The sequence below is a fragment of the Odocoileus virginianus genome, chromosome 20, assembly GCF_023699985.2.
Source record: "Odocoileus virginianus isolate 20LAN1187 ecotype Illinois chromosome 20, Ovbor_1.2, whole genome shotgun sequence".
NCBI classification, from domain to species: Eukaryota; Metazoa; Chordata; class Mammalia; order Artiodactyla; family Cervidae; genus Odocoileus; species Odocoileus virginianus.
The window spans coordinates 4,244,764-4,314,949 of record NC_069693.1 but is presented as its reverse complement, the minus strand read 5'-3'; the positions used below and the strand labels follow the sequence as shown (position 1 = coordinate 4,314,949).

Genomic DNA, 70,186 nt, shown 5'->3' with positions numbered 1-70,186 from the left:
ACACTCGGGCACCTGGGAAAAAGCACATTCAGGATGTGAGGCGGGGGAGAGGGGTTGGGCAGGGACTGCTAGCGGGGTAAGGGACTCGTTCCCTGAGTCATTCATTCATTCCTTCATCCATCCATTCATTCTGCATCTGTGAACCCCAGCTTCCTGTCTACCAGGGCTGGGTTCTGGGGGACACCAGAGTGAATGAGGCCCCTGCTTGCCCTGAACAGCTCCTGGCTCTACTGCGGGAGCCCGACCATTGAACCAGTCGCAATGCAGGGTGACTGTGCCCTAGTGGGAACACTACCAGGTGTGGAGGAAGCGCGCTTGTAACTCCTGATGCAGCCTTGAGAGATCAGGGAAGGCTTCCTGGAAGAAGAGGCAACTCAGTTGAATCTTTAAGAGCAAGTAGAGGGTTTGTCACATGGCTGAGCGATGGAAAGGGAGTTTGGAAAAAGAAGCCACATTCAGAAACCTTGAAAGCATGAAGGAGCTGGATGTGATAGGGAAAAACAGCTCCAGCTTGCAGGAGGCATTGGGGAGTTTCCTGGTGGTGCAGTGGTTAGGAGTCTGTGCTTTCACTGCTGAGGGCATGGGTTTAATCCCTAGTCAGAGAACTAAGATCCTGCAAGCCTTGCAGCATGGCCAATAAAACAAAAAGGCTACCTTGTAGGAAGCAGCAGTGGGGATGGCATAAGATGAGACCGGTGACCTTGGCAGAAGGACACAGGTGAGGAGCTTAGCTTTTTCCCCTGAGGGTAAGAGGGGGCCATCGGAGAATTCTGAGCAGAGGAAGGACAAGGGCAGTTCTGAATGTTAGAAAGGGGCCAAGTGGAAACTGGACCTTGGGGGAAGGGAACCAGTGGTAGGAGCTGATGACACAGTCCACCCAGAAGCAGGTCAGAGAGGAGGAAAGGGGAGCAAAAGTGACCCTGGAGGGAGATGGGTCTATGTTTGGGGACTGGCTGGTTGTCAGGAGCATGGGAGGGGAGACATTGAGAAGGCATTGAGGCAGCATTGCCTGCAGGCCCCCGCCCCGCAAGTTTCACAGTGCAGAGTGATTTACAATGCATACTAGCTATCTGTGCTGCATAACAAGTTACCCCAAGCAGGGGGCTTAAAACAACACGTGTTTACTGTCTCACAGCTTACTGTGGAATCTCGTACAGTTCAACAGGGGTCTTACAAGCCTGAAACCAAGAAATCGGCTGGCTGGGTCCTCATCTGGAGGTGCAGTTAGGAAGAGATGCACTTCCGCTCCCTCAGGTTGAGTGGAATTCATTTCCTGCGGTTGTGTGAGTGAAGTTCCTGTAGCAAGTTTTTGGGGGTTTTTTTTTGCCTTGTGATCTTTTCAGGACCTTACTCCCTGACCAGGGGTTGAACCCAGGCAGGGCGATGAAGGTGCTGAGTCCTAACTGCTGGACTGCTAAGGAACTCCTTCACGTTTTGATTATTGGATTAGCTGTGCGGTGCACATTGGAGTGCACGTATGTTTTTGACTCAGCATTTTTGCTGGATATGTGCCCAGGAGTGGGATTACTGGATCATACGGTAATTCTGCTTTCAGTTTTTCAGGGAACCTCCATGTTGTTCTCCAGAGTGGCTGCACCACTTGACATACCCACCAACATTCTAGGAGGGCTCCCCTTTCCCCACACCCTTTCCAGCGTTTCCATTCTAATTAGCCTGAGCTGATTCTTGACTCTTTCTAAAAGAGACCACCTGACTAGGTCAGGCCCACCCAGGATAATCTTCCTTTTGACTAACTTCAAATCAACTGATTAGGGACCTTAATTATACACACAAAATCCTTTCCTCTTGCATATAACGTAATCTAATCATAGGGGTGACACCTCATCCTATTTCATAAGCTTGCCCACATTAAAGTGGAGAGAATTCTACAGGGGTGTGTGCTTCAGGTGGTGGGGATATTGAGGGTCATTTTGGAGTTCTGCTTACCATATGAGATCAGGGGATGTGAGGCTGGAGGACCTGCTCAAGGTTAGGGGTTGGCAGACCTATCTCTGAGCCTATAGCTTCTAGGCCTCCAGGTTAATTCCATGGGAGGCTTCGGTTAATGAAAGATGAATTCAGGAGCAAACTTAGAAATGAGAGCTGAAAGGGTCCATCTTCTGCAACACCCCTCTGAAGAGTCCTTCCATGAGCTGAAGGCTCATTCAGTGGGTCTAACATTTCTAGGACGCAGAATGAAATTCAGAGATGCTGGACTTCATTTCTTAAAAGAATAAACATGTGATCCAGACATTCCACCCCTAGCTGTATATACCTCCAAAGTGAAAGTGAAAGTTGCTGAGTTGTGTCCGACTCTTTGCGACCCCATTGACTATACAGTCCATGGAATTCTCCAGGCCAGAATACCAGATTGGGTAGCATTTCCCTTCTCCAGGGGATCTTCCCAACCCAGGGATCGAACCCAGGTCTCCTGCATTGCGGGCAGATTCTTTACCAGCTGAGCCACCAGGGAAACCTGCTATATATATCCAAGAGACATGAAAAAATGTTGCCACAAAAAAGTGTACACAAATGTTCACAGTAGCATTACTCAAGTGGCCAAATCCAGAACTAACCCAAATATCCAGTAGACAAATGTGGTGTATCCATACAATGTAATATTATCCTGCAATAAAAGGAAATGAAGTACTGATACAACATGAATGAACCTTGAAAACATGATGCTAAGTGAAAGAAGCCCATCACAAATGAACATATATGATTCCCTTTATATGAAATGTCTAGAACTGGCAGATCTATCCAGACAGAAAGTAGAATAATGGTTCCCTAGGGCTGGGTAGGGTATGTGGGGAGATGGAGGGTGGTGGCTGGCTGAGGGGTGTGTGACATCTCCTTGGGATAATAAGAATGTTCTTAAGTGTATCTAAGGTGGATGCATGCCCTATTTTATAAGTATAGTTAAAAGCCCTTGAACTGTACACTTGAAGTGGGTGAACTGCATGGCATGTGTGTTCTATCTCAATAAAGTTGCTAAAAAAAGAGAGAAAAGATATGCCCTCTGAAAGAAGAAATCATAAGTCTTGTGCTTAATGCCACAAAATTCTTCTAACCAACAGAAGAATTAAAAATACTTCTAGGGAGGAAAATGAGGTCTACATGAGTTAAAGCCTAATCTATCAGAGCGAAGAATCTATGATGTATAATGTTGATACATCTAGAAGATCATTATTGAGGGATGTAAAGGCAGAGAAAAAATAGTTGAAAATGTTAAAAGACTTCCAATAAGAAGCAAGATTCGAGGTGGAACAGACTGAATTATTTTTATTTATGATCTTTTGCTACTGACACCTAGTGAGTAGAGTCCCCTGGATGCTGGGTAGCCCATTCCCCCCACCCATCACAGAGAATCCTCCAGCCCAAGTGTCTGTAGTTCTGAGGTTTAGAAACCCTGGCTAATTTTATCATCTTCATGTTGTTTTCACCCTTTCAAAGTATCTATTTTTGCTTATTTATAATTCCCCCAGTTAGGATATAAACATCTCCCCCATACTCCAGCCAAAGAACCAAGAGGCAGTGAAAAATATCAGTTTCTGGAATCTGAAAACTTGACTGGGTGTTTCCATTGTTACGGCTTCCTATTTGCAGGCTGTGTTTACCTCTCTTAGCCTAAGTTTTCACATCTTTAAAATGGGAGCTAAGAAGAGAACCCAGAAGACCTAGTCCATGCCTGCAAATCATTTAGGATCTGTAACCTTCAGCAGTCCATTCATATCTGTTACCATTATTGTCCATGTCTCTCTCCTCCTTCCTGAAGAAAGAACTGAAGCTGAACAAATGTTTCTCAGATGGGTGAATTCCAGGCCCCTTCCCTGGAGGCTGGTGTTTCTTCGCTTCTAAATCAAGGATGTCAGAATGCATCTCTAATACCCCTTTCTCCTGTGGGTCATGGTGAGGATTCAGTAAACTTACCTGTGAAATGCCAATGGAAATCTGAGATGCTGCTGGGGGGAGGTAGTCGGATGTGTGGGGAGCACAGGGTTTCTCTGTCTTCTGCCAGTGCCCCCACACCCCACGGCAGGGAGGAGCTGACCCAGGAAGAGACACAGGAATGGTTAAGCGGCTCTGAAGTTCATCACCTTTTGCTGACCAGTCACAGCAACTTCCTGCAAAGAGGCTGCTTCATCTCTAGACCTGACTTTGGTATTTCCCAGGTGATCATGGGAAAATCACTGCACATCCCCAAGCCTCAGTTTGTTTATCTTGAAGATGGGAGCATCCGTGCCCATGCTACAAGGGCTCAGCAAGGGTTCCCTGGGACAGTCTGCTCACTCGATAGCCCAAGTCTGTGGCTGGGGCTAGCTTTTAGTTTTTGAGGTTTTGTTTGGTTTTCTTAATTGGGGTATTGTTGCTTTTCAGTGTTGTGTTAATTTCTGCTGTACAAAGAAGTGAATCAGCTATAAGTATACATATATCCCCTCCCTTTTGAACCTTCAGTTCAGTTCAGTCGCTCAGTTGTGTCCGACTCTTTGTGACCCCATGAACCAGCATGCCAGGCCTCCCTGTCCATCACCAACTCCCGGAGTTCACCCAAACCCATGTCCATCAAGTCAGTGATGCCATCCAACCATCTCATCCTCTGTCGTCCCCTTCTCCTCCTGCCCTCAATCTTTCCCAGCATCAGGGTCTTTTCCAATGAGTCAGCTCTTCGCATCAGGTGGCCAAAGTATTGGAGTTTCAGCTTCAACATCAGTTCTTCCAATGAACACCCAGGACTGATCTCCTTTAGGATGGACTGGTTGGATCTCCTTGCTCCCATCTAAATTGACATTTCTCCAAAGAAGGCGTTCAAGAGGCACAAGAAAAAATGCTCAACTTTACTAATTATTAGAGGCAGGCAGATCAAAACTACAATGAGGTATCACCTCACACCAGTCAGAATGAGACATCATCAAAATATCTACAAACAAGAGCTTTTAGCTTTTGGTTCCATTTCCGCGAACACACAGTCTTGAAACACTGCTTGTCTAGAGCAGCCCATAGAGACCTTTTCTCACTGGTGTTCCTGTTTAATTGCAGGCGAGTTTTTGCTCCCATTATAACTGAGTCTAGAAGAGAGGAAGCGTTTTGCCCAAGGTCACACAGTGGCTACAGGCAGCACTGAGGTTTGAATACCCAAACCAAACTTTCTGACTCTCATCTCAAGTTTTCTGCCTGGAGTTGCCCCACCTTCTACCCACTGGCTAGTTCTAGAACTTGCAAATCCACGCATCTCAAAACTGTTACATAGCCCTCCAACCGAATCCCAGACAGACTTCTTTAAAACTTATTTCCACTCAAACTTCATACATCCTACTTTTCTCCTCACTCCCATCCCTATCTTGGGAAGAATCTAACTCTTTGAACTAGGGGCGGGTAGGGGGTAAGAAGAAAGAAAAAATATTGATGAAACTCAAAAGGCTTCCTATCCTGGCAAATTGAATATAATTTTATTTTCAATGGCTCTTTGCCCTTGCCACTTGGTGGGGGGTGAATGGTGGGGAGACTCGGGGAGGTGGAGCTTTTCCTTGGATTTGGGGAAAGGGGAGAGCTCCTGGGGTCCTTTTTAAAAGGCCCTCCCCTCATTTCCGGCCGCTGCTGCCAGCCTTGGCTGGGCGCCTGGATCCTGTTGCTATGACGACAGGAAGAGGCGGTGGCGGCGGCAAGCGATGCTTTGGAGAGATGGAGGCTAGTGGGGGTGGGGTGGTGGCTTTGAAATGGGGATGGGGGTAGGGAGTGGAGGCTGGGGCCGCGGGCGGGGGCGGGGGCAGGGGGATCCTTTCTCTCTGACCTCCTCCGTTGGTCGGAGCCTGGCCCCTCTATTTTCCTCCGGCTTCTTTTGGATGCCTCTGCCGTCTCTACCTCTGTCTCTCGTTCTCTGGATCTCTCGCTCCCCCAGCCCCAGTCTGTCCCCATCTGTCTCCCTCTCTGGGTCTCTCTCTTCCCTTCTGCACCTGCCTTTCTGTCTCCAGGCACTTTCTGCCACTCAGCTCCCGCCTGCCTAAATTTCTTTCGGGTTCTCTCTCTCCTCTCTCTCTCTAGCGTTCTTCTCTCTATTGGGACCGTTGCCCCCAGCCCCAATTTCTCTCCCTGCCTCATCTCTCCCCTCCTCTCCCCCTCTCTCTCCCCCATGCTCTCAGTCTCTCTCTGTCTGTCTCCCCCAATCTGTCTCTCCTCCCCCTCTCTGGATGACTCTCTCTGTCTCTTCTTTCCTCCTGCTACCCAGATCCTGACCCCCCATCCTCTCCCTCGCCAAAATCTTTCCCCACCCCCATCTCTCCCCCGTCTCTGGCTTCCTCGCTTTCCGTCTCTGCCTCTGTCCCCTTCTCTCTCTGAGTATTTCGCTCTGTGTGTGTGTGTCTCCCGCTCCAACTTCCTTCTGCTACCAGCCGCTGCCTCCCCCAATTTTCTCCCTCCCCCATTTCTGTTTCCCCGACTCCGGGTCTCTCTCTTTCCGCTTCTCCTGGCTCCTTCTCTCTGCCTCCCTCTCTGGGTCTCTCTCTTCTTCCCCAGCTTCCTCCTGCCACGCAGACCCTGCCCCCCCATCACTTCCCTCCCCCCCTCCATCTCCTCTCCGTGGCTCCCCCATCCTCGGCGGCTCCCCTCCCCCCTCCCTCCTCCTTCCCTCTCTCGTCCTCCAGCTCCGCACTTTACCCGGCGACACGAGAACCAAATTGTCTCCTCACCTTTTTTTTTTTTCCCCATCCCGACCCCCTCTCCCTCGGGGGCCCGAGCTCAGAGCTGCCCCCCAGCCTCCCCTCCCAGCTCAACACCCCCATTCCCCCCGTCCACCTCCTCATCACCGCCCCCGACCAGGTCGGACGCCTGGGTCCCTCGCTGCTGGGGGAGGGGGAGCAGTGAGAATTGGGAGCCCTAAGGGCTGTTCTGGGGGGGTTGCCGACAAGAGAGCTCAGCGTCCCCTCCCCAGTGCATCGGAGAGTTGACCTATCATTAACAGAGGTGAGACAGATCTTTTTATTAATCGGAGGTGGGTGGATGTGTAGAAGGAAGGCTCTGTGACCCCCCCAATTCTGGAGGAAGGAGCTGGTCCCCTTCTGAGGGAGAGGGGAAGATGACCCCGCTCATATACTGGAGCTTTCGAATTGGGGGGTCCCCTGCTCCCTCCTTTGCTGCCGCTGACAGGGAGACTAAAAGAAGAACCCCTAAAACCAAGCAAATTGCCCCCCAAATCGACAAAATGAAAAGATCTTCCGATCTTGATTTGATGGAGAATTTCACTCAGTGGCCTCCTCTTTCCATCCCTTCCTTATCCTGGGGATGGGGGCTTTAGGGGGCCCCGCAGGGGCAGGGGCACATCCCGGGGTCACAGCCTCACCCCAGGTGGAGGCAGGAATTTGCTAGGACAGTGGAGGTGATGCTGCCGGTGATGAGGAGCACAGACGTGGAGAGAAGAGGCCGAGAGACAGACAGGAGGGTAAACTCAGCATCTTTCTGGAGAGGAGAGAGGGGAAGGGTCCAGAAGTGAGGAGAAGTAGTGGGGAGGTGGTCTGGGGATGTCAGCGTCCAGGGCACTGATGAATCGGGCTGGGCCAGGGGCCGTGCGTGGGCAGGCAGGAGTGGAGGGGAGGAGAGAACACACGTGTGGGGCACTAGGCCCAGTTGCCATGGAGACACCCCCCCATAGACAACCTTTCCAACACCCCTCCTTGGAGCAGACCCAGTGAGGGCCAGCTGATGGGGGCGGAAGAGGCCAAGGTCACCCTGATATGGGACCCAGTATGGGGTTGGTTTTTTTCCACCCCCTCCCCTAAGGCTTCCAGGTTCTTAACTGGAATAGGGGGTTTGGGGGAAGAAGTGTAGGAAAGTGAGTGGTGGGAGCAGGTAAGGGATGCATGCCTGGAATGGGATGGAAGAGGCAGGGCCGGGGGGCATGGTGGTGGGGTGCTGCGGGAGAGGAACATGAATGGACACTTGGGGGGTGCTGAGTGGGAAATTATTCCTGCTTGAAAAAGAGTTGTAATCTTGGGGGTCAGATTTTTCTGAGGGGCACTATCTGTGGAGGGGAGCTTTTTAAATTTGGAAGAAAAATTAATGTACAACGGATGTTGCTGCACCGGTGAAAGAGTAGGGGGAGGTCTGGGGGTGTTCTCAAGAAGGGGATTTGGGGGGGCTGGTGAAGAGCCATGAAGGGGATTCTCTTGAGTAGAAGAGATGTTGGGAGCCAGAGTGAGTGGAGCAGGATGGTAGGAGTTTATGAGATTGATTCTTCAGGATGTGAAAGTCGGGCTAGAGGTGGGGAGAGGAGGTTCTTGTAAGTTCAAGAGAGAGTGGGGGTTCAAAGTGAGCTAGGGAGATCTGGAGTCGATGGAGGGGGCTTATCCTCCTGGGTGACAGACGGGACATGGGGGCAGTGGGGAGCTGGTGGGGGGCAGGGGAGTAGGATGGGGGGATGCTTGGCAGGGGCTGAGGGGTTTCCTTCCACCGCTGAGAGTTGACAGGTCCGAGCTTGGCAGATTTCTGAATGGATAGGAGTTTGGGGTCTGGAGAAAGGGATTCCTGTGAGTAGAAAATGCCATGCAACTCACGGAGGAAATTTTTCTTAATGGAGGAGAAAGCGATGGCTATGATGAGTTTGTCTAAGTTGAATCTGTTTCGGAAGACTCCCATAAGGAAACGAGAGAGTGGGGGAGTTTTCGTTGAGTCCAAGACACGGTAGGGGATGGAACGGTGGTCCAAGACGTCAGGTGGGGGCAGTTAGAAGGGATGCCATAGAGATGCGGGCCATTCTTCTAAACCAGAGAGTCCAACACTGTTGGATTGTTTAAAAGAATCCCCTGGGGAGCTTCTAAAAGCCTAGATGCTCAGGGCTACATACACCCCAGACCGGTGAAATCGGAGTTTCTCAAGCAGCAGTGTCTTTCAAGGTCCTCTGGTGGTTTCAAGGTGCCATCAAGGTTGAGAACCCTGGTCCAGAGACTGGGTCCTGGGGTTGGGAGTGGGGTGGGGGTAGGGGAGATTCCCATACAGAGGGGACTGTGGAGGTGAAGTGGTGATAGCTGTGTTTTTCTGAGTTGTGCAAACAGTGAGGATTAGTTGGGGAGATTTAGGTTCTGTTGTGTTGTTGGCTTTTTTTTTTTTTTTTCTCCAGCTAAGGAGAGATTGGGAAATTTCTTTTTCCTAAGTATAGGCCATGCTAGGTGAAGAGGTGGGCCTTACAGGGGAAGATAGGGAAGGGGGAGAACTTTATGAGAACATTTTGTAAGAAATGAGGAGCAGGACAGGGGTTCCTTGGGAGGAAGAGGCTCTGGGGGCTGGGAGTGAGGGATGGTTTCCCTGTGTGTGTTGGCAGGGGCAGTGAGACCAGGGGGCGGAGTCAGGGGGGGCCTGGAAAAGTGTCCTACCCACTGGCAGGGATGCAGGGATGGGGGGTGGCTTTTTCTCAGAAAGAGGTTAGTGGGAAGACTTTCTTGGACACAGGGAAATGTTTTTCAGAGCGAGGGAGGCAGAGGTAAGCATCATGGAAGGTGTTTCTCCAACCTAGGAAACAGTAGGGGTATTTTTTTTTTTTTTCCAGCGTGGGGAGGGGTGCAGGACCGGCTATATCCAGGTATCCAGGCGAGCCGGCCTGTCTAATCCTCTCGCCTTACCCCTGCCCTCCACCCGCAGGCGACCATGGCGGCCCTCTGACCCCGTCCCGGCCTGCAGCCTCCTCCTCGCCGGCCCCCTCCCCACTCCCTGGCCCTCCGCCCCCGGGGGGCCCCCCACTTCTGCCTGCGCTGTGACCCCCCCAGCCGCCGGCACGGCCCCGCCCCCGCTGCCCCGGTGGTGGCCCGCGGCCCCCCGGCTGCCCGTGGTCAAGCTGGAGTCGCTGAAGCGCTGGAACGAGGAGCGGGGCCTCTGGTGCGAGAAGGGAGTGCAGGTGCTGCTGACGACGGTGGGCGCCTTCGCGGCCTTCGGTCTCATGACCATCGCCATCAGCACGGACTACTGGCTCTACACGCGCGCCTTCATCTGCAACACCACCAACCTCACGGCGGGCGCCGGTGGCGACGACGGGCCCCCCCAGCGTGGGGGCGGCGGAGCCGCGGAGAAGAAGGACCCCGGCGGCCTCACGCACTCGGGCCTCTGGAGGATCTGCTGCCTGGAAGGTAGGGCCCCGCGCCCCCGCCCCCCGGATCTCCCGGGTCTCCCACGGCCCCCCACCCTTCTCACGCTTCTCTGGGTCCTGACCCTCTCCTGAATCCCCTCCGCAGCTAGCCTCTCCATCACTCAGCAGCGCCCCTTGATCCCTATCCTCTCCCCTCCCTTCGTGGAGGAAGAGCCCCCTCCTCTCTCCCTCCCACCCCTGCGGGGGTCCGGCCTCCCTCTACCAGGGGATGCCCTCAGCCTGGACCTCAACGCTGGCATCCTCTGCCTTCCGCCCTCCTGCCCACTCACCCCTGATCTCGAGACTGCTCCTCCTTGCCCGTGGCGACGTCCCTCCCCGCGTCCTGGCTCTGAGCCCCCGATCTCCGATGACCCCGTTTCCAGCGCCTTCCTCAGCCCCTTTTACCCTCTGGCCCCACGTGGGCTGTTCATCCCCTAAAACATCACGCCCCATCAGACCGGAACTCGTGGTCCCCTCCTCTTTGCTTTTGGGGCCTTGTCTTCCGGGAGTCTTGTCCTGGCTTCCTCTCTCCGCCTCCGCCCCTGGTCCTTGTCCTTCCAGACCCTTTCCCGGGCTCTGCTTCCCCTTCCGTCCACTCAGCCTCCCTTTGGACGCTTCTTGCCAAGGAGGCCACTGCCTCTTGCAGTCTCCATCTGCGCTCTTTCCCTGGTCCCACTCTCTCCCTCTTGCAGCCTCCCTCCAATCCGGTTCCCCCTGCCTCCCATCTCCCCTGACTTCCCCATAGGGCCAGCCCTCTTCCTCTTAGCAACCCCTCCATCCCACTGTCAGCTTTGCCATTTCTTTCCCCATGGCACGGAGGTGCTGGGCTGGGGAGCAGGACACCTGAGTCCCAGTCCTCTTGTGCGTCGGCCCCCCCTGCCCATGGGGCCACTATCTGCTCATCTCCCCCAGCCTCACCAGCCCTGGTCTGAAGGAACCAGCCGATCCCCAATTTTGCCCTACAGGGCCCCAGAGATCACAGTCCCTCACTTCTTTTTTTTTTATTCCTTCTCTTTTCCCCATCGTTTCCTCCTCTGTTTTGCTGGGCAGTTTCAATAAGCCAGGAATGTTATTATCTTATTTAATCCCCTGGCGGGGGCAGGATACCATCCTCCAGTTGGAGATGAGGAAACCGAGGCTCAGAGAGGTTAAGTCACTCGCCCAAGGTCACCCAGCTGTGGCTGGGGGCAGAACCAAGAGAACTCTGAAGGATGGGATTTACAGATATGCTTTGTCTGGCGTGTGGAGCGTTTAAAACCAAAACCACAGTCAGAATTGGTTGCCAACATTTAAAAGTAGGGAGACTGCACACTGAGATCTGATTTCCAGCTTCTTTTGAACTGGTGGAAGACCTGGTAACATGGGGCTGGCATCGTCCAGCAGCCCTGGTCAGCCAGATCCGAGCTGCCGCTGCTTCTTCAGACCGTGAGTGTGGGTCTCCTTTTCCCCAGTCATCCGTGCTCCCTGTTGCGTCACACCCGTCCAATTTTCCCGCAGTGTTACTCTCCTCCTCGTGTGGGCATCTGACTTCATCTTCACTCCCTGGTCTGACCGAGCATCAGGCACAGAGCCGTGTGTGGGGAGTTGCCTCTTGGAACCCCCAGGACAATGTACTGTGAATCATAGTATTTCCATGTCTTCATCCCCTCCTTCAAAAACCACTGTTTATTGAGTTTCTACTATGTGCCAGGCACCGTTCTTCATACCAGAGCTCCAATTGCAGTGCAAGGAAAAACAGCAACCACTGAGATCCCTGTTTTTATGTGTCTTATATTCTAGAAGGGGAGACAGATGATAAGAGAGACGAGTAAATACAACATCTAGGGTGTTAGATGGAGCTGAGTGCTAAGGAGGAAAAAGAACAAAGGAGGGGATGGGAAGTGTTAGGGGCAAGAGTGTGAAGCTGTAGAAACTGGAGATAAAGGAGACTGAGCCGGTGACATCCGAGGGGTGGGCTGAATGGACCCAGAGATGGAGCCACGTGGCTTCTGGAGGGAAAGGCTTCAGGCTGTAGAAACCTGGTTCATCAATGGGAATGTGCCTCCTGTCTGACCAAGGGGAGGCCCACCCAGCCAGGGCAGAGCTGGTGCGGGAGGAACGTAGTAGGAGGTGACGGCAAGGTGCACGGACTTTCAGGTCCTGGGATGTGATCTGCTTTTCCCATCGCAGGCTCCTGAGCAGAGGAGTGACAGGAGCTGGCTGAAAGGTTAAGGGGATCGCTGTGCTGTGTCTCTGAGAGGGAGGCAGGAGGGAAAAGGGAAGACAGGAGGAGGCTTATCCGGGGTGGAATTGAGAGCACATTCTGCAACTACAGTGGGCAGGCAGGAACTGCTGATGGGGGCAGTGGCAGGATATGAGAGAAAGGAGTCTGGATGTCTTGAGAGCAAGGTTTTCCAGCCTCAGCCTTGTTGACCTTTTGGGGGATGGATAATTCCACGTTGCAGTGGCCGGTGGTGGTGGGGGGCAGTGGTGGAAGGAAGGTCCTCTGTGTTGTAGGAGGTTTAGCCGTATTCCTGGCTCTACCTCCAAAGACCAGGAACCTCCATCAGCATGGCCACCAAAATCGCCAACTGTCTCTAGACTAAGAATAAAATCGCCCCTAGTGAAAGTCACTGCTTGAAGTCTGTGGCCTGAGCCCCGGAAAATGTGGTCGGGGTGGGGGGTGGGCGGTATTTATCAGCTGGAACAGCTGGTATTTTATGTATGTGTCTTACTTTCTCTCAGTTGTTTAGTGGCTCAGTCGTGCCCGACTCTTTATGACTCCATGGTCTGTAGCCCGCCAGGCTCCTCTGTCCACGGGATTCTCCAGGCAATAATGCTGGAGTGGGTAGTCATTCCCTTCTCCAGGGGATCTTCAGGACCCAGGGTTCGAACCTGTGTCTCCCACATTGGTAGGCAGATTCTTTACCGCCTGAGCCGCCAGGGAAGCCCTAATTTATTGTAGGGAGGGCTATCACGAGCTCAGTTTTGGAAATGTTAAATTGAGGGTGCCTGCTGGTGATAATGCCTAAGATAGGAGTCTGCATGGGAGAGGACCCACAAAGCATCGCACAGTCAATCTTTTAGGCTTTGTGGGGTGTGTGATCTCTGTCGCCGCTACTCCTAAAAACAACCAGAGACAATGCGTGAGTGGATGAGCGTGGCTGGGTTCCAATTAAACTTCCTTTACGGGCACTGATATTTGAATTTTATATCATTTTCTCGTACCACGAGAGTCTTCCTTGACAGTTTTTCAATCATTTTTTTTTTAAATAAGTAAAACCTACTCTTCGTCGGGTTTGGCCGTTGGGCTGTAGTTTGCCAACCCCCTGATCTAAGACATTAGTGATAAGATGTATGAGGCCAGAGTTCAGGGGGACATCTGGGCTGGGGGTGCGAAGGGTCATGGCATGTGGATGGATGAGCAGAGACAGAAACAAACACACAGATTAGTTGAAGGGCCAGCGACTGAGCTAGTCCAGTATTCAAAGACAATCAGACAGATGAGAAGAGCCAGCAAAGCGAGCTGAGAAAGGAGAGACCACAGAGGTTGGGGGGAAATAACGGGCTAGGTGGGGTCCCCGGAGACAAATGAAATGACTTAAGGATGGGTTAAAGGCAGGTCGGCTTTATTGTTACTTAATCATCATTCGTGTGTCACTGGATTCTCACAGTAACCCTGTGCACTGTGTATGACTGTTACCCCCATCTCCAAAAATGAAAGCTTAAGGCTCAGAAAAGAGAAGCAACTTTCCCGAGGTCACACAGCTAACAGGCCATCAAGTCCGCACTGGAGTCCGGATCTGTTTTGTTTCCTAAGTCAGCACATCCACCAGCCTCCATCCTATCCGGGGATCCAGAAGTGTGGAAACTGGCCCCCTGGGGCCGCAGTCCCCTGAAGGTGCTGTGTCCTCAGGGGAATTCTTGGGGCTCATCCTGTCTCCTTCAAAGTGTCTCTGAGAAACGCAGTAGGAAGTGGTGATGGAGACCCAGACTCTGGAACAGAACTCATTGGGTTACTTCCTGCCTGCATGGAAACATCACCTTGAGCCACATGTTCAACGTCTCTGTGCTTTTCACCATCGGTGAAATGGGTGTTATCATAACCCCTAACCTACAGGGCTACGGAGGGAACCCCATGAGTTATTACATGTAAAGCATTCAGGAGGCCAGTAGACCCAGTGTAAAGGCTAGACGGTGTAGCTTCTATTCTGTTCTTATTATTAGGAATTTGAGTGACCCATCCCTGAATCTCCCTTCCTTGATAATCCAGAAGTCCCATCCCTCAACCAACACTGCCCAACAGAAACGTTACACAAGCTGCCTCTGTACCTTAAATGTTTCTGTGCTGTGTGCTTTGCTGACTCGCTCAGTCCTGTCCGACTCTTTGCCACCCCATGGACTGTAGCTTTCTACTAGTGACATTAAAGGGCTTCCCTAGTGGTCCAGAGGTAAAGAATCTGCCTGCCAATGTAGGAGACGTGGGTTCAGTCCCTGGGTTGGGAAAATCCTCTAGAGAAGGAAATGGCAACACGCTCTAGTATTCTTGCCTGGAGAAGCCCACAGACAGAGGATCCTGGCTGTCTACAGTCCACGGGGTCGCAAAAAGTCGGACACTACTGAGTGAGTGATTAAACAACAACAATAAGTGACATTTAAACAAGTACAGAGGGAAGGTTCAACGAATCTAATTTAATAAATGCAATTTTACAATATAATATATTAATATAAAGGTTAGTAATCGATTTTATTTAACCAAGCATAGCCAAAATGTTATTTTAGTATGTGAGCAATATAACAAATATTAATGAAATATGATGCTTTTTTCTTCATAAATAATCTGAAATCTGATGCATATTTTAGGCTCACACTTCAACTGCCACCTTTCAGAACCAACCTTCTGGGACTGGGGGCATTCAGATGGGTCTAGCCCCCTTCTCAGGAAGGAATCTCAGCGCCCAGAATTTGGACCTACAGGCCAATTTACTCTAGCAGCCTATTTAAAGTCCCCGTGCTCAGCACTTTGCAGGCCTTATTATCTCATTGAATCCTCCCAATTGCTCCAGGAGGGAAGGTATTATTATCATGAGAGTTTGTCAGAGCAGGAAGCTGATGGCCAGAAAGGGGAAGTGAGTCAGCTACAGGGCCACCCAACAGGCGAGGGGCAGTGTGCGCGTCCTCACGGGTCCTCGCGGCGGTGCGCACGCCTTCACCCCTGGCCTGCCCGGGTCTGTGCTCTGCGGGCCCTCTGGGACGCGCTGGTTTGCATCACCACCATCCCTGTGCACACAGAGCTCCCAGCCCAGGCGGTTGGATAATACGCAGAGGCAAGCCGCATAAGCCGCAGGTGTCTGCTCTTTAACTCTTGTGCTTCACAGCGTGTGCGTGCTAAGTCGCTTTAGTGTGTCTGACTCTGCGACCTGGTCAACTGTAGCCCGCCAGCCTCCTCTTTTCATGGGATTCTCCAGGCAGGGATACTGCAGTGAGTTGCCTTGCCCTCGTCCAGAGGAATCTTCCTGACTCAGGCATCGAACCTGCATCTCTTACGTCTCCTGCATTGGCAGGCGGTTCTTTAACTGTGGCGCCACGTGGGAAGCCCCACACAGACACGGAGTGAACACTTATCAAACCTTATATGGTCGTATCACCATCCTCATTTTCCAAGCCAAGAAGCTGAAGCTCAGAGGTATTCAAAACCCCAAAGCCACGCAGCTTGGAAGTGACTGTCCTGGTATGCGGAGCCAGAGAATACACTTTCAAAGCCCAAGCTCGTGGCCACCATGACCACTGTGCTCTACCTCCATAAAGATGCTCGCTTCTGGGAATTCCCTGGCAGTGCAGTGGTTAGGGCTCCATGCTTCCACTGCAGGGTACACGGGTTCAATCCCTGGTCCGGGAACTAAGATCCCGCAAGCTGCACAGTGCAGCCCAAACAAACAAAAAGCTCACGTCTGAGGTCCAGTCTGTCCTCCTCATGATTTAACATCTACATGGGATTGAGCAACTTGCTCAGCTTTACACCTCGGTTCCCAGTATCCCTAGGGTTGGTCATCCATGCTGACATTTGTTCAGTCGCCAAGCTGTGTATGAACCTTTGTGACCCAATGGACTGCAGCACGCCAGGCCTCCCCATCTCTTACCATCTCTCAGAGTTTGCCCAAGTTCAAGTCCGTTGAATCAATGATGCCATCCAGTCCTCTTCTGAAAGTGTTAACACCTGTCAGATGCTTGGAGTGGTGTTTGGTGTGTGGTTAACCATCAGTAAGTTTTATACTAGTTAAGTGGACTTCCCAGGTGAGTCAGTGGTTAAGAATCCACCTGTAATGCAGGAGACACAGGTTCCATCCCTGGGTCGGGAAGATCCCCTGGAGAAGGGACTGGCAACCCACTCCAGTATTCTTGCCTGGGAAATCCCATGGATGGAGGGGCCTGGTGGGTACAGTCCATGGGGTCGCAAAGAGTCAGACACGACTTAGTGATTAAACAACAACAAAGTACTAGTTATTATTACTTCCAGCATGACTAGTCTGTGGAGAGAGTCTGCATGCCGTCTACTTTCCATGCTCGATCTCATTGAATTATCATTCATGTTTTGAGAAAAGTACTATGATCCCATTCAAGAAAGAGAGAACTTGAACCCACCTACCACACCATAGTGGATGTGCTGTTGGGTAAGCATTTGCTCCCACAAGATGTATCTTCATTCATTCATTCAACTGCTTTTTTTTTAAGTGTAGTAAAATGCACATAGCATAAAATATATCATCTTAACCCATTTTAAAAGCACAGTTCAGCAGTGTTAAGTATATTTACATTGTGTACCAGGCTCCGAAACACTTCATTGTGCAGAATTGAAACTCTACCCATTCTTCCCCACTCCCAGCCACTGGCAACCATCATTCCTTCTGTCTCTATGAATTTGACTGCTTTAGACACCTCATATGAGTGGAATCACACAGTGTTTGTATTTGTGTGACTGACTTATTACACTTTGCATGTCTTCAAGGTTCATCCAGGTTGTGGCATGTGTCAGAATTCCTTTGTTTTTAAAAGGCTGGATAATATTCCGTTCTATCTATATGCCACACTTTGTTTATTGGCTCATGTGTTGATGGACACTTAGGTTGCTTTTGGCTGTTGTTAATAATGCTGCTACAAAAATGGATATATTTGTATATTTCTTAGAGACGTTGCTCACAATTCTTTTCCTATATACCCAGAGTTTGGATTGCAGCTAAGATCCCACATGCCTCCTGGCCAGATAAACCAAAACCTAAAACAGAATTATCGGATTCCCTGGTGGCTCAGAGGGTAAAGAGTCTGCCCAAAATGTGGGAGACCTGAGTTCGATCCCTGGGTTGGAAAGATCCCCTGAAGAAGAAAATGGCAATCCACTCCAGTATTCTTGCCTGGAAAATCCCATGGACGGAGGGGCCTGGAGGGCTAAAGCCCACAGGGTCAAAAAGACTGAGTGACTTCATTTTCACTTTCATAATAATTTTGTTTTTAATTTTTTGAGGAACCTCCATCCTATTGTCCATAGAGACCGAACCAGTTTACTTTCCCACCAACAGTGCAGACAGGTTCCAATTTCTCCACATCCTCACCAACACTGGTTATTTTGTTTTGTTTTGTTTGTGTATAGTAGCCGTCTGAATGGGATGGTATCTCATATCTATGAGATAGTATTTCATTGTTGTTTTCACTTGCATTTCCCTAATCATTAGTAATATGGACCATCTTTTCATGTGCTTCTTGCCCATTCAATCATTCTTATATACAAATATCAAGCATTTCCAATGCTCTAGGCATTGTTCTTGATGTTGGGACGCCTACAGGCTTAGATTCCAGTGGGAGCAAACTGCTGTGTGTTTGAATTCTGCTTCCACCACCCATCAGCTGTGAATCAATGAACCCTTCGAATGCCTGTACTTCCTCATCTGGACAACGGGTGTATGACGTGGTATCAACGGAACACTCAATTGTGTTCCCAGCAAAGTGCTAAATCTCTGTACTTGGATTCAACCCTTGTAACAATCTGGGAGGTGCATCCTAGTATCCCCCATGTTATAGGAAAAGGAACTGAAGCAAACTGGTCCAAATAAGGCCAACGAGGATGTGGTGTAAGGACATGATGGATTCAGGCTTCATTATCAAACAGCGCGACTCCAGTTCTTAACATTCGGCCACTGCACGACACCAATACCATTATCTATTTCATGGGTCTCCTGGGAGCTCCGGATGAGTTAATCTACCTCGGAAGCACTTAACAAGTGTTAGCGCTTAGTGGAATTATTCACTGCCTTGTAGTCCTTCTTTCCAATCCTTTCCTTTACCCGCATTTCTTTCCCTGTCATCTTCTGCCTTGAAACTCCCCTTCTGCAATCCTTATGGTTCATAATCTAATTCTTCCAACACTCATTTCTCAATGCCTCCTTTGGTGCCAGGCAATGCTAGAGACACACGAAAGAATCAGACCCCATGCCCTCCCCGTTCAGGAACTCTCAGAGAGCTGAAGAAGCAGCTCATAAAGCAACCCAATGTATGCTAAAAAATAAAAACGAAAAAAGAGTGGCTCTCCCCCCAGAATGGGTGGGAGGGGTCTGTGTGAGGGAAAACTTCCTCCAGCAGGTGCCCCGGGCGCTGCTTTCTTGCAAGGGTTAAGTTCTTCTCCAGGAAGAATGTGGGCAGAGTTTCCAAAGCCCTGGGCAGAGGCCTGGAAATGGGAAGGCACCCAGAGAATTGAGGAAACGAAGTGTTTCTATTACTGATTTGTATGCCAGTCTCCAGCTATGTAAGGATGCATGTTCTGGGAGGGAGGAGGGGGCTGTGACGGCAGGACCCCTGGAGGCATACCGCACCCCTAGCTTGCCTCAGCTTGTTCCAACCGCTCCATCTCCTCCCAGAGGACTGCTGGTGCTGGGCGCCGAAAGAGGGGGAACCCTACTCCCCAAACAGAGGATTGAAGAGACGACCACCCCAGCGATCCAATGGGGCTGCTCTCTCCTCAACGGGGACTCAGGCTTCATAGGGCCTCGTGGGAAACGGAGCCCTCTTGGCCCTCTGTCGCCTCTCCGTTTTCCCGTGCGTTTTCAGTGGGTTTTGAGTTGAAGGGTGCCTTGACATTGCTGAAACCAACACCTTCTTTCTTATAGAGGGGGAAACAGAGGCCGGAGAGACTGCCCCCCTCCAGGTTCCAGGGTCTTTATGGCCTTTTAATGAGTGTTGGATGTTTTCCTTTTTCCTTTATAAACCTGGTTTGCAAACTGAGGCCAGGGAGTTTGAAAGTTTGTCCCAGGTGCGCAGACACGCTCAGGAGCCGGGACTTCCTGTCTCCCCATCAGCCCAGAAAGAGAAGGGGGTTTGAGGAAAGGGGGAGGGGTGTCTTTTCTCACCCACGGTTCCCCAACTGTTAAGTGCCCGCCACCATCACCCCCCATTCCCCTCCAGGGTTGAAAAGAGGCGTCTGCGTGAAGATCAACCACTTCCCGGAGGACACGGATTACGACCATGACAGCGCGGAGTATCTGCTCCGTACGTGGGGGCCTGGGGCGGAGTTGGGGGGACTGCTGGGCTCGGGCACGTGGGAGGGGAAAGGGGTCTGTGCTCCCGCGCTTAGATCGACGCGCCGAGATGAGCTTGTCAGCCAGTCCAAGTCAAGATACCGAGATCTTCTGGCCTCAGATTGGCTCAGTGGGCCCTCTCCCGCCCCCTCCTCTCACCTCGGGGCCTGGCAGAGGGGGGATCCCCGGAGCTGATTGGCTGCCATGCCGGCCTGGGTACTCCGGGCAGTGACTGATTGTCCCTCTCCAGACCGGGATTGGCCAACCGCACCCTGGGCCCGAGAGGCAATCTGCGGCGCGGCCTGGCCACTCCCGGGAGCTGGCTGGGGAAGCCCGCGGTGCGATTGGTAGCTACCCCGAGAACGCGGCAAACCCCGAGTTGTGATTGGCTGCGGCCTCAGCCGGGCTCAGAAATCGCAGAATCCGGTTGCCTGGGGTTTGGGGGAGAGTGGAAAGGACTGCAGATAGAGGGAGAGAGAGAGGAGAAAGGGAGAAAGAGGAGAGAAACCCAGAGCTACGGATGAAGCCAGGCAGAAAAGGGAGGCGAGAAGAGGCAGGGAGCGATGGAGGGGGCAGGGGAAGAGAGAAGAGAGACCCAGAGAGACAGGTGAAGGCAGGCGGACGGGGAGTGGGAGGCAGAGCGGGATTTAGAGATGCGATAGAAAGAAGGATCTGGAGAAAGGCGGAAAGGCGCAAAAGAGAGGAAGGGAGCGCGCGTGCGAGAAGGAAAAAGAGGGAGATGGTTCACAAGGGAAATAGAGGCGTTCAGAGGCGGGGTGGGTGGGGTGGAAGAGAGGGAGAGTGGTTAGAAAAATTAAAGGGCAGAAAAAATATGCCAGGAGAACCACAGAGGAAGAAAGAAAAGGACGAAGAAAAAGAGAGAGGGGGGCCATCAGATCGCTAAAGAGAGAAATTTTAAAGAGGAGAGAAAGTGAGACAATAAAAAGAACCAGAATGCGGGCAGAGGGGAGGAATGGGAGAACCAGCGAGAGAGAAGGGGGACAAGGCACACAGGAGGCGCGGGGCGCCAGGGGCTCAGGCGGCCGTGACTGATGCCCTGGTTCCCCCACCCCACCCCCCGCCCTTCTCCTGCCTCTCCCCAGGGGTCGTCCGGGCCTCCAGCATCTTCCCCATCCTCAGCGCCATCCTGCTGCTGCTCGGGGGTGTGTGCGTGGCGGCCTCCCGCGTCTACAAGTCCAAGAGGAACATCATCCTAGGAGCAGGGATCCTGTTCGTGGCAGCAGGTGAGAGGCAGAGGGAGGGGGCGGCCCACCTGCGAGCGCGCACCTGTGTGTGTGTGTGTGTGCGCGCGGGCGCGCGGGCGCGCGGGCGCGCCTGCATAGCCACCCTGCCGGGGCTCTCCCTGGGGCCCGGAGCCTTCCTAGGCTCTATCCCAAGCTCCATCGCCACCCTCTGGGCGAGGGAGGTGTAGCCTTCCCGCCGTCTTCTCGGGATATGAGCCCAGCTCAGACAGGTGTCTACCGCGTAATCCTGGATTCCAGGAGTTCAGATTCCAAAGCCGGCGGTCCAGGAGATGGAAGCGGAGGAGCCTGGGAGAGGTGGGGGCTTGAGGCTGAACTGAGGTCTAGAGGATCAGGAGGACCCTCGGGAGAGGGAGAAAAAGTGATTTGAACGCAGATGGGGAGGAACCTGCTCTAGGGGGCCGGACCTTGTGGTCTTCGGTGTATCCAAGAAGTGGCCGGTCCTGAGAACGTTTCCAGGCCAACTCGGTAGTGAGGCAGGGCTTCTTAAAGGGGCAAGACCCCCCTCCTACTCGACGTGAGTAGTACTGGGCAATTCCGGAACTTTAGAGTCTTCTCAAAGCCGTGGAATCCTGAAGAGAAGGAGGGTTCAACATAAATAGCAGGGGATGCTTTCAGAGAAGGATGTGACCTGCAGGGGTGGGGCTTGGAGGATTTGAAAGGCAGGGCTAACTACAAACTGGGCCTAGGGAAGAGTCTGGCCGCGATCCTCAGGGGGCGGGACTTAGCAAGCTGGAGGTGGAGCTTAGACTAGAAGATTGTCTGGTTCCTAAGTTGTGTCCCCCTCTTTCCTGCTCTAATAAGGCTACCAAGAGGAAGGCCTAGAATAGATGATAATCGTGAGAGAGTTCAGATCAACCAGAGTCGGGGTCTAGAGAGTCAACGGGATTACCTTATTAACAGACAAAACGAGCCGAGGTCACGTGAGGCCAAGATTTATAAAGTTGGGGGGAGTTAGACCAATCAGCATAAAGCCTGGGTCTCCTTATCAAGGGCAGAGTTTAGGCCAGCCAGGGAAGGGCCTGGACCATCTGGGCAGGAGGTAAGCCTGTGTAGGGCAGGGCTCGGGTCTTCCCGGAGGGATCTGGATCACTAAGGGTGAGCCTGAACCACCTAGGGTGGGCCCTGGACCAACCAGGGCAGCGTTTAGAACACCTAGAGTGAGCTTTAGAACAACAGACTAGGATCTGAATTAGCCAGGGATGGTGGGCCATCCGAAGCAGGATTTGGGGCCGTTTAAGGTGGGGCCTGGGAGAAGGCAATGGCAGCCCACTCCAGTACTCTTGCCTGGAAAATCCCATGGACGGAGGAGCCTGGTAGGCTGCAGTCCATGGGGCTGCGAAGAGTCGGACACGACTGAGCGACTTCACTTTCACTTTTCACTTTCATGCATTGGAGAAGGAAATGGCAACCCACTCCAGTGTTCTTGCCTGGAGAATCCTAGGGACGGCGGAGCCTGGTGAGCTGCCGTCTATGGGGTCGCACAGAGTCGGACACGACTGAAGCGACTTAGTAGCAGTAGCAGCAGCAAGGTGGGGCCTGAGCCAGCTGGGGAGGAATTTAGATCATCTGGAAAGGGCTTGGATCGTGTCAGGGCGAGCATAGAACAACACGGGGCGGGGCCTAACTGCCCAGTGTGGTATATGGACCATGTGGGGTGGGATCTAGATCATAGTGGGTGGAGCTTAGGCCAGAGTGGGGTGACAACTAGACCATCAGGGGTGGAGCTTAGGCCAGGGGGTGGGATCTGGACAAGTCAGGCAGGGTAGGGCCTATCTGGGCGGGGCCTAGAACTTCGTGGGTGGAGCTTAGGCCAGGGGGCGGGGCCTGGACAAGTCAGGGCCGAGTAGGGCCCCTCTGGAGTGGGGCCTAGACCGTTGTGGGTAAAGCTTAGGCCAGAGTAGGACGGGGCCTAGACCATCAGGGGTGGAGCTTAGGTCAGGGGGTGGGGCCTAAGGCATCGTTGGTGCGACTTAGGCCAGAGCAGGGCGGAGCCTAGACCATCAGGGCAGAGCCTTGATTTGGGGGGCGGGGCGGGGCGGGGGCAGGGCCAGGGACGGCCTCGAGGCTCCCGTCTGACCGTCCCTGCCCAGGCCTGAGCAACATCATCGGGGTGATCGTGTACATCTCGGCCAACGCGGGCGAGCCGGGCCCGAAGCGGGACGAGGAGAAGAAGAACCACTACTCGTACGGCTGGTCCTTCTACTTCGGCGGGCTGTCGTTCATCCTGGCCGAGGTGATCGGCGTGCTGGCCGTCAACATCTACATCGAGCGCAGCCGCGAGGCGCACTGCCAGTCTCGCTCGGACCTACTCAAGGCCGGCGGGGGCGCGGGCGGCAGTGGCGGGAGCGGCCCCTCGGCCATCCTCCGTCTGCCCAGTTACCGCTTCCGCTACCGCCGCCGCTCCCGCTCTAGCTCCCGCTCCAGCGAGCCGTCGCCGTCGCGGGACGCGTCTCCCGGCGGCGCCGGGGGCCCGGGCTTCGCCTCCACGGACATCTCCATGTACACGCTCAGCCGCGACCCGTCCAAGGGCAGCGTGGCCGCGGGGCTGGCGAGCGCCGGTGCCGGCGGCGGGGCGTACGGCGGGGCGGCCGCGGGCGCGGGGGGCGCGGGGGGCGGCGGCGGCGGGGGGGCGGGCGCGGAGCGGGACCGCGCGGGGGCGCCTGGCTTCCTCACGCTACACAACGCCTTCCCCAAGGAGGCGGGTGGCGGCGTCACGGTCACGGTCACCGGGCCGCCCACCGCGCCAGCGCCCGCCCCGCCCGCCCCCGCCGCGCCTGCCCCAGGGACCCTAGCCAAGGAGGCCGGCGCCTCCAACACCAACACGCTCAACAGGAAAACCACGCCCGTGTAGGGGCGCGCCTGGGGGCGCGGAGGGGGGCGTGTCCGGGGCGCGTGCGCGGGCGCGCGTGCAACGAGGCTGCCGGGGGTCGGGGGCGCCCCCCTCCTTCCCCGTGAGCGCGCTGGAGACTGCTCGGCCTTCCCCCGCGCCCCCTCCCCGCTCTACCCCCGCCCACCTGGGTGTGGGGGAACATCCCCCCACCCTCTGAATCAGGGACCCTGAGGGAGGGGGAAGGGAAGGGAGGGGGCCGTTGGGAGCGAGCGTTGTTTTTATTTTTTTGTGGGATTGGGGGGGAGGGGGAGGGCTTTGGTGTTTTTTGCAGTTTTGAGACGTTTTCTTTTTAATGTTTTGCTGTGTGCATGTGGGGGCGGGGCGGAGGGAGGGACTCCCAGCCCAGCCCAACTCCTGGAGAGGGGCCCATAACACACGAATATAGAGTTATACCTACAAACTACATATATATATATGCTCTATATAAAGAGACAGAAAGACCAGAGGGATGCAGAGAGGCACAGTGCGGTGGGATGGGCGTGGGCATTCATTCATTTCTTCGTTCATCATTCCACAAGGGTTTCAAAAACACCTGCCGTGTACCAGGATGTTGGCTGGGGAGGAAACAAACAGGCCCAGAGACAGACTCGGTCATTCACTACCAGCTGTTTATTTGTGTACTTCAGTGCCAAACATTGTGCTGAATGCTGAGTCTACAGAAGGGAGGAAGTCAGACTTCCCCAACGTCCTCATAGAGTTTGTATCTTGTGCATGAGACAGACACTAATCAAAGAATTGCATACACAACAGTAAGTTACAGCTGGGGCAAAAGAGAAACCCAAAGTGCTACAAAATCCTCCGGCAGGGAGGCTAACCCAGTTTGAAAGGTAACCCTGAAAGGATGACAAGAAGCCAGTCAGGTGAAGCTGGAAGGAAGTGTCCTAGCCAGAGAACAACACGTGCAAAGGCCCTGGGGCAGGAGGAGCTTCCAGAAAAGGCTAACATGTATGTACTGAGCCACATGGAGGTGGAACAAGATGAAACTGGAGATGTAGACAGGGCCAGACTGTCCAGGGACTTATAGGTTAGGTCGAGTTTAGATTTTTTTTTTTAATATTTAAAATTTTATTTTAGAATATTTATGGAAAAGGAATCTTAGAAAATGAATTTTTTCTCATGTGGCCAAAACTGGCAAAGATTGGTGGTGGTTTAGTCACTAGGTCATGTCCAACTCTTGTGACTCCATGGACTGCATAGCTTGCCAGGCCCCTCTGTTGATGGGATTCTCCAGGCAAGAATACTGGAGTGGGTTGCCATTTTCTTCTCCAGGGAAGAGTTTAAATTTTAACCCAAGGGCAGCGGGGAACCACGGAGTAGCTTTAAACAGGATCATAACATGAGCGATGGGAGGCGGAAACTCAGAGATGAGAGTGAGAGGCAGAGATGCGCGGAAACAAGCATCAAACACAGGCACTGACCCTTCAAACTCACACTGCTGGGAAGGGGCAGATGATTACACAAGACTGAAGCACAGGCCTGGTGCTTTGTGGGCAGGGGAAACACTAGGACTCAGAGATTCATGTTTCACTCATTTATTAATTCAGCCATTCATTCACTCCTTGACATTTCTGGACCAGGCAGTGTGCTAGAATCAGGATCCCCAGAGCTGCTCTCAAGGAGGAGTCAAAAACCAGACTCCAAGCAGGGTGATTTTTGGTGCAGTGACAGGGGCCAGGATGGGCACGCTGACCAGAGAAGAAGAGAAAGAGTGACCAAGTGCCAGGAGTGGGCAGTCCTCAGGGAAACTTCCTGGAGAACCTCAGGCCCAGCCTGGGTTTCCAAAGGATGAGTAAGGAAGGCTTTCACAGCAGAACAACTCAAGTGGGGTGGGGTGGGGGATTGAAAGAGCATGATGTACTGAGGTCAGGACTCCTCCTTTTGGGGTACAAAAGGTCAGGGTAGGGGTGGGCAGAAAGACCAGAGAAGCAGCTGGAAGCTAGAGTCTAAATGCACTAGGGTTCCAGGCTGGTGGGTTTGGACTTTATTCTGAGGGTGATGGGAAACACAGGATGAAGAGCAGGATGAGACGTGAGTGTCAGAAGAAACCACCGGGGACGTGGGAAAGGAGTGAATAGGCTGTCGATGCTGTGAAATAGATGAGACAGGATGGCAGTTGGACTGGGAAAGGTAGGGAGAGAAGGTGGGAGGATGGATTTGAAGGTCACCGAGGACAGAGAGGAACAGCACTCACTGCGTTTCTCTCCATTTGCTCAGCAAGTATTTCCCAAGACCCGCTGTGTGGCAGGTTCTCTGCTCGGTGATACTAGGGGGAGCAGGGAGGATTCAGAGCCTGCCATGCCCTCCAGGGGCTCCCAGCCTGGTGGGAAGACAGGCCTAAACACAGATGAGGAGGAAGTGGTTGGCAACGGTGCCAGGCTCCACCAGCTTCTCTCTTGATAACATGGAGCAGCGGAAAGCCGTAGAACAGAGGAGGGATGGGACCACAACTGGGTGTTGGGAATTTCCCTCTGGGGTCCCTGTGGTGGACAGGAAAGACCGGTGGGCAGGGGACCAGGGAAGAATTCCATGAGGGCAGTGTTGGAAAGAGATTCTGGGAAATGTGGGGAAAGGAATACAACTCGCAGGACAGAGGGGTACTTACTATAGGGATGATAAACGGAGAGGACTGGAAGAGGTGGCATTAAAAGACACAAACTTCGGAGGAGAAGGGGAGCAGAGCTGGCTAGGGGGTATTGGATTCTAGTGTCCAAAAGCCAAACATACAGCAAGACAGAGGTGGAGCATGGGCAGAAGGCAGAGGGATGGTGGAGGTGGGGGAGATCAGGGCAACAGAGGCCCAAACTGAGTGAGTTACAGGGACAGAGGAAAAAAAGACACCAGACAGTGATCTAGAAAGGGGAGGAAAGGGGGCAGGGGAGGGGCTGGCACAACAATGTCCAAGTCAGGTCAGAGAAGTCTCAGAGAAGCAAACATATATACACACACACAGAGATGGAGGGAGAAAGATGCAAGGGGACGTGCCCAGAAAGAAAGGTGGGGATTCAGAAGTGTGATTAGGGTATAGGGATGATCCATTTCTTTCGTTTGTTTCAGTATTCAAGAAATCGTTACTGAGTGCCCATCTCTTCTAGGCCAGTCTAGGTGCAGGGAATGTTCAAGGGAACAGATGACCAGGGTTTTTTACTGTCCTGGAACTCACAAGAGAGATACACAAGAAACAATAAGAAATCTCAGTTACAGAGAAGTGTTTCTAAAATGAAAAGGAAAAAAGGAAAGAGAATTCCCTGGTGGTCCAGTGGTTAGGATTCCAAGCTTTCAACGCCGTGGCCGGGGCTCAGTCCCTGGTGAGAGAACTGACATCCCACAAGCCACAAGATGTGTCTAAAAAAAAAAAAGTGAAGCAGGACGTGGTGTCTTCAGATGAGGAACCTCAGGAAGAACCCACTACAGAGGTAACAAGGGTTGTGAGAAGGAAAGGCGCTCACCAAACATTCCGGCCAAGCAGTGATGCAGAGCCCTGAGAAAGCCACCCGTTTTCCAGAAGACCCCATGGAGGGCAGAGGAAGAAGGGTGAGCAAATTAGGCTGAGGTCCGAAGCGTGGGCTGGGGGCCCATCGTGTGGGGGCTTGTAGCTCTGGGAGGAAATCTGAATTTTACTCTAGACTCAGTGGGATGAGCATAAGAATGACAGCCCCTATTTTTATTTAAAAACAAAGTAACAGACCCACATTGCTGTGCTGAGAAGAGATTTAGGAGTGAAGTTGGAAGGAAGGAGTTAAGAGGGTGTCCTCCTTTTCCAGCTGGGGCTGCTGCTGGCCTGGACTAATGTGGAGGAACAGGGCGTGAGATTGTGGAGGCAGGGTCTGTGGTGGTGGCTGCAAACTGGATGTAATAGAGGAGGGAAAGAAGAACCAAAGAAAGAGAGAAAAGGGAATGCTTTTAACTGGATCTGTGGAGCTTGGGTGGTGCTGCTCTGTGCTGCCTGGAAGGGGGTCATGGGGGAGAAGGGATTATGCGGGAGGAGCCAAGCAACCTTCTTGGGACGAGACAATCTGAGATGCCTATGAGACATCCAAGCCTAGGTATCAGATAGCCAGTTGGACATTTGAGACTGAAGCTTGGGGGAGAAGTCGTGGTTGGAAATCTAAGTTTTGGAAATGTCAGCAGAGAGGAGACAGCATGTTTAAAGCCCCAGGACTGGATGAGGTGACCTAGGAGATGAGTGTGGAGGACACAGAAAGGATCCTGGCCAGGGACTCGGGGTGGGGGAGGCATCTCCGTGGGGGCGGGAGGAAGGAGGATGTAGTTAAAGGGGCAAAGAGTGACCGTGAAGTAGGCAGAGACTGTGAAGTTGGCAACTAGCCAAATGCTACAGAGAACCAGGAGAGGATTCATGGAGCAAAGTGGCCATGGGCTAGATAACATGACCTTGACCTTGACATTGACACGTGGCCATCGCCATGCAGTGGGGGGTACTGGAGTCCTGCTTGAGTGAGGGGAAGGAAGAGAGTCACAGAGGGGAGGTGGAGGGAAGGGGAGGTCATCCTTTTAGCATGAAACTGTCAAGAGCTCTCCGGCCCAAGGAAGCTCACACCCTTTCTGTGACAGAAGTAGGAAGGGCTGCGTTCGGGAAATGGGAGAAAGGCAATTGCATGCTGAAAGGACGGAGCCATGGTCGCTGGCGAGACTGAGAGCGATGGGGAGACCGGGGCGGGAGGGGAGCACAGAGGCAGGGCAGAGGTGCTGCAGAAGGGTGTCTGATTTCTCAGAATGGAGGCACCCGTGGGTGTCACCCAGCCCAGCTCCCATCTCACGTTGCCGCCAGCACTGGGCACCTTCTCGGGTTCCCCTCTGGGTCCTGCCAAGGCCTGGGAATACCCACGAGGTGAAGGAAAGAACAAGCTTCACTCATTCATTTAAGAAATAGTCCCTGAGGCCTTCCAGGCACCAGGCCGCACAATCTCAGTGCTGGGAGCTCAGATCCACAAACAGGCAGTGCGATCCATCAGATGCAGGTGGAGGTGTGCTCTGAACTTGGGGGGTGGGGGCCTTCCCTAGCTTGGGATTGGATGTTTGTGTGTCACCATTTCCCTTCACCCGTCCATCTGCTCATTCATTCATTCATTCAGACCACCCATGCACACTTCCTAAGGCTTCCCTTGGGCGCAGTTTGGGCTGGGCAGTGCTGAGGATGGTGAGATGGTTCCTCTGGCACTCGAGCCTTGCCCAAGGCTCGGACACATGCCCACGATCGGAATCACATCCCAGGGCGATACGTGCCCCAACGGAAGCGGCACAGGGTGGACAGACAGGGTGAGGGTGCACGGGGCCGGCAGGAGCGGCCAGCCAGGGGAGAAGGAGCTGGGGAGAGGTGGGTCCCACTGGGCGGTCCCCGAGGGGCTGAGGCGGGGAGTGGGGTGATGATCAGGCCCCGCTGCCACTCCACACGGATGTCTCGTCCTGTCCCCGGGGGAGCCGGAACTGCATGGACGGTCCCCCGGGGGTGCCCCGTCTAATAAACTCGGTGAAGAGGACTGCGGCTCTGGATCCCGTGCCCAGGGCACCAGCTTCTGCCTGAGGCCTGCCCTTTCTCCCTCCTGGGGAGCCGAGGCCCCCAGCGTGGGGTGCTGTGCTTCCTTCAACATGCAAGGGATTTGGGCCCCCGGCCCCTCCTCCCTCAGACCCAGAGTGCAGACCCCCAGCCCCTCCTCCCTCAGACCCGGGGGTCCAGAGCCCTGGGCCCTTCTCTCAGCCTCAGGAGTCAAAGTCCCCAGGTTTCTTCTCTTTCAGGGACCCGAGAACCCTGGCCGCAGCTTTCTCCTCCCTCAGACCCAACAGTCGGGTTTCCAGGCGGGCTCGCTCGGCCCGGGTTCCCCGCCCGTTCCTGCCCGCGCCAACCCCCAGCCCACCCCTCCCCCCGCCCTCGCCAGGAGATCGGACCCTCAGCTCCCGCCTGCGTCCTGAAGGAAGCCGACGTCCCTCCGGGCTCCTCTGGGGTCGAGACCCCGCCCCCAGCCCCTCCTCCGCGGGCAGCCTTCCTCCTCCCCGCCCCTCGTCCCCTTAAAATACCCCGGGTCCCTATGGCAACGGGAGCGGGCGACAGGTGCGGGTGTTATTTACGGGTCGAGCCCGAAATAGCCGGCGAGGGTGCAGGGGGCGGCGGATGGGGGCGAGGCCCCGAGGGCGCAGAGCGGCCGGGCGGGCGGGCGGCGGCGCGCGGAGCCGGCGGTTCGGAGGCCTCGCGGAGCTGGGGGCGGCGCGGCGCGGAGGCAGGAGAGCCCGCGGGGTCCCTGCCCGGGAACCGGGGGTGGGAGGCCCGAGGGAGGCGCCCGGCCTGGAGCAGGCCCGGCCCGGCCGGCCCTGGGAGCCCGGGGGAGGGGGAGGCGAGCGATCGCAAAGGGACGCCCAGTTCGTTCCGGGCCCCAGCCGTCCTTCGAACCGCGGCGGGACGTGGTCCCCACTTTCTAAGCCGCGGTGCGGACCACAGCCCTTTCATCTGAGCCCCAGTGCGGGCCCCGGGTCCCCCTCCCGGGTCTCGGGTTGGGGGTATCCCTCAGCTCCCTTCTCTGGGCCCCACGGTCTTCTCGGCCCCCGGTCCCCTCACAGCCCCCGGGCAGATCTTCTCCGCTCTCCTCTCTGAAGGGCCAGGGAGAAGCCCCCACACCCACTTTCTGGAATTCCAGCAGGTCCCCAGCTTCCTTGCTCTGAACCCCAGCCAGGACTTTGCTGACCCCTCTCTGTGAAAGTTGGGGGGTCCTACTGCCTCTCTGACCTCCCCTTCGGAACCCTCTGCACCCCAGTTTTTCCTCTTCTGAACCCCAGAGGGGACCCAACTCTTTCTCAGACTCTGAGCCCAAAAGAAGCCAGGAAGCATCTCCCCACCCCACCCCCACACACAAGGACTTCAGCTCCCCTTCCTGAGAATCCCAAACTCTGAGCCTTAGGAGGAAGCTCGGATCCTTCCTCCCACCCCAGGAAACACAGTTTCCCTGTGGAAACACAGATTCCTCCCAGGGGGGACCCCAGAGCTGATCCTCAGAGCTTCCGCTGACCCTCAGTTCCTCCTCCTCCTGTAACCCTCCCAACCCCGCTCCAGGGTACCCAGGTTCTGGCCCTGAGGCTGGGGGAACTTTGCTTTCCTCTGATCCCATCTTCTTTGCTGAGCTTCTCTGGGTACCCGACCTCCCACCCCCCGCGAATCTCAGAGGCTTCTCAGTTCAGGATCTAGTATTTTCTCGGTATAGTATATTATCTAGTATATTAAGCCCCAGAGGTGACCCTGACTTCCCCATCTGAGGTTCCTGGGGGGACTCAGCCCCTCACCCCTGCTGCTAGACCCCAGGCGCGCGCCCCCCGCAGAAGCCCGCCTCAGCTCTGCCTTCTCGGCCCCGGAGCCCCACCGCCCGCCAGGCGCGATGATGATGTGGTCCAACTTCTTCCTGCAAGAGGAGAACCGCCGGCGGGGTGCCGCGGCCCGGCAGCGGGCTCGCGGGCAGCCCAAGGCCCAGATGACCCCGGAGCGCGAGGGCAAGATCAAGCTGGCGCTGCTGCTGACCTCCGTGGGCGCCACGCTGGCCGTGCTGGCCGTCGGCACCGAGTTCTGGGTGGAGCTCAACACGTACCGGGACAACGGCAGCGCCGTCTGCGACGCGGCGCACCTGGGCCTCTGGAAGATGTGCACGAAGCGACTGTGGCAGGCGGACGTGCCCGCGGACAGGGACACCTGCGGGCCCGCCGAGCTGCCCGGAGGTGAGGCCGCCGCCCGCCCCGCGCGGGGGCTGGGACCCCCGCAGGCCGCTGAGAGGCCGCTGTCCAAGACAGCCGAGCCCCAGAGAGGGCGAGCTTGCACCCTCAGAAGGAGCCCCCCGACCCTGCCCACCTCAGCCTGTGCTCCTGGGAGTAACTCTGCCCCAGGAGCACACCCTGCGGAGAGGGAGTCTGTACCCCCAAACTAGCCTGTGTCCCCAGACCAGCCCCAGACTATCCCAGGACCTCCAAAGCTCCGGACCTCCAGCACAACCCATGATCCCAGACATTTGTGTGCCCCTGGACCAGTCTGTACCCCCAGAGAACCCATAAGGTAGATAGAAAGACAGATAATAGTTGTGTCTGACTCTGTGTGACCCCATGGACTGTAGCCCGCCAGGCTCCTCTGTCCATGGGATTCTCTAGGCAAGAATCCTGGAGTGGGTTGCCATGCCTTTCTCCAGGGGATCTTCCCCACCCAGGGATCCAACCCAGGTCCCCTGGATTGCAGGCAGATTCTTTACTGTCTGAGCCACCAGGAAAGCCCCAGAGAAACCTTGTGTCTCTGATCACAGCCTGAGGCCCGAGACCCGGATGGTGACCCTGGACACAGTTGGTGCCTCAGACAGCCTGTGACTCCCCAGAAACGCCCCCGCCCCCCGAGACAGTCTGCTCCCTTAGAGAAAGACTCTGGGTTCCCGATGTCAGCTTGCTCTTCCCACTCTGGAGACAGCCTGCGGCCCGACCCCGCAGGCCCTGGGGAGGCAGCTCGTCTTGACGCCTACCCCAGAGCACAATCTGCTGTTCCCTCCTACCGAGTCCACTAAGACAGAGCTCTCAGGAGACACCTCCCACCTCCCGGGGCAGCCCTCCTGCTTCCTGGGAGATCTTTCACCTCGCATCCTCAGACTGGACACTCCAGCCCCCCTCGCTGTCTCTTCCAGACACCCCCACAGCCCTCACTTTCCCACAGAGTGACTCTTTCACCCCCAGCCCTGACAGAGAGCTATCCCATACCTCTCACTCTCCCAGACAGGACATGCCATGCCCTAAACTTATACCAGTGGAGACACCCTATACCCCCTGGGAACGGAGATGAGATCTCACTCCACCTCTACTGACCCAAGGAAACTATCTGACAACCCTCAGAGCCCATTTAGAATGTTGCATGCTTAATTGCCCGCACGACATCGCCAACCCGCTTTCCTCTCCAAAGGATTGTCTTATCATCTCGTGTGTGTGTTCAGGTTGCTTTAGTTGTGTTCAACTCTTTGCAACCCTATGGACTGTAGCTGCCAGACCCCTCTGTCCATGGAATTCTCCAGGCCAGAATACTGGAGTGGGTTGCCATTCCCTTCTCCAGGGGATCTTCCTGACCCAGGGATGGAACCCAGGTCTCCCGCATTGCAGGCGGATTCTTTATACACACCCTTGATAGCAAAATGGGATGCCACACGCCTTTGTTCTGAGATACCCACCCACTCAGTGTGCAGACGGGCTCTTTCTCACCCCGCAGAGCCTCAAGCAGATGTTCCCAAATTTTTGAGAAATGGGATGCTCTGGTGAAAAAAAAAAGTGTTAGATGTTGTAAATTAAATATGCTCTAATAAAAAAATTTTGATAGAGATAAAGTCAGAAATATGTATTAGATGCTTATGTAGTGAGTGCCTGGCTCTGTCATAAGTATTTCATCTGCATTAACTTATCAATCCTCATAGCAACCCTGCAAGTAGTTATTATCATCCCAACCCCTATATGTAGTTATTATCATCCTCAAAATGAAGAGCAAGAAGTGTATGTAAATAGATCCGGACTTCCATGATGGTCCAGTGGTTAAGACTCCACACTGCCAATGCAAGGGACACAGGTTCAATCCCTGTTTGGGGAACTAAGATCCCACACATCACTGTTATGCAGCCAAAAAAAAAATTAAATTTAAGTATATGCAATTGGAAAAGAACTGAAGTTTTGTTTTGTTTTGTTTTTTAAGAGAGAGAGGAAGAAATATGAATGGCTCCATCTAAGCACCCAGGCTAGTCATATGGGGTTTGAACCCTGGTCATCTTGTTCTTAACAACCACAATATACTGCATCTCATTAGTCTGTAAATATGCCCCAGAGGTCCTCACTGCACTGGATGGGATGTCCCATCCCGCCTAACTGCATACTCTGGGGTCCTTCACATCCCTTGATGTCTCCCTAATGATCAGAAAGGGCTTCAACTTTCTTAAAGGACCATCCCCATCAGCCCACAGTCCTGACCCTTCAGAGGACATCTCCCAGCTTTCCAGGTTTCAGAAATATCCCACACATCTCATAGCCCATCAAAGGACATCCCCAAGCGGGGATGACCCATATCCCACTCTTTTTCCAAATGAGATGTACCATAGCCTCTGAGATAAGAGGCAAGATAATCTAAATCATTAGCAGCCAAAATGGGGTGCCAGATAGCCCATACTCTCTCAGAAGATGTACCACGCCCTCTCACTCTCTAGATGAGACTTTCCTTTTCCCTTGCAGAGGAAGACTGCGTTTCTCCCCCCACCACTACAGACAGCATCCTTGCCCTTTGCTCCACTGCACAAAGCACCTTCTGCTTCTTGCTGTTGCAGAATCAGGATTCACTGCTCCAGCCAGGATATGTCATGACCTTCTCCTTCCCTCCAAGTACCAGGCGGAGTGTCCACATCACCTCACCTGACTCGGGAGCTTACCTCTTGTCCTTCAGCATCCCTCTTCAGTTTGAAAAGTTGCTTCCCACTTCCCAAGACCACCTGCCCTCTTTCCTGTTTCCTCCCCCCCTCTTATTTGCAACCTCTCTCCTCCCCTCTCATCCTTCTTCTGCTCAGTTTCCCCATCTGTGGAATGAGAAAGCTGATTCTAGGTGTGTTCTATGGGAAATTCTGGCTTTAAAATGCAACTTAGAAAGCATCTTCCCCCCCACCCAAAGTGTGGGGTTCCTTAAACTTCAAGTACACAGAGTTAGATGAATCATAACTTTTCAGCTTATGTCACAAAATCATTACCAGCCTTTGCTGGTTCTTTCTTGTGCATTATTTTACATTCTTTTTTTTTAAATTTATTGTTCCTAGTTCATCTCTTTAATGCATTGGATATATATTTTAACTTGGAAAATATACAGTGTTATTTTTATATATGTATTTTAATTTACATAAATGATATCATGCTCTAGATTTTTTTCCTATTTGTGATTTTTTTTTTTTTTTTTTTTGCTCAATGCTGTGTTTCTCAAATCTCTCCAATCTAATTTGTTATTCTAGTTCGTGGCTACTTTGTGCTGCAGAGGCTTGCCTGGGGAGCATCTATCACATTTACTTCTCTGTTCCCATCGAGATGGACACTAGGTTGATTATTCTGACTCCCTGTTTTTATAAAGTGTTGCAATGAACAGCAGGCAATACATGTATTTTCCTGCATATGGTTTTTTTCTGGATATATACCCAGAAGTGAAATTGCTGGGCTGCAGGGTATAAACATACTTCATTTCATAAAGTACTCCAAAGTGCTTTCCAAAAGAGGCCAGTACCTATTACACCCCCAGATGTTTCCTCTTATCCTTCTTAGTGCTTAATATTATCCTTTTAATATTTGCCAATCTAATTGATCTAAAGTGGCATCTCCCTGCTGATTTAAGTTGCATTTCTTTGATCCCCGTTGAGATGGAGCATCTCTTTATGTTCTTGTGAGTAATCTGGGCTTCTCCTATGAACTGACTATTCATCTCCTTTGCCCATTTTTCTACTGGGTTCCCTCTCTTTTCTTGCTGATCAGCAGGGGTTCTTTGTGTAGTCTAGACAGGAAACCTTTCTGAGGTAGAGAATCTCTTCTGAATGTGTTAACCTTCTGCCTGGATCTTGGTATGCTCTGTTGAATAAAGCGGTTATCCGTTTCTAATCTCATTTGACCCTAAACAAGCCATATGACAGAGTCAGGGAAGAGACTATTAACTCACTTTACAGAGGAAGAGTCAGAAGCTCAGAAAGGTCAGTAGCCCTCTCACGGCCACAGATCTGGACTTTTCAGCTCTGGATTGGAGTCCCAGCTCCTGGATAGCTGTGTGATAGCAGGTGGTTTTCCTTTTCTGGACATCATTTCTCTCAGGGATGCTAATGTCATATTTCTGGGTTATTGTGAGCTTTGCTAAATGTCCAGCCCTGAGCTTACACTAGGGATCTCCATGTCATTACCTCTCTTTTTCTCTCCCCTGCTCCTACAGAAGCAAATTGCACTTATTTTAAATTCTTCACCACGGGAGAGAATGCACACATCTTCCAGAGAACCACAAAGAAAGGTAAGACCATTTCACCCGGCAGAGGGGATGTGCTGACCACACCAAAGGAATTCTTTTCTTTTTAAATTGATGCAGAGCTTGTTTACAATATTGTGTTGGTTTCAGGGGTACAGCGAAATGATTCCATTATTTTTTTCAGATGATATTCCCTTATTTATTAGAAGGTATTGATTATACTTCTCCGTGCTGGACAATAAGTCCTTGTTGGCTATCTACTTTATGTACAGTAGTTCGTATGTTAGTCCCAGAGGAGTTCTTGATAGCATCATGCTCTTCTCTGCTTTGCCGCAGGATGGGCACAAGCTCCTAAGCCTTGGGAGGTCTCACCTTTGGGGAGAGGTGGTTCTTCAGAACCCTCTGTCCAGGGTTCCCGCCTCAGCTCCGCCTTTGCCACATGCTGTGTTACTTTGGGCAAGTCCCAGCCCCTCTCTGTGGGCAGTACAATAACATCTCACAAGTGTGATTTCCCACATGCTAAACACAGCCCTGAGGGTTTCATTTATAAGACTTCCAGTCCTTTCCATGACTCTGCAAGACAGGGGCTTTATCTTAATCTTCCAGATGAGAAAACGGAAGCCCATAAATGGTTTATTTTCCCAGGAAGTGACAGAGAGAGGCACAATTTAAACCCAAATAATTCCAACTCCAACTCAGTGCTCTTCTATAAAGCATGCTGTGAAAATGGAAATGTTTCTGAATCTGTACTAACTAGTATGGCAGCCACTGACCAAATGTGGCTGGTGCAACTAAGACACTGAGTTTTCACTTTTGTTCCATTTAAATTCATTTCAAACGAAAACACCATCTGTGGTTACTGGCTACATACTAAACAATGAAACTCTTAAGACTTTACCCTTTCTACCCTAACCACAGTTTCTCCACCACCCCAGTACCTCGGCATCCTCACCAGTAAAGGAACTGTGGTCATGTCATCAACCTTATCTGGTCTTTATAAGGATTTAATGAGATGATGCAGCTAAAACATACAGTGTGATGCCTGGCACATAATAGGTCCTCATTAAATAGTGGTGTCTTACCCTCTCCACTCCTTCCACTCCTTTCTTTCTTATCTTGGTGCTAAGTGGTCTTGGGCAAGTCACTGTGCCTGCCCACCCACCCCACCCCACCCTCACCCCCACCCCAGGATAGTAAAATATTCTCAGGGCACATCTATGGCCCAAGTGCTGTGTGCCAAGTTGTACACTGGGCACATTACATGGGTGATTTCTAATCCTCACAGCAGACCAAATAGGGACTTTTGTCTTGATTTTTCTAGAAGAGGAAAGTGAGGCTCAGAGAAGTTCAGTGGCTTTAGCAGAATCTTCCATCTAGGAAGTAGCTAGGGAGAATTCCAACTTGGATCATCCCACTATAATATACTGCCTTCTCTGTTGTCTCCCACACACACACACACAATCCACTGCCTCAGTTTCCTCACTGGTAAACAAACAGTGACCAGATCATAAATAATAATTGGTAGTTCCCATCTCCTTCTAATCCTGGCTTTGCCCATTCTTGGCTCTGTGACCTTAGGCAAATAACTGACCCTCTCTGAGCCTTGGTTCCTTCAACAGTATAAGTAAAACAGTATAAGTAAAATATTGGCTCTGCTACTTGAAAATTCTTCTCTAGTCCTGACTCTTTCGTATTCCTGGTTCTGAGTGCCTATAGGGGAGTTCCGCCCACTTCCTACATCCAGTGTTGTCTATTTCCCCTCCCCTTCCTCGCAGAGGTGAATCAGGCAGCTGCAGTGATAGCAGTGCTAGGCTTGGCAGTTATGGCCCTGGGGTGCCTCTGTGTCATCATGGTGCTCAGCAAAGGTGCAGAGTTCCTGCTCCGGGTTGGAGCCGTCTGCTTTGGCCTCTCAGGTGAGGGTTGAGAGCCTACAGACCAAGGATACTGCATGCTAGGAGATCTGGACTTCAACCCCTGTTGCATGCTGGGAGGTCGGGTCTTCAAGACCTGTTGCATGCTGGGAAACCAGGTCTCCAAGCCCTGCTGCATGCTGGAAGGTCAGGTCTCCAAGCACCATTGCATGCTGGGAGGTCGGGTCTTAAAGCACTTAAAGTATTGCATGCTGGGCAGTTGTGTTTCCAAGCACTGTTGCATTCTGGGAGGTCGAGGGAGGTCTCTAAGCACTGTTGCACATTGAGAGATCAGGTCTCCAAGCACTGTTGTGTGCTAGGAGTTGGCAGAAGCTCAAATGCTATAGAACTCTCAGAGATGGAAGAGTTCTAAGTTCTGCTGCTGACTCAAACACTTTTTTATATTGGAATCTAGGGCCTCCAAGCACTGCTGTCTGCTCGCAGGGTGAGGGAGATCCCCATGGGCTGTTGCATGCTGGGAGGTTGAAGAAGTTCTCTAAGCACTGATTGCATGCTGGGAAGCACAACGGCTATAGTACTCTTAAATATGAGAAAATTCCAAGCACTTTTGTTGGCCGAGAACTGAAGGTTCTCTAGACACGATTTTAGATTTGCACTTGGAGTCTGTAAGAACTGTTGCATTTTTGGAGTTGAAAGTCCAAAAAGTCTGCATCTTGTGAAATGTAGCCCTCACTGGATCAGATGCTTTCTAAGGTAGATAGATAGGTCATTCATTATATAAGTTTCATTTGTCTTTCATGGATCTACTGAGCACCTACTATGTTCCAGGCAGTAGGCTAAGGGCTGGAGATATAAGATTCATAAGACAGACACTGTGTCTGCCTTCATAAAGCCTAGATTCTAACAGAAATAGATAGTAACCAGCAATTACATATATAATTCAACTATAGTTGTGATGAGAGTTATGATAAAGCATATAAGGGGTACACACTGGGGTGGGAGGTATGTCAGGGAAAATTCCTGAGAAAGTGATATTAAAGCTGATAATCAAATGAGGAACAGAAATTACCCAGAGTATGGTGTTGACAGTAGTGGTGGCCATGTTGGTGGTGATTGTGTGGTGGTAGTGATGCTGGTAATATGGTAATAGTGATGATAAATTGTATGTGTGAAGTCTGTGAAATATTTGGCAAGTTTGAGGAACAGAATGAAGAACAGAGCATAAAGCAGGGCAAAGTTTGCACAAATGTACAAGGTAACCTTAATCCGAAGATGAAGTAGAGACTTGGTGAAAAATGAGGCAAGGGAGATATGAGTGGTCAAGAGCACACTCAAAGAGAAATGATTAATAATCACATTCTTCAAAACTATTCACTCATTAGACTGTGTCAGGTCTCAGTTGTGGCACCTGGGATCTTTCACTGCAGCTCACAGATGCTCTAGTTGTGGCGTTCAGGCTTGGTTGCTCTACACAAATGGGGTCTTAGTTCCCCAACCAAGAATCAAATCCACATCTCCTGCATTGCAAGGCAGACAACCAGGGAAGTCCCAGTAATCACATTCTTATTATTGTTTTGTGCCTTAGAGAACTTCCTAAATAAAGGGGGGAAAGTCAGTCACTCCCTGTCCTTTGTTTGATTTATCCATTAGTTCACTTAAATCACTGCTATGCACACAGACGCATTACACTATGCATATGTGTGAAGACTATACAAGAAGGAAAGGTTAAGGAGATTATCATCTGGCTAAGGACACAGAAATGATACAAATTATCACACAGTTATAAATGGCAATCAGTGCCCAAGAAAAAGTAGAGTCCTGTGAGAGTGCCTAATGAGGGCACTTGATTTAAAGCAGAATTAGAGAAGGCCTCTTGGAGGAGGTGACACTTACAATGTCAAAGTATGTGTAACCAAGCTAGAAAAACGTTTGGTGAATTTCAGGTCCTAAAATACAGCCAGTGAGGTTGGAGCATGAAGAGTGAGGATACTGGTATAAAAGACAAACCAGGAGGGATTTTCCTGGTGGTCCAGTGGTTAAGATTCCATACCCCCAAGCGGACCAGGGTTCGATCTCTGGTCAGGGAAGTAGACCCCACATGCCACAACTAAGGTTTCACATGCCACAACTAAAGAGCCCACATGCCGCAACTGAAGACCCAGCACAGCCAAGAAACTATTAAGAGATGAGTGATTTTGAGGAAATTGCTTTCCATCTCTGAGTTAAAATTTCATATTTATGAACTCATGCATTCAAGTATATATTTATCAAGTACCTATCCTATCCATCCATCCATCTTTACTCTGATCTGTCAATCATCTCCCTCCCCACTGCCTTTTCTTCCTTGCTTCCCCCCCATTTTTCTCTTTCTCCTTCCATTCATATATTCGTCTATCTGTCCATCCATCCATTCATTCAATGATACAGTATGTCTTTAATATCTAGTAATTGCTGGATGCTGTGTTAGGTACTACTGGGGACAGAATGAAGACCAGATTAAGATGATTCCTGTTGTCATGGGACTTTCAGCTTGGTAGGAATTTGGTGTTGGTGTTATTATTGAACTCATGCCTGTGTTATTCCTGAGGGTACCATGAAAGTGTGGACATTAAAGTGTTTTATGAAAGTCTCGGGCCCAAAAATGTTCTGCAAATTGTACAACCAAGTAAAAGTGAAGGATAGATTTGACTCCACAGTTATTTTTCTTATACTGGATATCGGGGCAGGTGGGGGTTTCGAGGTCTCCCTAGATCTCACACATGTTCAGGTTATATTGTTTTTCTCCATAAATACTATGTGTCAGATATACTATGTTTTAGGGATATGAAACAAACAAGTTCCTGGCCCTCACAGGTTTATACTCTATTGGGAGTGATATAAATCAGGCAAATAAATAACACTTATATAAATTAACATATGTTAATAATTACCAATTGTGATTAATGCTATAAATGAACAGTAAGGAGTATAATGGAAACCTGTAACTGGGTAGACCCAACAGAGACTTAAGTGGTGGTGGTCAGGGAAGGCTTCTCGGAAGAAGTGTAACTTAAGTAGGGATGTAGAGAATGAGGATGTGTGATGTTGGCTTAGGGAGGGGTAAGCAGTTATTCCAAGCACCATAAAGGTCTCCAGGCTTGAACAAACTGGGTGCATTCAAGTCCTGAAAGAAATCTTACACCATACCACTGTAGGATGGGAAGGGCAGCTTGAGAGGAGGCTGAAGAAGTAGGCCAGGGCCGGGTCCCATGGACCCTTCTAGGTCGTACGAAAGAGGCCTTGCTTCTGCCCCTAGCCACCACCCCTGAGTTCTGGGCACAGCTGGCTTCTTTTCATCCATTTGGGTCTCAGCCCAAGTGGCTGTTCTGATGATGCCATCTCGAGTCCCAGCCCCCGCCCCTGGATGCCACACCCCTTCCCATCACTCTGTTTTTATCTCCTTCCTAGTGTGCATCACTGTCTGAAATTACCCTGTCTTCTCATGTGTTTACTTTGAGAGTTACAGCCTGCCTGCCCACAGGCCAGCAACAGCCCATAAATGTACTTTGTCTGGCGGGCAGTGTATAGAGGTTTCTCTGAGCCAGTATTTAAACTCACCCAATATTTGGGGTGAATGCCCCCCAGGAAATAATAATCAGTTTTCAAAATTCTAGCTGTTCTTGGAAAACCAGAAAATCTAGTCCGTTAAGTCCCTGCTTCTGGTGAGCTGCCGTTGGCTGAAGCTGGGTCTGGGCCACCCTTTGTCATTGTCCCCACTACACCTGCCTGCTCATCTGTTTGTACTTTCTCTTTGTCCCCTGGAGGCCTCTGACTTTTGCAAGCCTGGGTTTATTTGTTTACCATCTGCCTTCTCCAAGTAGAACATAGGTTCTGTGAGGGTCTTTGTTGGTCTTGTTCCTTTCTTTTTTTTTTTTTAATCAAATTGCATTACAACTTGCCTGTTGTCTTTTCATTTTGTAATCTGCCATCACTCTTTTTTCTTTTCAGCTTAATTGGCATATGAGTGACAAGTATAAATTATGTGCATATATACATATAGACACTTTATATGGGCTTCCATGATGGCTCAGACAGTAAAGAATCTGCCTGCAATGCCAGAGATCCGGGTTTGATCCCTGGGTCAGGAAGATCCCCTGGAGGAGGGCATGACAACCCACTCCAGTCTTCTTGCTTGGAGAATCCCGTGGACAAAGGAGCCTGGTGGGCTACAGTCCGTGGGGTCGCAGAGAGACAGGACTGAACACACAGCACAGCACATACATATATATACACGCTGTTGTATATAAGGTGTGTTATGTTGCTGGGTTTTCGTTTGTTCGTTTTGTTTTTTAGCCACACTGTGTGACTTGCAGGATCTCAGTTCCCTGACCAGGGATTGAACCTGGGCCATGGCAGTGAAAGCGCCAAGTGCTAACCACCACGCCACCCAGGAACTCCCCTCCCACTTGATGTTTTGATATACATCATAAAATGGTCATGACTATCAAGCTAGTTGACACGTTCATCACCTCACATACTAATCGTTTGTTGTTGTTGTTTTTTCTAGCAAAAACATTTGAGATCTCTCTTAGCAAGTTTTACGTATTTGGTATATTAACTATAGTCACCTATGCTATGCTTAGTCGCTCAGTCGTGTCTGACTTTTTGTGACCCCATGGACTGTAGCCTGCCAGGCCCCTCTGTCCATGGAATTCTCCAGGCCACAATGCTGGAGTGGGTAGCCTTTCCCTTCTCTGGGAGATCTTCCCAACCCGGGGATCGAACCCAGTCTCCCGCATCGCAGGCGGATTCTTTACCGTCTGAGCCCCCAGGGAAGCCCGTGGTCACCATACTGTACAGCAGACCTCCAGAACTGATTCCTCTTGCAGCTGGAAGTTTGTACCCTCTGATCAGCATCTCCTCGTTCCCCGCTCCCCTCAGTCCCTGGCCACCACCGTTCTCTCTCTGCGTCTGTGGCTTCAACTAAGTTAGATTCCATCATCACTCTTCACTAAAGTCTTGATGGAGTCTCTCTTTTTAAAATTATTTTTACTTATTTATTTATTTGGCAAAAGGAGAAGGGGGCAGTGGAGGATGAGATGGTTGGATGGCATCACTGACTCAATGGACATTAATTTGAGCAAGCTCCAGGAGATAGTGAAGGACAGGGGAGGCCTGGCGTGCTGCAGTCCATGGGGTCGCAAAGAATCAGACACGACTTGGCGGCTGAACAACAACGACAGCAGTTATCTGGCTGTGCCAGGTCTTAGTTGCGGCATGTGGGATCCAGTTTCCTGACCAGGAGTCCAACTCCAGGCACACTGCACTGGGAGCGTGCAGTCTCAACACTGGACCACCAGGGAAGTCCCTTGATGGAGTCTTAATTTGCCTTTTGATTCTTGATTTTGTGACTCTTGATTCCTTGGTTTGCTTTATTCTTTTTTTTTTAAGCAGTGAAAGACACATAAAAATTACCATTTGAACCTTTTTTTAAAAAAAAACTTTATTTTCTATTTTGACAATGCAGCGCAGCATGCAGGGTCTTATTTCTCTGACCAGGGATCGAACCCACGCTCCCTGCACTGAAAGCATGAGTCTTAAGCATTGAACTACCAGGGAACCCTGCACCATTTTAAGTGCCCACTTCTGTGGCGTAAGTTCATTTACACAGTCATGCAACCATCCCCACCACCCATCTCCAGCACTTTAGCATCTTCTCCAGTTAAAACTCTCTCCCCATTAAACACGAACTCTCCGCTCCCCCTTCCTCTCCCCAGGCACCCACCTTCTACTCTGTCTCTGTGAACCTGGGTCTTTTTCTTTCTCTCCGGCTTCCAAAACTGTGCCTGCTATAGAGCAGATGCTTCGTAAGTGGTTGTTGAAGGGGTGCTAGTGAAACCACAGAAATATGTCTCGGGTCGGGGGCACTGGGAGGCTCCAGTCCTTGATATCTCAGTGCTGAAGGAATTCAGCAGGAGGCAAAGTGATGGAGGAGAAGTGATCTAGTAGAATAGCACGCTTGTAAGGCTTGTAAGTGGGCAGTTGAGAGGGTGCCCGTGCTGAGAACTTAGTGGGCTACAGTTTTATAAACAAGAGAAAAGTGGGGAGGGGAAGAGGATTCCCTGCTCCCTCATTCCTAAGTCCACGTCCAGCTTCCATCATCAGCTCCTCCTCCACGTCAGGGAGTTTTCTTGTCCCTACATTGTCAAACCCTGGGTCGGGACGATCCCCTGGAGGAGGGCATAGCAACCTCCTTCAGTGTTCTTGCCTGGAGAATCCCATGGACAGAAAAGTCTGGCAGGCTAGAATCCACAGAGTTGCAAAGAGTCAGACACGACTGAACAACTAACACACACACACACACACACACACACACACACACACACAGTCAGAGGAGGACTGTCACAGTGCAATGGAAATGAACAAAAAGGTGGTAACATCCACTAAAATAAGGTAAAAGTCCTCAGGTTTCAGCATAATGTCCCCTCTTCTTCATATTTTTGCTTTTGGTGCACGTGCCCGGAGAAGTGTGTCCTAGGGTCATTAACTTCCTGAGCCCACTGGGCAGGATGTGGGTCTCAGGCCACCACTGTTTTATTCTGTGTGGGCATGTCTCATGCTGCATGGTTTGATTGCTCAGCAAGCCTGCTTGGTTTTGGTTTTGTGGTTAAGCAAACCTGCTTTTTTTTTTTTTTTTGGCTGTGCCATACAGCTCACAAGGATCTTAGTTCCCTGACCAGGGATCAAACCCACGAGCCCTGCAGTGGCAGCCTGGAGTCCTAACCACTGGATCTCCAAGGAATTCCCTGGCATGTCTTCTTGAATGGTCGTTAACTTACAGGGGTCTCCCAAACATTCTCCTTTACTCCTGATCCCCTGGGGGGATTACCTGTTCAATCACCTCCTCTGTCCCTTCTCTCCGCCCCGTCACTAGGAGGGGTCCCTCAGGTTTCCGGCCTGAGGAAGCATGTTTTGGGGGCTATATTGGGGTAGGTGCTCAGGCCTCAGTGGGGGACCCCTGAGGCCTGAGGACCATGTCTGTTCTCCTCTCCTCGCAGGCCTGCTGGTCCTCGTCAGCCTGGAGGTCTTCCGGCATTCCGTGCGAGCCTTGATGCAGAGGGTCAGCCCCGAGCCCCCCGCGGCCCCGGCCCTGACCTACGAGTACTCCTGGTCCCTGGGCTGTGGCGTGGGGGCCGGCCTGGTCCTGATGCTGGGCGGTGGCTGCTTTCTGCTGCTCACCCTGCCTCCCGGACCCTGGAGTCCCCTCTGTCCCAAGTGGGGCCAGCGGGCCCCCTAGCGCCACCGTCATGCCTTCTCTCAGCAACTTCCCAATGCCCCTCCACCCTCCCCATCATCCCCTTTGCATCTTTCACCCCATGCCCCAGAGAGACTGTGTTCTCCGGACTATGGGGCCCACGCTGTTTGCACAAACCTGCCTCTCCCCCTCGTAAATACCTTTTTCCTCTGTAAATATGTTTTATTTTCCTCCATGGCTGGATTTGGGTTGCTTGGGGGTGGGACGGGGAGAGGATTTTTTTTTTGCAAACGAGGGTCCCCAGGGAAGACTGCTGGGGGCCTGATGGGGTAACTAGGGGGTGGGGGTAGGTGGGCGAGGTCAGGGGGTCTTGGGACGGAGTTGGACCTTCTCGTTGCCCAGATTGGGATGTATTCAGCTGTGGGAGAGACTTCTGGGGAGAGTGGGAATGGGAGAATCTCTGGGCCTGACCCGGCTGTGGTCTGATTTGGGATTAAAGGTTTGGAAGTTTAACAACTTTGGAGTCTGCTGTGATGTGGGGTGTGTATTCTAGGGTAGGGAATACACCCAAAGGGGTCACTGTGCTCTTCAGAAAAGCTGCACCTGCTGCTCATCAGCCCCAAAGTCACGTGTCAGTGAACCCATAGTGAGTAATGGAAAACCCAATGTGGAACACATTGGAGCCCGCCAGGCTCCTCCGTCCATGGGCTTCTCCAGGCAAGAATACTGGAGCGGGTGGCCATGCCCTCCTCCAGGGGATCCTCCAGACCCGGGGATCGAACCCCGGTCTCCCGCGTTGCAGGCGGGTTCTTTACCATCTGAGCCTCTTGGAAAGTCGCCTGGTGTCCTCGTGTGGGGAGGAGACCGGGACGCTGAGGGCGGACAGCAGGCAGGCAAGGTGAGGAGACACAGGGAGAAGACGACCGTCTCCAAGTCCAGGAGGGCTGCCTGGGAGAGTCCCGTCTCAGCACCGGGGAGCCAGCGGCCCTGCGGACGCCCGGACCTCAGGCCTCCGGTCTCCGGCGCCCCGAGACAGAGCATTTCAGGGCCTAAGCCCCCTAAGCCCCCAGTCTGGGGGCTTTGTCAGGGCCGCCCCAGCAAGCGGGCACAGCTGTCAGTGCCCGGCAGGGGGCCTCAGCGGGAACAAACGCCTACAAATGTACACGTGGCTTTGGACGTGGGGATGGGCAGCATCTGGAGGCGCTTGGAGGCGCGTTCTAGAATCAGCCTAGATGCCTCGATGAGACCGTTGGTAGGAGTACGACGTGAAGGGAATCCTGAGGGGGACTCGGGAAGAGGGGAGGAGAGCTGCGGAGAAAGTGTCCACCATCTCAGAGACACTCGATCACCAGGAGCGGGACGTCGGCGGAAGACGGCCCCCCACAGCTCTCAGGGAGCAGGCCAGGAGCCCGGTGTCAAGTTCGAGCCTTGAGCCCGCGGGCCCAGCCTCTTCCCGGGAGGACCAGTGTGCGCCTTTCGACTCAGAAATCTCAACTGGAGCCAAGAATGAATTCTTCAGTTAGGTAGGCTGAATCGCTGAGGCTGAGCTCAGAGGCCAAAGTCTCTTAAATTTAAGTTTAAAAATATTTAAATACGGAATATGAACTGACTTATGACTACAAATGTTTAAATATTGTGAGTGTGAGTCTCTTAAGTGCTTCTATATTTAAGAATAAATTATAATGTGATTATATATAATATATGTATTACATAAAACATTATATATAATTTATAGAATTTACTCTAAGTTCAGTTAAATATATTAACAGTATATATATTTTATGTGTAATATATATAATTACAGAAATATTATAAATTAACATACTTAATATAAACAGAAAATAATATAATATAAATTCTAACATAATATAATATGAAATTATATATAATATATACCAGCATTATATATGATTATAACATAATAAGCAGATTTTATACTAATATTATGGATATCATATATTATATATTCATACAAATGTTTCTATATTTAATTATAGATTATAAATACAATTATATAATCATATAATTATAACATAATTTTATATAAATATATTAATATTCTATCATATTATATAAATAGAGCATTCATAAGATACATACATGTAACAATATTTCTACAACATAATGTATTATATAAATAATGTAATTTATATGTAACATATGAATATATTACTTATATTCGTAATGTTATTTATACAATATAACTTATATACATATAATACCTATATATGATATATTTATACAATGTAATCAGACACATATACCACATATATGTACCATGATAATTACACTGCATAAGTCTTATAATGTTCATAACGTGGTTATGACTCATCCCCGGGCTGGAAGCCGCTTCTTCAACAGCAGATCGCTCGTCCTCCGGGAGGGGCGGTGTAGCCCTCTCTGGAATAACTTCGGCTGCGCCCTGCAGGGATCCTTCTCCGCCTTCCTTGCGCCCTGAATCAGCGTGGTGCTGAGGGTCCTGGTGCAGAGCCGGGCAGGTGCGGCCCCTTCTTGTTGGAGCAGCAGCAATGCTGGGCTGTGGCCGAGAGTGGGGCGCTGGGCCCCGACTGTCCGGTGTGGACCCTGGCCCCCCTTTCACGGCTGGAACGGCTTGCTCACCCTCTGAGGCTCAGCTCCCGCATGCACGTGTGCTTGCGTGCCTCTTAGAGAACCCCATGGAGGGAACGCCGCAGTCATCACTGCAAAGCCCTGGAAGACCGCCAGGCACGGGTCACAACTCCATCGGTCTTGCCGTTACTACTGTTCATCCCGTGGCACTTCGGCCGGGCGTACAGTAGAGAGTCAAAGGGGACCCCCGTTGGGCTGAGATGTTTCCAGCGATGGAAACATATTAATCACGTAATCACACTAATGAATTGTAATTATAAACTGGGATAAGTGCTGGGAAAAGAGACATCGTGGATAGTTGGTTTTTTTCCTACTTGATGATGTGCCCAGAGAACTCGGGGAAACCCAGAGAAGTCTGCCCTGAGGGCGGGGTCTTCAGGTCTCAGGGGGATGAGGGAATGACTCTGTCCAGTGGGCTCCGAACCCTGCACCCTCTTCCCACCTGGGGTCTTTGTGGCTTTTCCAAAAGTGAGAGAAGGAAATAGACAAATACCTGGAATCACATTATACTGTGGGATAATTTATCAGACCGTTCACTTGCATCTCATCACCTCATATTTTTTGAAGTGAAGGAAAATAGAAGTTTCTTGAAGTCTACCACCTTTTCTGTCCTTTTTGTTTCCATGTTGTTTATACTGACTTTTTGGAGCACAATTTCAAGCTTCCAGAGACGTTGCAAGAATCAAAACAGTGCATGCATGTGTGCTCACTCATGTCTGACTCTTTGCGACCCCATGGACCATAGCCTGCCAGGGTCTCCTGTCCATGGGATTCTCCAGGCAAGAATACTGGAGGAGGTTACCATTTTCTCCTCCAGGGGATCTCCTTGACCCAGGGATTGGACCTGCATCTCTTGCATCTCCTGTTTTAGCAGATGGATTCTTTACCACTGCACCACCTGGGAAGACCCCTAGAGACATATACTCTTTACTCAGATTCGCCTATTGCTAACATTTTACCCTAAGTCCAGATGTGTGGGGTTTGTGTGTAGGGGGGTGGTTTTTTAATTCAGCAAGCATTTATTTTTAAATGTGAAGTGCGCCATATATGTGCTGACTTATGAATACAAATGAATGAAAATCTGAGTTTGATTCTCTTAAATGCAGACTTAATATTCCATAGAAAGAATTAAAATTTAAAAAACGCCTACTAGGGGACTTCCCTGGCAGTCCAGTGGTTAGAACTTTGTGCTCCCACACCAGAGGGCACAAGTTTGATCCCTGGTCAAGGAACTGCTGGAGAAGGCAATGGCAACCCACTCCAGTACTCTTGCCTGGACAATCCCATGGACGGAGGAGCCTGGTAGGATGCCGTCCACGGGGTCACTAAGAATCAGACACGACTGAGTGTCTTCACTTTCACTTTTCACTTTCATGCACTGGAGAAGGAAATGGCAACCCGCTCCAGTGTTCTTGCCTGGAGAATCCCAGGGACAGGGATGCCTGGTGGGCTGCCATTTATGGGGTCGCACAGAGTCAGACACGACTGAAGTGACTTAGCAGCAGCAGCAGCAAGGAACTGCTAATCTCAGAACCCAGGCTGAGAAAAAGAGCTAGTCTCTTGGAAACTGCTGGTATTTCCTCATTAACATCCCCCCTTCAAGGCACAAGTCTCACAGGTAAACAAGCACAACTTGAATTTTGACTAAATCATTTCTTGACTTTTCTTTATAGTTTTATGAGCCAAAATTCTATTATTTTTTGAAAGGTGTTGTTTCATTTTACTTATGTTTGAACTTTAAGTAAATAGAATCATTTTATATGTATTTCTCTGTGTGATTGTCTTTTTTTTTTTTTTTAGGCCCAAAGAAGAAGATTCAAAGTCATGGCCAGAAGGCTTGATAAGCCCCGCAGAAGTGTTTTATTTAGCCTTCAAAATGTTTACTAAGTTTTTTATTTACAACCAACTGCAGTTCCAAAACACCCGGTGGTGGGGAGGAATTCCAGAGTTCCAAAAAGCAAGACTTGCATTTGCCAAGGCAGGCAAGTATTTACATACCATTTACATTGTATTTACAACTCTTTACATAGATCATAAGTAATCTAAGGATTATTTAAAGGGTAAGGGAGGATTTGTGTAGGTTCTGTGTGAATACCGTGCCACTTGAATGAGAGACTTGCGCGTCCGTGGTGGGTCCCGGTCCTCTCAGACAGGGGTGAGTACGGGAGGACCCCGTCCCAGTCTCAGGAGGCAGCCTGTGCGCAGGCAAGCCACTTCGCTTCACACCGCCCAGTTTTCTCCTCTGACAAGTAGGGCTAATAGTGTTACCTACTTCGTGGTGCTGTTGGCGAGATTAGTGAGTTAATCCATGTAAAGTCTTTTGTTGCTGTTTTTTGGACCCATGGCTTGTGGGATCTTAACCCGCACTCTTGGCAGTGGAAGCGCAAAGTCCTAACCACTGGACTTCCCTCCTGGGAATCCCTTCCTTGTAAAGTTTTTGGTAGAAGACCTCTTGTATAGTTAAGTGCTCAATAAATGTGAACTTCTTTCTTTTTTGTTTTTTAGTATTTTGGCCACGATGCACAACAGATAGGATCTCAGTTCCCTGACTGGGTATCGAACCTGCATCCCCTGCAGTGGAAGCACAGAGTCCTAACCACTGGACCACTAGGGAAGTCCCAATAAGTGTTAACCGCTGATGGTGGTAATGCATAGTGCTGCATATAATAAGTGTGTAAGCGGTGGCTTTTTTCCTGTCATAGTCCATCATTTAATCTCTCTTTCCCCACCTCGTCCTCTGAGGGTTCTGGCAGGCACCAGACTCTAACTTTAGCCATGATTGGACGGAGGCCCACTGATCCATGGGAGCTGGAGATGTAGTAGAAGGTTTCCTAGCAACAGAGGACAGCAGCAAACTCCCTGAGTGGTTCCCTAAGAGGAGGAATGTAGGCAGGATTGAATCTATTTGAGGCAAAACAGGAGGAGATTGACAAGGGCCACCCAGAGTGTTGGTTTTTGAGGAGTGTCTCAGTCCTGCTCCCCAGAGCTCCTGGACACGGTCCATCACGTTCTCTTCTCCTCTGCTTCTCACCCCCTCTGCCTTCTCCTTTTCTTTCCTCCTCTCTCCTCCTTCCCTCTTCCTCCTCCTTCTTCCTCTTCTCTTACTATTATCACTGAAAATAATAACAGCTAAACATGTGCAAAGTGCCTCATCTCTGCCAGGCACTGTCCTCAGTGTTCTGCATGGATGCATCTAGACCTCACGACCCTGGGAGATGCTCCTGCTATTATCCCACTGAGCAGATGAGGAAAACCGAGGCACAGCCAGCTCAAGGGAGCCCAGCTGAGAATGGCCAGAACCACACCTCAGGGTTATCCAGAGATTTTTGTCGTCTCACACAGGCATTGATGGAGACCTGGCGTGAATGCTAACCCTAACTGGAGAGTCTGACCTTCAGGAACCTCCTCCGGGGCCCGGCCCTGCCTCCCCAGTGCTTCTGGCGTCACAAGACGCTGAGTTGCCGCCACTTCTGCACAATGTAATTCCTGGTCTGAGGGGAAAGAGAGCCTCCGGGGACCTTGCAAGAGTGAGGCTGTACAAGAATCAGAACCAGCTCACCTTCAATGATTCTGGACAATTATGAGAGCCCGTATTCCCTACCCTTAGTATCCCTGACTCTATAGCCATTCCCTCTGCTTGCTGCTAAGCCCTGAATGGCCCAGGCATGAATGATTCACCTGAACCAGCCATCACAACTTCCATTTCCTTTTCAATGTCTAGGAGTGGCTCAAACAAACACATGTACACACTTGTTCACAGCAGCACTATTCACAATAGCCAAAGGTGGAAACATCCCCAACACCCATCGACTAATGAATGGGTAAACCGAATGTGGCCTGGTCATAGAGTGGAATATTATACAGTCGTAAAAAGACTGAGGTACTCATACATGCTACCATATGATCTACAGACACATGATGCTCAGAGAAAGCAGCCCACGCAAAGGGACCCGTGGCATCCGGTTCCATTTATTTATTTGTTTATGTTTTTGGCTGTACTGGGTCTTTGTTGCATCATGCTGACTTCCCTAGTTGCAGAGAGCCGGTTCAGTTGCCCTGTAGCTTGTGGGGTCTTTGTTCCCCAATCAGGGGTCAAACACAAAGCCCCCTGCATTGGAAGGCTGATTCTTAACCACTGGAGCAGCAGGGAAGTCCCCCATATGGTTCCAGTGAGATGAAATACCCAGAATAAGTAGATCCACAGAGACAAAAACCCAGAGTAGTTGCCAGAGCTGGGGGAAGAGGACAAAGGGCATGCTTGCTTAACGGCTATGCAGTTTCCTTTTGCGGTGATGAAAAATATCTGGGGCTAGGTAGCGGATGGCTGCATGGCATTGCGAATGTTCTTCTAGTGTCACTGGCTTGCAGGTTTTTAAATGGCTGACGTAGTGGATTTTATGAGGGATTCTAGCACAATAAGAATAAAGTCTGAGAATAGGCAAAGGGCAGTACCAGCATGAAACAGAAAGAAGCCAGCTGAGGTTCTGGGGTGGACATCACTCCCTGATGAGAACACAGGAGGCAAGGAGGCATGCTGTTTTATTCTCAAGCGTGTTTGTGCCAGGACAAGATGCTTGGAGCTGCCCCAGACATAATGCGATCTGGGGGCCGCAAGCCAAACACTGAGGATGTCAGGGCGGTAAAACAGAAAGGGCTTGGTCCTTATTGGCACGCTCGAGCATTGGTACAGAACTTTCCGGTTGGGCAAGATGATTAAAGATCTTTGTTGCTTAAGCCAGCATTAGGTAATCGCTTCCTTGCCACTGAGCTCATCTTAGCTGATGGAATGATCCTGCCAAGGGACAGGACTTGGTGAGGACCCAAAGCCATGCCTACAGGTGAAGAGGATGCCTCTGAGAAGACTCTTTAATTTGCCTCACTCCTCTTTTGATAGCTTAGAGTCTTATTAGAGAGGGGAGAGGCTCAGAGAGGGGTAAAACTCTGAGATGTCTCCTTTCAGTAAGGGCAATTGAACGGGCGGAAGTTGACTGGGGGACTGGGGTCTTGTCTAGGGCTCCGTAGCTGGAGAGACCGTGTGTCTCAACAATCACCTTCTGCAGGTGGAAGAAGGTAGATGCTTTCATATCCTCCTCATCTGTCCAGGTGCCCGTTTCCTTCCAGCATTCCTCACCACGCTCTCCTTGTCTCCTCGGATGAGCGCTGAGATGGTGACACAGGAGCAAGTGAATATCCTGTTTCCCTACTTCCTGTCTGACTATAGACCCTCAGCAGTGGCCGCTCCCTGGCTCAGTACCTGGAGGGAAGATCGGTGATGCCAAGTGTCCCCAATGCCATCCTTAGCAGAACCTGTAGGTCGGCTCACTCGACCCCCATCCACAGCTCTTAGCTCCTGGATAGTTCTCTGTTGTAGAAGCTGGAAAGTGGAAGATTAGGAGATGCGAGGTAAGAAAAGGATTAGGAAGGTTGCGGGCCCTTCCCTGGCAGTCCAGTGATAGGACTTTGCACTTCCACTGCAGAGGGCACAAGTTCAGTCCTTGGTAGGGGAAGTTTCTCAAGCTCAGCAGTGTGGCAGAAAAAGAAAAAATTAATAAAAATGCAAAGAAGGGAAGATCAGAATGATTGGAGTGTCTTGCAAATTTTAATAAGATAGTGTATAAACTTCTGATTGCTAACTGACAGGGACAGAATGAAGAAACAAAATAGGTGATTAAATAGTGTATCCCACTAGGGGATTGTAGCTAGAAAAAATATGGGAGACCCCTGCAAGTTAATGATGACTTCAGAAAGCAGGTTTGCTTGACCACAAAACGAAGCAGGTCAAAGCCATTCAACAGAAGCAGGAGACCTGCCCCTAACAATAAAACAATGGCGGCATGAGCCCCACATCCTGCCCAGTGAGCTCAGGAATTTAATGATCTGTGGGATGCCGGGGTCCAGCCTCAGCAGGATCCAGGGGGTACCCTCAGGATGAACGGCGTTGGCGAGAGAGAGAGAAGACACGTGAGACTAGCCTTGATAGGGCCAAGTCTGCAAGGGAGAGAGAGAAAAAGAGAGAGAGAGAGAGAGTGACCAGACCGGGGGGGGGGGGGGGGGGGTGTGTGCAGAGTCTGGCAGAGTCTGGCAATGCTTTATTTTTTACCATGGCTTTTATACCCTAAATTAGTACATTTCTAAGGGGAAGATAGTTTAACATTACATCAGCTTGTCCTTCACAAAACCAGGGTGTTTTCTGCATACTTCTTTGTTTATGAGGGTCTTGTACATTATCTTCTGGCCTTGGGGCTGATTAACATTTTATGCAGGTCAGGTGAATGTAAACCTATTTTCTATTTCTATGGTGACCTTAACTGAAAGGTAGCAGTCTCATAGGGCAACAGTACAGAGTAGAAGTATAACCTTGTTAACACAAAAGTTAATCCTTCTGCAGAAGTTGTCAGTTGCGTTTATCTAAGAAGTTTACCCCACACAGCCTCTGCCTAGCACTCCTGGCTGACAATTAACAACCATCTCATTATTACCACACTAGGGCTAAGTCCTTACTTCTCTAGATCTTTAACTATATTAACAATGGTTTCTATAACACAACCTTAGCACATTAAAAGCAAAAACACAGCAAGCAAAACACAGCAAACAAATCTCAACCCAAGAACCACCTATAGAATAATTTTTCTTATGTTTTTCTAATAGGACTCCTTTACCCCTTAAAAAGGCTCTATGTCTATTAGGGCTTTTATATAATCAGGTTCTTTATGCTATTTTATGATTAGGCTATTATAAGCAATCATGCATATTAGTACCAAGGGCATAAATGCATTTGGCTAACAAACTACCAGCAAAGGAGTTTAAATTAAAACACTCCTTTCACCCTGAATAATCTTATAAAATACCACCACCTGGGAAACTTATTGATTAAAGTTCTAAATTGATTCTTATTTGGGAAGAAGTCGGGGAAGGCCTTTCTGCCTGTGTCAGAGAAATTAGGGAGTAGTCCATTGAGGCAGGCATCAGAAAGACAGATAGCATCTTTAAGGTGAGCGCCGGGGGCAGCTTTTCGAAATCCCTGAAAACCTGATCCACCTTGCCTGTCAGGCTTTCTCCTCGTGACCTTGTCATGGGTGGGATCTCCTGAGCTGGCCTTTTCGAAACCCCTGAAAACCTGATCCGCCTTGCCTGTCAGGCTTTCTCCTCGTGACCTTGTCATGGGTGGGATCTCGTGAGCTGGCCTTCTCGAAACCCCTGAAAACCTGATCCGCCTTGCCTGTCAGGCTTTCTCCTCGTGACCTTGTCATGGGTGGGATCTCATGAGCCGGCCTTCTCGAAACCCCTGAAAACCTGATCCGCCTTGCCTGTCAGGTTTTCTCCCTCACGGCCTTGTTAGGGGTAGGGTCTCATGTGTTGGCTCCCGGCAGTGGGACATGCTCTCTGCGCTCATAAGAAGCAAAACCAAAAACCCAATAATTTGTGGACCTAGCTTCACCACGCACTCCAGTACTCATGCCTGGAAAATCCCATGGACAGAGGAGCCTGGTGGGCTGCTGTCTATGGAGTCGCACAGTGTCGGAGATGACTGAAGCGACTTAGGAGCAGCAGCAGCTTCACCATGTACGAACAAGAATACTCCCCTGCTCAACCCAGAGTAGGCTGATGATGGAATCGTGACATCTACTCAAGAAAGACAAGAAAGGTCCCCCCCCACCACTTTTCCTTTGTAGCCCAGAAAGTTCTTGGAGGCAACACCCCCTTGTCTGCCCACTTGTAAGCCCCACAGGTGTCCTAGTCTAATAAATCTCTTCTCATCTACCTCTTGGCTCTCACTGAATTCTTCTCTGCATTGACACATGAAGGACTATGGTATCAGAGCTTTTCGGTGCCCCACCCCCACCCACCCCACTACCCCCCCCACCCCCCGCCGAAATGACAGCAGTCGGCCTCACTGCTATAACAAACAGCAACATACTCAGTGACTCAAAGCAGCCCCGATTTACCATCTTCCAGTTCTAGAGGGCATCAGTCCAAACCGGGTCCCGCTGGGCTAAGATCACAGTGTTGGCAGGCTTCGATCCTTCTGGAGGCTCAAGCAGAGAATTCACTCCTTGCCTTTTCTCAGCTTTTCTGGAGGCTGCTGGCTTCCCTTGCCTCCTAAAAACCAAGTCGCTCTGAAACCTCTTGGTGTCACATCTCCTTTCTGACCCCGACATGCCTGTTTCTGTCTTCAAGGACCCCTGCGTCTGCCACGGGCAAATTGGGATCATCCAGAACAATGATCTCATCTCAGGATTCTTCACTAATCACCGCTGCAGAGTCCCATTTACTATGCGAAGGTCATGGATTCACAGGTTCTGGCAACAAGGAAGTGGAGAGCTTGGAGGGACTCTTCTTCTGCCTACCACCAGTAGGAAGAGTGAGTCCCATCAAGAGGGAATATGTTAGTGTAAACTCCTGGGCTCAGCGCACAGTGAGGCCAAACAAACCGGAACGTCGGGGTTTAGACCAGACAAAGGTTAGCTACAGGGTCAGGCAAGGAGATTGGGTGGCTCATGCCCTAAAAAGCCCTGAGCTCTGAAAAGGTTTCGGCAAAGCTTTTTGTTTATCCAAGTTAGGATACTTGGAGAAAGATCTTTATTTGCTCTGGTGGTGGTTTAGTCTCTAAATCGTGTCCAACTCTTGCAACCCCACGGACTGCAGTCTACAGAACTGTAGTTGCTTTACCCAGCAGTAAAAATTATATAATTTTTTGTTATAGTTATAATTGTTATAACTACATGGTAAATCAACTACAACAAAAATATTTTTTAAAACAAGGAACTTAGCATAAGAAGAGGGCCAGGGCAAGCCACAATAAGAAATCTGAATTTTTATCTAAGGGGAAAAAGAAGTGCCGTGTGAGAAATGCATTCATAACAGTGATATGGGAGCCATGCGAATCCCGAAGCCCATCTTATCTTGTGACTTTTCATATCTCACATTTCAGTGTTTTTCCTTGCACGTGAAAATGAGTGGGCAGGGAATATTTCTTTTTACAGCTGCTGTTGTTGGATCCTGCAGTGTATTTCCTCCTCTTCCCTAAGACTGTGCAACAGCCAGTAAAACAAGGGAGGGCTCGGCGGGGCGGGGCGGGGGCAGGGTAGTCTCCAGCCTCTACAGGGATCCTCCAGCCTGAGCCACCGTAATTCCTCACCCAGATTATCACGAAGGCCTCCCAAACGATTACCCCGTTTCTGTCTCACTCACCACCTCAACCACGTGGTCTCAACACAGCAGAGAGAGTCCTTAAAAATAGGATTGCCAGATTTAGCAAATTAAAACCCAGAATACCCAGTTAAATTTAAATTTCAGATCAACAACAACAACAAACATCTTTTAGCACAAGTTATGTCTCTCGCAGTTTCAGGGAGATACTTAATACTAAAAAAAAAATTATTCATTTATCTGAAATTCAAAATTAACTGGGAAGCCTGTATTTAATTGGTCAACCCTATTTTTAAAATTTATTTTTGGCTGCAACAGGTCTTAGTTGCAGTGGGTGAGGGGGGGGGGGGCTTCACTGCCCCCAAAGCAGGTGAAATCTTAGTTCCCTGACCAGGGGTTGAACCCTTGTACCTACATTGGAAGGCAGATTCTCAACCACTGGACCACCATGGGAGTCCCAGGGCAACTTTATGCTAAAACCTGAGTCAGATCACATCCCCAATTTTGAAACAGAGCAGCCCTATGTCCTCAGAATGAATAAAAGAGATCTTAAAAAGCCTCATCCCCCACTTTTTCTTTCTTATAACCTCATCTCCCACTTCTTCCCCAACCACACTGGCTTCCCAGGTTACTCCTCAAACACACAAGGTGCTTTTCTGCCTTAGGTCTGTGAAGTGGCTGTTTCCTCTTTCTAAAATGCCCGGCCTCCAGATAAAGGCATAACTCTTAATAACTTTCTCACTTCCTTCAAGTCTGCTCAGACATTGTAAGCAACGAGTGAGCTGTGGGAGCTTATGTGGGGGGAGGCGAGGACAGGCGTTCCCCCATAACCTCTGCTTCAGCTCTGCTCTGAAGTACCCAGGTGGTAGTACTTGGCGGACACTTCCCGAGCTGTTTTGCAGATGTGAAAACCCTCCACCAAGTAGAAGATGTTCATTGCTTGATGGTCATGAGCACAGAACTCCAGGCCTCCTGGAGCCCCAAGACTGATAAAGTGAACCCCGGCGACACCGCCCTGTGACCTCACCATCAGCCGATCAGAGAATCATGCAGGAGGTGGTCACACACCCCATGACCCACTCCCCTCACCTGGCTTTTTAAAAAGCTTTGCCGAACCCACTCCAGGATTCTGTCTGGAAAATCCCATGGACAGAGGAGCCTGGTGGGCTACAGTCCCTGGGGTCACAAAGAGTCAGACACAATTGAGCATGCTACAATTATATATGTTATATATATATATAATTATATGTATATGTTATATGTATATAATAATATATATTATATATACAATATGTTATAACTATATATTGCTATAGTTTTTTTGTTATAGTTGATTTACCATGTTGTGTCAGCTTCTACTATACAGAAAAGAGAATCAGCCATACACATACATGGGCTTGTCAGGTGGCGCTAGTGGTAAAGAACCTTCCTACCAATTTAGGAGATGTGAGAGACGCAGGTTTGATCCCTGGGTCAAGAAAATCCCCTAGAGGAGAAAATGGCACCCTACTCCAGTATTCTTGCCTGGAGAACCAACCCCATGGACAGAAGAGCCTGGTGGACTACGGTTCATAGGGTTGCAAAGAGTCAGACGTGACTGAAGGCAACTTAGCACACACACATACATATACCCCTTCTTCTCTTGGGCTAAATTCTGACCAGCCTTCTCTGCTCCAGCCACAATGGCTGGAACTAGAATGTGCCAGGAACTAGAAGTTTAGAACTAGAACGTGCCAAGCTCGCTTCTGCCTCAGGGCCTTTGCACTGACTGTACCTTCTGCCTGAGATGTCATCCTGCTTACATTTCTCATGGCTAGAGAGTTCACAGCCTTATTTATTTATTTATTTATTTATTTATTTTGCTGTGTTGAGTCTCCGTTGTGATGTGTTGGCTCCAGAGCACACAGGCTCAATAGTTGCAGTGTGCAGATTTAGCTGCCCCATGGCACATGAGATCTTAATTCCCAGACCAGGGACAAAACCTGAATCCCCTACATTGGCAGGTGGATTCTTAACCACCAGGCAAGCCCTATTTCACAGCCTTTAATTCTGAGTCGAAACAGATTCCCTTCAAAGCTCTCCTTGGACTTCCCTGGTGCCCCCTGCTCACAACTAGAAAAACCCCATGAGCAGCAATGAAAACCCAGTGCAGCCAGAAATAAAACCAATTAATTATTTTAAAAAGAAATAGCACGCCCACACAATTAAAAGAAGAAATTACTCAAGTTGCCCACCCTTGTTAACATTTTGATGGAGGTCACCTTTTTTCATGTGCATTTATTCATGAATTCTTTAAGAAACTTTTTTTTTCATTTTTAAAGTCTTTATTAAACTTCTTTTGTTAAACAGTTCCACATTGTTTCAGTCTTATATTTAGAGCTTTTGACTGTGAGGCACGTGGGGTCTTAGCTCCCCAACCAGGGATTGAACCTGCACCCCTTCCGTTGAAAGCAAGGAGTCTTAACCCCTGGACCACCAGGGAAGTCCCTAGAAGAGCTGTCTTGTCTTGTTTCCCCGTGTTTGTTTACAAGAACCTTGGCAGAGCCGTGGGTCCATTCTCTCTTCAGCATAGGAGTGTGGTGAGGTTGATGGTTACTCATTTCACGCCTCAAGCGGGGAAAAGCTTCACCTGGATCATTCGGAGCACTGAACACGGGAAGAGGCTCAGGACCCAGAGAAGACTGGGATCTCGCTCACGGCTGAACTATCTCCGCGGCCCCAGATTGTGCTAAGGGCCTGGAAGGCGTTGAGGGGGCACAGCCTGGAGAAGAGGGAAGGGGAGAAAGGAAGAGGAGGCGAGGGGAAGGAGAGAGACTAGGGGTCTTATAGCCTTTACAGGAGCGCCATCTGGAGGTAGGAGGTGAACTCTGCAGAGGTACGCTGGAAATGCAACGATGAACGCCCCCGACCTCCCCGCCAAGACCGAGGGTTTCCTCCCTGGAGGAGATGCACCCACAGGCATCGGACGAGAAAACTGCAGCCTCGAGAGCGAGGAGGAAGAGGAGCAGACGCTCCAGGTAGGGACGTAAATAAAAAGCCGACCATGCCCGCGGGAGCCGCAGGCAACTTGCCAAAAGCGTTGCAATGACTGAACTGACACAGATTTTTTTCCTTGCATGTGACTTTTAAAAAAGGACTGAAAGTCTTTATCATCTAAGATGACTGTAAAAGTCATGAGATTTGTTTTAGGTGTCCCTCAAGGACACAGAGAAGGAAATGGCAACCCACTCCAGTACTCTTGCCTGGAGAATCCCATGGACAGAAGAGCCTGGTGGGCTATAGTCCATGGGGTCGCAAAGAGTTGGACACAACTGAAGTGACTGAATACACATGCCTAGTTGATTCACAATATTGTGTTAGGTGCGGGAATACAGCAAAGTGATTCAGTTTTTTTTTTTTTTTTTTTTTTTCAGATTATATTTCACTGTTCCTGCATTCCTGTGTGTGCTCAATCAGGTCGGACTCTTTGCGACCCCATGGACTGTAACCATGGGATTTTCCAGGCAAGAACACTGGAATGGGTTGCCTTTCCCTTCTCCAGGGGATCTTTCCTACCCATATCCCTCTTATGTCTTCTGCCTTGGCAGTCAGATTCTTTACTGCCAGCACCACCTGGAAAGCCTCATAGTTCCCTGTGCTATACAGGAAATCCTTGTTGCTTATCAATTTTGTGTACAGTAGCTTATTTTTTTGGGTGGACCATTTTTAAAACTTTTATTGAATTTGTTGCAATACGGCTTCTATTTTCTGTTTTGGATTTTTGGCACCGAGGCACGTGGTATCTTAGCTCCCCGGCCACAGATGGAACCTGTGCCCCCTGAATCTTGGCCTCTTCTCCAGCGTGTCCCACATGGAAGACACGAGTTAAGAAAACAAAACTGGACTACACTTGCTATGGCATTTGTGATCCCGGAAAATAAAAGGTCAAGAATCACTCCATTTAAATTAAAGACTGGTGACTCAGACGGTAAAGAATCTGCCTGCCCTGGAGGTGACTCGGATTCGATCCCTGGGTTGGGAACATCCCCTGCAGAAGGGAATGGCCACCCACTCCAGTATTCTGGCCTGGAGAATTCCATGAACAGGGGAGTCTAGTGGGCTACACTCCGTGGGGTCGCAAAGAATCGGACATGACTGAGTGACTAAGCACACGTGGACATTTAAGGAGGATAAATACCAGAGCAGATGTCCATAAAAGACATCTATTCCGGCCACTGATTTTTTTTTTTTAATTGGAGGGTAATTGCCTTACCATGTTGTGTTGGTTTCTCTGCCCAGCAAAGTGAATCAGCTACAAGTATGCATATATCCCCTCCCTCTGCAACCTGCCTCCCACCCCTGCGTCAGGGACACTGATTTTAATAATATTTGTCAAGATTCTTTGGTCAGAACAAAATCCCTTCTCAGACTAGCTTAGATACAAAGGACTTTTCTGGATTTTTTTTTTTTTTTTTTTGGTTTTGGTGTTGGCTCAGAAGGCTCCCAGGATGATTGAACAAGAAAGCAGTAAGGAGGGAAGAAATGCTGTTTCAAAAGCCATCTGAAGCCAGATACAAAAGCTTGAAGGCACAATCACTCCGTTTCCTTTCTCCGAAGTTCTCTGAGTCATCTTCGTGTTTCTCGCTAGAGACGGGCTTCCTCCACATGGTGAGACAGATGGCTCCCCAGAGTGCCCAGGTTTCAAAGAGGATGACTTTTGGGGCAAGAGGAAAGGGGAGGCACCCCCCACCTCCGTCCTGATCGTCGCCGCTGTGACTTCAGCACCTTGGCACCCGCGAGCTGGGTAGCTCGGCGGGGAGGGGAGCCGAGTTCTTCAGATGAACCATTGATGGAGGTTGAAGCTGAGATGCTCACAGGGTCAGCTTGCAGGGCGAAGGGGACCTTGAATTCAGAAGGGGACCCGAGCTTCGGTCCTGACGCTCTGCAATCGCCATCATGTTTTGTTTTTTTTTTTAATATTTATTTATTTGGCTGTACCAGGTCTTGGTTGCAGCATGTGGGATCTAGTTCCCTGGAAGTGTTAGTCGGTCAGCCATGTCCAACTCTCTGCCACCCCATGGACTGTAGCCCAGCTGGCTCCTCTGTCCATGAGATTTCCCAGGCAAGAATACTGCATTGGGTTGACATGCCGTCCTCCAGGGGATCTTTCCAACCCAGGGATCGAACCTGGGTCCTTGTTCTCTGACCAGAGGTCAAACCCTGACCCCTTGCATTGGGAGCACGGAGTCTTAGCCACTGGACCACTAGCAAAGTCCTGGCCATCGTGAAGTTCTTCTTATGCTGTTTTGTTTTTTATTTTAACATACTAGTCCATCCTAAAGGAAACCAACCCAGAATATTCATTAGAAGGACTGATGTTGAAGCTGAAACTCTAATACTTTGGCCACCTGATTCGAAGAGCTGACTCATTGGAAAGGACCCTGAGGCTGGGAAAGATTGAGGGCAGGAGGAGAAGGGGATGACAGAGGATGAGATGGTTGGATGGCATCACAGACCCGATGGACATGAGTTTGAGCAAGTTCCAGGAGATGGTGAAGGACAGGGAAGCCTGGCGTGCTGCAGTCCATGGGGTCGCAAAGAGTCGGACAGGACTGAATGACTGAACTGAACTGCATGTGTATTTATCTATTTGGCTGTGTCAGCTCTTAGCTGCAGCCCCTGGGATCCTCACCGAGTCAAGCAGGGTCTTCCACTGTGGCACACGGACTCTCCAATTGTGGCATGTGGGCTCAGGAGTTGCAGCTCGAGGGCTTAGCTGCTTCACTGGCATGTGAGATCTTAGTTCCCACACCCAGGATCGAATCGGCGTCACCTAAACTGCAAAGCTAATTCTTAACCACTGGACCACCAGGGGAGTCCCAATGGTGAAGTTCTTAATCGTATATCTCTGTGCTTTCTTGGCAGGTTCCAATGGGACCATGGAGCATATGCTGAGAGCGTCTGCATCCCCTAGCCTCGCTGCCTCCCTGCTTCCCCGTATTCAGGCTGCTTTAGCAAAATGCCGCAGCCTGGGGAGGCTGGAACAACAGACGTCTGTTCTCTCACACTTCTGAGGACAGAAGTCCACAGTCAAGGTGTGGGCAGCGTTGGTTCCTCGTGTTCCACGCCTCTCTCTGGCATCTGGTGCGTCCCGGGGGGAGCGTTGGCGTTTCTTGGCTCCTAGACGCATCACCGCGACCTCTGCCTTCAGCATCACATGGTGGTCTCTCCCGGTGTGCGTGTGTGTCCCGGGTTCCCCTTTGACAAGGACGCCGTCCAACCGGTTGAAGGCTCACCCTACTCCAGGATGACCTCATCCTCCTATTGATGTGCAATGACCCCTCTGCAAGTAAGACCACATCTGAGCTACTGGGGGTTTGGGACTTAAAGATGTGGGTTTGGGGGGTAGAAAATTCAACCAGTAACAGTGTGCTCTGGTGTGTGATTGTGTATGTGTAGAGGCTGTGTGTAGCTCCCTCAGTGGATGTGTTAGAAGAGTGTGTTTGGCAAGCTCTATTTTTTATGTTTTCTTTCTTCTGTCTTACAGTGAATGTGGAAACAGGCTTTATGTTTATTTCCTTCCTTTTCAAAAGCAAAGTCATAGTTTGGATATAGTTAACAGGGCAAGTCCATACAGAAAAAGTCTTTTATTTGTAATTTATGAAAGCCCCGTGTTTGAATTTTTCTTAATGAAACCCTTTGGCAAGCCTTATTGTTATGCCCACTGTTGTTATTTTTATATGGCAACAATTGTAACATCAAATATTGTAATTTGACTGATGCTGAAGCTCCAATACTTGGTCTACCTGATGCGAGGAGCCAACTCGTTGGAAAAGACCCTGATGCTGGGAAAAATTGAGGGCAAGAGGAGAAGGGGACGACAGGGGATGAAATGGTTGGATGGCATCACTGACTCAATGGATGTGAGTTTGAGTAAACTCTGGGAGACAGTGAAGGACAGGGAAGCCTGGCATGCTGCAGTCCATGGGGTCGCAGAGAGTTGGACATGACTTAGCCACTAAACAACAATGACATCAAAATACTGTAGGGTGATTATAGTTCAGTACTTTCTAATTCATCTGTATTTTAGTTAATTAGTAGAGATAGGTGCATGCATGCTTGCTAAGTTGCTTGAGTCGTGTCCAACTCTTTGTCACCCTATAGAGCATAGCCCACCAGGCTCCTCTGTCCTTGGGATTCTCCAGGCAAGACTACTGGAGTGGGTTGCTGTGCCCTCTTCCAGGGGATATTCCCCCCAGGGGTCGAACCCATGTTTCTTAGGCCTCCAACAGTGGCAACTTTAAACCAGAGCCGGCACTGCTATCAGTGCTTCTTAGAAAAGGACAAATCCCTTTGACTCTGACCATCTGATGTCCCTTCTGCTTCATCTCTGGATATCCTGTCTATCACATAGCTACCATTTCTGGACAGAAAGATACCAATCACATCCTCTGTTATTATTCCTGATAACTGGCCATGCGCTAAACAAAGATAAGGCTTGGGGGTTTTCTCCTTTATGTATTAGCTGTAGTGACCGCATGAGCAGAATCTTGGCTTCTTCATCTGTTTGGTTTTCCTGAGGTTCAGGTTATAAATGAAAGGCAGGAGAAACACTTGCTTGCTTTCTTTGGCATTTAAAATTTTTTAAAGTTGTGTTTCTAGCATCTTCCAAAGATAGCCAGTAATATCTTTTTCTAAATTGATCCAGTAAGTAGGAGCCCTTTCCCCACCCCCACCCCCAGCCTTTACCTCTTTGGCTGAAAGTCTGCAAGGCTGTGAGCCTAGACTCGTCACTATCAATTCCAGACTCAGAGGGACAGCTGGTATGAATAATAATGATAACACAGAAATAGAATAGATGAGAGACGTAAGGGAAAAAATAGCATTTGGGTATGTGGATATAGTTGTCTGAGGCTATCTCCAGCATCTTTTCCTTAGTTTGGTGACGTGATTCGGTTCCTTCCCTCCCTCCTTCCTTCCTGCCTTCCTTTTCACCTTCCTTCCTTCTCTCTTTATTGTTTTAAAGTCTTTTCAAGTTAGGTTTTTCAGCTTGTCATTTCTATCCAAGTATCTGAGCTATGCTGGCAATGGAAGGTGGTGCAGATGAAACAGAAATGGTCATATTTCATCAAATTGAAAGCACAGCTAGAACGAAAAGGAACAAGCCTTTCATCAAGGGGTCCTGGGGGCACGTCTCTCCTTTTAATAAATGATCCTGGGTGATTTCCCTAGTGGTCCAGGGGTTAAGACTCTGCGCTTTCACTGCTGGTTGAGCTTGTTCGATTCCTGGTGGGGGAGCTAAGATCCTCCATGCTGTGCGGTGCATCCAAAAATTTAAAATAAATGAATAAATAATAAGAAGTACTGGGACAGTTGATTATCCAGACGGAAAAATTAGACCTTTACCTCAGTCCTTGGCAAAAATTAATTTCAGATGGATTAAATATGAGAAACAATCTTTTTAAAATTGAAATTTAGAAGAACATATAAGAGAGTATTGGAAAAGGAAATGGCAACCTACTCCAGTATTCTTGCCTGGGAAATCCCACAACAGAGGAGCCTGGCGGGATACAGTCTATGCAGTCGTGAGAGTCAGACATGACTTAGTGACTAAACCACCTCCATCACGAGAGAGTATGTTCCCGAATGAAGCTTCCAGACACAAAGAAGTCTCTCAAAATGTAAATAAAAAGATGAATTACTTAGAGTAACTAATATTAAAAAATACAAAGAAGAATGAAAATATGAATCAGACTTAAAAGAGTCTTTGCAATTGATAGCTTACCAAGGACAGGTGTGCCTGCTATGTACTTATGCCCTTTAAGTCAGTGAGGAAAATATTAATACCAGCTATTCAACAGAAAAGTGAACAATGGCTAGATACCATCAATTCACAGCAAAGAAACCCCAAATGGTCAATATTCCTCATTCGTAATCAGGAAAATGCAAATTAAAACAACAACGAGTTATCTTTATATACGCAGCTTAAAATAGGTTTTGTTGTTCAGTCGCTCAGTTGTATCTGACTCTTTGCGACCCCATGGACTGCAGCATGCCGGGCTTCCCTGTCTATCACCATCTCCCAGAATTTGCTCAAACTCTTGTTCATTGAGTCGGTGATGCCATCCAACCATCTCATCCTCTGTCGTCCCCTTCTCCTTCTGCCTTCAGTCTTTCCCAGCATCAGGGTCTTTTCCAATGAGTCAGTTCTTTGCATCAGGTGGCCAAAATATAGGATACCAGCTCACATATTTTAATCAACAAAATTTACAAATGTGTGTGTGTGTGTGTGTGTGTGTGTGTGTGTGTGTGTGTGAATTGGTAATGACTCAAGGAATTGGAAGCTTATATATCCTTGGTGGAAGAATAAATGGGGGAAACCACCTTAGTTATCAATTTGCCTTTTCCAGTGGGATGAAAGTTGTGGATGTCACAGAAGACAGATTTTACTCCTAAATATAAACCTCAAGAGATCACAAGAGATGTGAGCAAGAAGGCAGGTTCCAAAGATGTTTAACTGCAGCATTTTGCTGACAGCAAAGCAGGGAAAGAACCCAAATATCTAGCAGTCCAGGAAGGAACAAAGGGAAGCCATGGTTTGTGCATACAACCAAGTGCTTTTTAAAACTTTCTTTTATTGAGATGTAATCACATACCATAAAAACTGTGCTTCTAAGGTGTATAGTTCAGTGGTCTTTATTCACACGGCTGAACAACCATCACCACTGACTAATTCCACAACACTGTCATCAACCCAAGAAGATACCCGTACCCATTTCTAGTCACTCCCCCTGTCTCCTTCTCTCCAATTGATGGCAACCATTAACTGCAGCCATTAATCCACTTTCTCTCTCTAAGGATCTGTCCATTCTGGATATTTCATATAAATAAAATGCCTATGATGCACAGCTTTCTGTGTCTTAGCATAATGTTTCCAAGTGTCATCCAGGTCATGGCATGTACCAGTGGCTCATCCTTTTTTGGGGCTGAGTAATATTCCATGGTATGGTTAACAACTGAATTCTGTGCAGCAGACAAGGAAATAAATCTTCAAAAATCACCTGGATGAGTTTCAAAAGCATAATGTTGATGGCAATAAAAAAAAATGGTGACAGAATTGTAATGATGACTCCCTATGTTTGTATAATATAATAACAATAAAATAAAATGTATTGACTATTTATAGATGCTTGAGGGGTAAAAGTATGAAAAAATCCATCAGTATAATATATACTACTCTGAGTAATGTTGACCTCTTAGAAAAAGAGGGAGGGAAATAGACTGGGAGGGGTAGAATAAAAACACAGCAAAGTGTTCATGGTTTGAAAATAAGGTCAGTGTGCTTATTTCCACTTATATTTTGGGGTGTTTTTCTTTATGACAGAAGTATTTCATAGTTTAAAAACTTGAAAAAAAGTTATCTAGGGAATTCCCTGGCAGTCCAGTGGTTAGGACTCCAGGCTTTCCCTGCTGAGGGCCTGGGTTCAATCCCTGGTAGGGGGGGTAAGATCCCAAAAGCTGCAGGCACGCCTGAAAAAAAGAAGGTTATCCAGTGTATGCTACTGAGTGAAGAATATTCATATATACATTCCAAATATTTATACTTTGATCCATTCATATATTTTAAAATGACTTTCAAACCTGATTGAGTGATGCAACTTTGGAAGCAAAGCTCATATACACGTGCTTATACAGAAGCAGTTATTCAGTACCACTGTCATCTACACAAAAAAGTCCACATTTAGAAAAAAATCCTTAAAATGCTGTATTCACATGAGTTAATTAAGTTATGGGTGCCAAGTGACAGAATCCACATAGATTCTGTAAGTCTAACTTTATTGCAGCCTTTGATTTTAATAAGAATAAAAACAGAAATGTGATGGCAGTAAGAAAACACTTTCATTCTTAGCAGAGAGGAAACTGGTCTTGAGACTAGAGGGCTTGAAAGAATCAGGAACCAAATACTTTCAGCCATTTTCCTAGGTGTGTGCTACTTTGGGATGCTTTTTGTTAATTCACAAGTATCTCCCTCCAGGGCCATTTTTTTCTGCTCCTTTTGTGAAATCCCTGTGTCTGTGGGGGCATGTAGTCTTCTCTGAGGAACATTTTCCATTTGCATGATGTCGTCCTGAACTCCCTAAGTGAATATTCCCAGTCCCACCAGCCTGTAGATACATTACGTATTCTTAGCCTATGATTTCATTCAAACCCTCCCTGGTGGGTCAGGAGGGTAAAGAATCTGCCTGCAATGCAGGAGACTGGGGTTCAATCCCCTGGGTCAGGAAGATCCGTTGGGGAAGGAAATGGCAACCTCCTCCAGTATTCGTGCCTGGGACACCGCATGGGCAGATGAGCCTGGTGGGCTACAGTCCATGAGGTCGCAAAGAGTCGGACACAACTGAGCGACTAACACTTTCATACTAAGGTTACACTCCAAGTCTCGTGAAAACTCACCCCATAATTTATGAGAGGAGGGGAAGCAAGAAGAGAAACATAATTCTATTATTATGAATAAATGTGCCAAGGACAGAGTCACCTGGATTTTCCCAAGTCCGGTCATCCCAGCCATGTTAATCCATACTCTCCCTCCCAGAGAAAAGCTCTTCTCTCAGTCCTACACCTTCACCGTTGTGTAGTCACAAGAAGTCTCCTCGGCGGGGACAGAAGCTGCCCCGGACAGCACTGTGGTGTTTAGCTGGGCGTAGGTCACCCCATCGGGATCTTCAGGCTTTGGGGAGAAGAGAGACAGGCTTGTAGAGCTGAGCTTTGCAGTAGGGTAGCCAGGAGCCACACATGGCCATTCAACTGCAGACAAATGTCAGCTAAATTCAAGCTGAGGTCCTCAGTCTCACCAGTTGCATTTCAGATGCGGCGGGAGGCTGGGATATGTATGGGACAGCACAGCTGTAGACTGTTTCCCTCATCGCAGGAAGTTCTGCTGGACAACATGTTCTGGGACGGCCATGCTTTCAACTCCCATAACAGGATACCATCAGATCAGTGGTAACATGTGCTTATTAAAAATCAGTGCAAATGTACTGAGAATAAGAACTGTTTTGAGAATAAGAACTGCCCTCCTATATGCATACCTACTGATGACATAGTATTGTATTTTAAAAAATAATGCTGCTGAGATATAATGTATATACCATAAAATGCCCCTGTGATAAGTGTAGAGTTCTATGACTTTCAGTGAATTTGTAGAACGATGCAACCATCACCACTGTACAGCGGGAGAATATCCATCGCCCCACAAAAGTTCCCTGTGCTTGTTTGCAGTTAAGCCTTGCTCCCCCTGCCCTTCACCCCCACCCCAGCCGTAAGCAATGACTAATTTGCCTTTCCTGGAAATTTTATGTAAATGGAACAATTTTATGTATAGTTTTTTGTATCTGAGTTTTTTCACCTAGCAAACTGTTTTTGAGGTGCAGTCACTTCTCATGTATATCTGTAATTTCTTCCTTCTACTGCTGAATAGTATTCTGTTCTATGGAGGGATCCCATCACAACATGACATTATCATAATATAATGATCAACAATGTGCTAATCAAGGTCATTAGGCCAACACTTAAAAGAGCCCAGATTTAATCACTGACATTTACTTTGTGATAAATTATGCCTTTCCATTACTTAATATTTATATATATATATATATATATCCAAATGAATGCAATGTACATAAATATTGCTTTAAACACAACAATGTTTAAATCTTTTACTAATTTTTTTTTTTTTTTTTTTTTTTGGCCAGTAGCTTGCAGCATCTTAGTTGCTGACCAGGGATTGAACCTGGGCCTTCGACAGTGAAAGCACCGAGTCCTAACCACTGGATCACCAAGGAATTCCCTGCTAATGCTTTTATTTAACTTGCTTTGGCTTCAAGAATGAGCCAGTGAACCTCTGTGCCCTGTGGGAAAAGGTGTGAATTTTACTTGCTATCGCACTTAGATGTTACAATGCTGATTAATATTAAATCACATATAAGCAGTATTTTAGGGGCCAGTGGCTCAGTGGTAAAGAATCCACCTGCAATGCAGGTGATGCAGGAAATGCCAGTTCAATCCCAGGGTTCGGAAGATTCCCTGGAGGAGGAAATGACAACCCACTCCAGTATTCTTTGCCTGGGAAAGCCCATATAGAGAGGAACCTGGGGGGTTACCGTCCATGGGGTCACAAAGAGTTGGACATATCTGACTGACTGAGCATGCACCGAACAAGCAGTATTTTAAACAGAAAAAAATGATGGATGTAAATTGATGGATGAAGCACAAACTGGAATCAAGTTTGCCAGGAGAAATATCAGTAACCTCAGATATGCAGATGACACCACCCTTTTGGCAGAAAGTGAAGAACTAAAGAGCCTCTTGATGAAAGTGAAAGAGGAGAGTGAAAAAGTTGGCTTAAAGCTCAACATTCAGAAAACTAAGATCATAGCATCCGGTCCCATCACTTCATGGCAAATAGATGGGGAAACAGTGGCTGACTTTATTTTTTTCGGGCTCCAAAATCACTGCAGATGGTGATTGCAGCCATGAAATTAAAAGACA

At 49.7% G+C, this 70,186-nt stretch overlaps 3 protein-coding genes across 5 annotated transcripts in view; 2 read left to right on the top strand and 1 right to left on the bottom strand.

Annotated features, from left to right (window-relative positions):
* The first annotated feature begins 9,624 nt into the window (after positions 1 to 9,624).
* On the top strand, positions 9,625 to 29,297 carry CACNG8 (calcium voltage-gated channel auxiliary subunit gamma 8). Its single transcript, XM_020905500.2, has 4 exons — positions 9,625 to 10,106; positions 19,535 to 19,618; positions 20,751 to 20,891; positions 23,003 to 29,297. The coding sequence occupies exons 1-4, from the start codon at positions 9,920 to 9,922 to the stop codon at positions 23,761 to 23,763; spliced, it is 1,173 nt and encodes a 390-aa protein (XP_020761159.2). The 5' UTR covers positions 9,625 to 9,919; the 3' UTR covers positions 23,764 to 29,297.
* A 103-nt stretch (positions 29,298 to 29,400) lies between these two features.
* CACNG6 (calcium voltage-gated channel auxiliary subunit gamma 6) lies at positions 29,401 to 45,397 on the top strand. 3 transcript variants are annotated; one of them, XM_020905486.2, is made up of 4 exons: positions 29,401 to 31,512; positions 35,747 to 35,821; positions 37,552 to 37,689; positions 44,685 to 45,397. In XM_020905486.2, the coding sequence occupies exons 1-4, from the start codon at positions 31,179 to 31,181 to the stop codon at positions 44,921 to 44,923; spliced, it is 786 nt and encodes a 261-aa protein (XP_020761145.2). In that variant the 5' UTR covers positions 29,401 to 31,178; the 3' UTR covers positions 44,924 to 45,397. The 3 variants fall into 3 exon arrangements, with proteins under 3 accessions (XP_020761145.2, XP_020761146.2, XP_020761147.2); XM_020905487.2 differs by lacking the exon at positions 37,552 to 37,689; XM_020905488.2 differs by lacking the exons at positions 35,747 to 35,821; positions 37,552 to 37,689.
* A 22,681-nt stretch (positions 45,398 to 68,078) lies between these two features.
* Positions 68,079 to 70,186, bottom strand: part of LOC110145267 (V-set and transmembrane domain-containing protein 1-like) — a 9,696-nt gene continuing 7,588 nt past the window's right edge. The window contains exon 7 of the mRNA XM_070451571.1: positions 68,079 to 68,366. Coding sequence (XP_070307672.1) covers positions 68,253 to 68,366 — 114 coding nt within the window. The 3' untranslated portion in view covers positions 68,079 to 68,252. The remainder of the gene's footprint in view (positions 68,367 to 70,186) is intronic.

Bases quoted from the DNA above. Each gene is read 5' to 3' on its own strand.
- CACNG6 (XM_020905486.2), top strand. From the start codon at position 31,179: ATGATGATGTGGTCCAACTTCTTCCTGCAAGAGGAGAACCGCCGGCGG. The intron at 31,513-35,746 runs GTGAGGCCGCCG...CTGCTCCTACAG, and splicing joins GCCCGCCGAGCTGCCCGGAG to AAGCAAATTGCACTTATTTT. The intron at 37,690-44,684 runs GTGAGGGTTGAG...CTCTCCTCGCAG, and splicing joins CGTCTGCTTTGGCCTCTCAG to GCCTGCTGGTCCTCGTCAGC.
- CACNG8 (XM_020905500.2), top strand. From the start codon at position 9,920: ATGACCATCGCCATCAGCACGGACTACTGGCTCTACACGCGCGCCTTC. The intron at 10,107-19,534 runs GTAGGGCCCCGC...ATTCCCCTCCAG, and splicing joins GAGGATCTGCTGCCTGGAAG to GGTTGAAAAGAGGCGTCTGC. The intron at 19,619-20,750 runs GTACGTGGGGGC...GCCTCTCCCCAG, and splicing joins CAGCGCGGAGTATCTGCTCC to GGGTCGTCCGGGCCTCCAGC.